The 60,948-nt window shown below is 34.1% G+C and overlaps 2 protein-coding genes and 1 long non-coding RNA gene across 7 annotated transcripts; all 3 read left to right on the plus strand.

The window, feature by feature from the left end:
• The first annotated feature begins 22,413 nt into the window (after positions 1-22,413).
• LOC105168286 (alpha-glucan water dikinase, chloroplastic) lies at positions 22,414-36,552 on the plus strand. 2 transcript variants are annotated; one of them, XM_011088309.3, is made up of 34 exons: positions 22,414-22,570; positions 23,140-23,434; positions 24,622-24,663; positions 24,799-24,908; positions 25,025-25,103; positions 25,223-25,314; positions 25,395-25,548; positions 26,072-26,296; positions 26,455-26,790; positions 26,876-26,983; positions 27,089-27,187; positions 27,285-27,425; positions 27,524-27,612; positions 28,805-28,939; positions 29,216-29,378; positions 29,470-29,559; positions 29,665-29,850; positions 30,166-30,228; positions 30,307-30,369; positions 30,455-30,514; positions 30,636-30,788; positions 30,933-31,016; positions 31,855-32,031; positions 32,112-32,218; positions 32,475-32,688; positions 32,783-32,886; positions 33,070-33,202; positions 33,354-33,479; positions 34,099-34,209; positions 34,458-34,556; positions 34,687-34,860; positions 35,127-35,219; positions 35,546-35,661; positions 35,978-36,552. In XM_011088309.3, the coding sequence occupies exons 2-34, from the start codon at positions 23,165-23,167 to the stop codon at positions 36,180-36,182; spliced, it is 4,401 nt and encodes a 1,466-aa protein (XP_011086611.1). In that variant the 5' UTR covers positions 22,414-22,570; positions 23,140-23,164; the 3' UTR covers positions 36,183-36,552. The 2 variants fall into 2 exon arrangements, with proteins under 2 accessions (XP_011086611.1, XP_011086610.1); XM_011088308.3 differs by having other exon boundaries at positions 22,416-22,570; positions 23,127-23,434.
• Positions 36,553-37,343: 791 nt separating this feature from the next.
• LOC105168287 (uncharacterized) lies at positions 37,344-40,327 on the plus strand. Of its 4 annotated transcripts, none has more exons than XR_848324.3 (5): positions 37,344-37,712; positions 38,999-39,072; positions 39,154-39,274; positions 39,385-39,801; positions 39,880-40,327. It is a non-coding gene; the product is annotated as an uncharacterized LOC105168287 (long non-coding RNA). The 4 variants fall into 4 exon arrangements; XR_848325.3 differs by having other exon boundaries at positions 39,891-40,327; XR_002287570.2 differs by having other exon boundaries at positions 37,346-37,712; positions 39,385-39,636; positions 39,697-40,327.
• A 14,089-nt stretch (positions 40,328-54,416) lies between these two features.
• On the plus strand, positions 54,417-58,368 carry LOC105168288 (protein neprosin). Its single transcript, XM_011088311.3, has 7 exons — positions 54,417-55,195; positions 55,375-55,461; positions 55,567-55,779; positions 55,959-56,123; positions 56,767-56,820; positions 56,997-57,143; positions 57,801-58,368. The coding sequence occupies exons 1-7, from the start codon at positions 54,875-54,877 to the stop codon at positions 58,176-58,178; spliced, it is 1,365 nt and encodes a 454-aa protein (XP_011086613.1). The 5' UTR covers positions 54,417-54,874; the 3' UTR covers positions 58,179-58,368.
• The last annotated feature ends 2,580 nt before the right edge of the window (positions 58,369-60,948 follow it).

Below are 60,948 nucleotides of genomic sequence, written 5' to 3' on the forward strand. Positions count from 1 at the left end.
GATGGGACGGGGCTAGTTTGCGAGGCGGGTTTGGCGTAGCGGGGCAATCCGAGACGAGGTGGGGGGGCAGAGCCAAGTTCTAAGGAGGCAAGGCAGGGCGGGTCCGAGGTATTGGCGAGGCAGGGCGGGGTTTCAGACTGGACATCAATTTTCTTCTTCAATTGTTTCCTCAGATCCACCACATGGATCTTGTGTGGCATTAATTTATATATATATTCTTTTGGGTTTAAATACTTTTTTGATCTATAAATGGACCTATTTCATTTGAATTATCATATCGTATATTTCTATCTTGACCCAAATTAATTTGAGCATCGAAAAGTTTTAATTGGGGACGAGCCTGACTAGCCTAACATAGATATTTTTATCCTCAAGACCCATTAAAGATTTGAGTTGAATACGTGGCCAAGTTAGATCAATCAAAAGAGTTCGCATATTTCGATTTGGATCAGGCTCATAAGCATAGCAAGATTAATTTTTTTGGTAAATAAATTAAGTTTTTATATTAATTTTTATTTAATCATAATTAATTATTTATCAAAGTTTTAATTTGTAGTCAATTAAATTATAAGTAATAGCAATTTTTTTCTAATGTATGGAAAACTTATTCACTATGTATTGCATATGTAAATGAATAAACATGTATGGTTTATTTCTTGTACTATATATATACATGTCTTCATATACGGTATAATTGTATGGCTTAAAGACAATTTTCGTTCCCTAACTTCAGGTAATTCTCGTTTTAATCCCCTAAGTTACTAGCGTTCTATTTTAGTTCCGTAAAATTGAAAAAAATTTCAAATTTGGTACAAATTTGGTCGGAATATTGAGTCACTCGTCGGAAAAAGTCACATGCCAGGCATGTGACTTTTTAAATTAGGGTTTGCATTGTGATTGACTGAAAAAGATGATGTGGTGAAGACATGGCCTGAAGTTAGGGGACTAAAATGAGAATGGCCTGAAGTTGGGGACGAAAATTGCCTTTAAGCCTTTTATTTTCAGCCAATCACAATACAAGCCCCAATTTAAAAAGTCACACGCCTGACATGTGACTTTTTCCGGCGAGTGACTCAACTTTCCGATCAAATTTGTACCAAAATTGAGATTTTTTTAGTTTTATGGGATCAAAATAAAATCCTAGTAACTTAGGGGACTAAAACGAGAATGGCCTTAAATTAAGGGACGAAAATTGCCTTTAATACTAATTGTATTTAAGTGTTACTTCCACATTCTATATTTCTCTCAAAATATTTGATGTTAGAAAATTGTAACATAATTTACACAGCGTGTCAAAGATATGAAGAAAAAAAATCAAATGTAAGGACACAGAACAATATGACATACAACTAACCAAACTTTATATCCGTTCAATTTTAGCTGGCGATTGCATAATTGCTTATGAAAAAATTTGGGTTCATAATTTTTATAATTAATTAACAACTGCATATTGTAATTTAATTTCGAAACTAATCTCATTTTCATGTCAAAAATTCCACCAAGTAATAAATTAAAACTATAAATTAGAGAAATATTAAAAATCAATCAAAATAAATTATTTTCATGAAAATAATATTATATTAAAATCCTATTAACACTAAAAAAATATGATTTCTCGTTACGCTTAATTACTATAACTAAAGAAAAAATCATAGCAAATACAAATTAATCGCGGCTTCACAACTGTCGTTAACCGTTATTTCTACAAATGTGGCCAAAACATTAGCTATGGCTAAAACCCTAATAAATATTTTGGCATTGGCTAAAAACCATGAAATAGTGATTAATCGTGATACAAATTTAAATTTTTGCTTCAATTTTATTCAACTGTAGTTAATAGTATTGATTTATCATAATTTTTAAACCGTGGCCGTTAATAGTGTAATAAAAATTCAATCTGTTTTTGTAGTGTAACTGAGCAGCTAATTTTTATATAATTATTGCATAGATCTAACAATTTTCAAGAATGTAATTCTATGTTAGGGTAAAGTAAGGGATTAAGAGATTACTTAATAGCTATAATAGATAGTCAGATAAAAATTAATTATGGTGGAATTAAAAGCTACCAATTGTAGTTTTTATCAAAATGTGGCCAAACGGTGTAAATAAATTGTGTTTGCTCTCGAAAGGCAAGTTTAACATACTCACTTGCAGGGCTAAATGGACACATAATTTGAAAAAAAAATTATTTGACGTGGGCAAAAAACTCATATTAGTTGCAGACGAGGAGTGTAAACGATTTATTAAAACTTAAGGCCTCTTTTTCCCAACGATGTGTCTTTTTATAACAAAATCGTGAAATTCATACGAAATTAGAGTGGATAATACTTTCCATAATGGAGCACTAATTAAGTACCAAATTGCCTCACTTGACGATATCTGTGGGGATGACGCCATGTGTCTATTCCAAGCCCCTGTCTCGAAAATCATAGACAAGCATCCCATATTAATTGTAAACGAGAAGCTTGAACGACTTATAATTCTCTAAGCTTCCGAACATTGTACCTTTTTCGAACAAAACTATGAAATTTATTAAAAGTAGTTATGATATATGTAAAATATTGTAAATGTCAATTTTTTATGCGTACAACTTTAGTTTTGTTTACAATGAACTTTGTCATCATGTTTAGTGGATTAGCTGCACCCAAAATCCTTTCAAAGTCAAAGTCCAACACTAATGAGAAAGGGAAAATTTAACGCAATTTCTTAATATTTGTTATAATTATAATTTTTTTATTGTTTAAAAAATTTATAATTTTTTTAAAAAAGTTAATAATCATTTAAAAAATACTTTATCATGACAGTACATTATATGGGGATATTTATTAAATAATTATTGATCTCAAAGAGTATTTATAATTTTTCAAACAATGAATAAATATTTATAATTATAATAAATTTTAAAAATTATAGTTAATTATAATAAACTATTTGGGTCGCCTCTAAAAATTCAAGTTATAGTTTAATCGATATATATTCTTTAAATGGAAAGCTCTCCGTTATTGAGATAAATTTCATTTTTTATATAGATTTTATATATTTTTCACTAATTAGAAGGTGAAAAAATTCTAGTCCAAATTGGGTTCGATCAAATTTAAATTAATTACACAATAAATATATTAAACTTGTCATGTAATTAATATAAAATTCAAAAAGAATCCCAATCAAATGATAAGTGAACCCATTTATTAGATGTATGATTGAGTTCACCAAAATTTAATTTAAACAAAAAGAAATTACTTTTTAAAAAATCCAATTGACTTCATATTTTAAAACAGAGAAAGTAGTGAGGGATAATTCTAGAGAAACAACTCTTTTTTTTTTTTATATAAATAAGAGCCATAAACTTATTATGAATTGATATATATATTGGATCTTGATTATATTTTTTTGAGTGAATAGCAATTTATCCCTCTATGATATTGAAATAGAGCACATTACCCCCTATGAAAAAAATATAACAATTTACCCCCTATACTTTTTAAAATGAAGTAATTTACCTCCTTATACAGGAATGCCATTAAATAACATAGGGAAGTAAATTGTTGTATTTTAAAAGATATAGGAAGGTAAATTGCTATTTAGTTTTTCATAAGGGGATAATTTGCTCATTTACGATATCACAAAGGGCTTGCATTTTTTCCTATTTTTTTGGTGATGTGTTTTTTCTATCCTCAACATGATATTTGTAGCTTCCCTCTGATCACCATATATATAAACACTATTTCAAACATGACTATTTGGCAAGGAACACAACAAAGGAATGGGGTCAAAGTGTATTCAAAGTCCAACATTTAGTCTAGCTAGCCGCCGCTAGTTTGTGGCCAAGGACTGGTCAGACAGCGTGTGGCCGACGAAAAGAACGACTGCCGAGCGAAAACGTCAGCACAAAGCGTTCATATTCAGACAGAAGAACCAGCAACAACTCTGATGATATGATGGCTAATTGAACAACTGATATATTTTCCTCTAAATAGACATGCTTACCTGCTAATGTGGATGCACTTTCTACTCACGTACAACATGATTTACATGGGATACAATTCAACAAATGATGTCACTGTCACACAATAGAAGATTTGCCCTATAGTTGATGGGGATTACCCCAATTTCACGCTAAAAGAATGAAAAAGTCTCTCATTTAAGGGTAAAATTATCAAGCAACCTGCAAGATCCGTGCGTCTGCTCGCGGGTCGGGTTTTTGGGGCCCCATTCCACGCCAGAACCCGCAAATATATTCGGATGAAAAGGAGGATTCTTCACCGCATGATAAAAGTTAAAAAGGTTCAGATGATGACACGTGGCCTAGTTGACACTGTACGCTTGGGCCTTATAAATACTCCAAACACAAATCATTTGAGGTAACTTGTACTTATTGCTTTCGACTGTACGTCTTAAGAGCGCATATTTTTATCTCGATCCGAACTAACTTGAGTGTCGAATGGTCTTAATTGGGAACAAAGCCGACTAGCCTAACATACGTGTTTCAATACTCATAATCCATTAACGATTTGGGGAGAATACGAGGCTGACTTGGATCACCGGAAGAAGGTCTCATATTTCGAATCGAATCAATACTTATGGCTTACGTGAATCATGCTCAGACTAACTCTTGAATGTTCTTATCCTTCTTCTATAAATAAAAGATCAAAGTAGGCCAGTTAGAACACTCTTTGCGTATATTCTGTATGTTTTCTCTATACATTTAGGAGTTCTAAGCATCTATAATTCATTTCTAGTTAATTCATAGCTAAGTACAATTCTAATTTCAGCATTGGATTACAATGCATGTTTTGCTCGGTCCTACAACTGTTATAGGATCATGAGTTGGATCCCTCAACTGCTTTTTATGGTGCTAAACTTCGGTAGGCTGGCATCAAAATATGTAAGTATAACAAATTGTTTTTTGCAAAAATATAAACTTTAGAAATGCACACCTAGAATCTAAATATCATTTGGTAAAACAAAAAATTCACCAGTTTTATTCAAATTTAATGTCTAAAAAATGCACCAGGCCCAAGAATAGGGCAAGCTCATATGAGGTCCAATAAGAAGCTCTCAAATACATGAGACCCACGACAGCAAGGTCTCAGTCCAGGTTCCCGTTTATGGCTTTAAGAAAAGGTGGATTGCAGCAAAAGTGTCCACTAGTCCACGAGGAGGGATAGGCTGACGCTTGCCTGTCAAAGCAACATGGCACCTTTCCAGGTGTCAGGAAGTCATTCATCTACCAAGGAGAGGAGGCCGCCACATAGGCTATGACAAAGCTTGAAGATCTCCTATGCAACCCAACAACCCCATAAGAATGTGTAACATATCTCTTAAGATATCCACCCAACCAAGGCCTCCTCGGCCAACATGACTCCATGAAGATCCCCCCTACCCACCTCCGGGTTTGATGACACAATAACCACCAACCTGAGTCCCAGAAGGTCATGCTTCTTCACCCAATGGGGAAATATGGCTATAAAAGCAAGCATTCTCCCTAAAGTAGGGTAACACAATTTTTGCACTAGCATTTACATGAAAGCCCTCTGTTGAAATTAGGCTCTTATCTTTTTAGACCTTAAATACTCTTTCAACTTGCTTAATTTTATCATTCTGACAATTGTTTACTGATGTAAGTGTTGGAATATTAACGTTTTGTTCATAGATCCTCTTTTCCAGGCTTGCAAGAAACTTTAGCCTAAAGGATTTTAAGTGCAAGACCTACCCAAAGAGCAGCTCACATTAAGGTGAACAACCAAAATATTTTCAAAAACAACGCAAGTGTAACTTCAAAAATTTTAGAGAGCAAGTATAATTTTGCTATTTTTAGGGGTTTTGGGTGTAATTATTCCTACTATATATATCATAATTTCGCAACTAGAAGTATACATGCATCCATGGAGATGTGTGTGTGCGTGCGCGAAGTTTTCCTAACTTTTGGCAAATAAAAAAAAAAATGAATCAAAGAAGAGAACTTTTCGAAACAAACTTACTTCGAGAACTTCTCTGAAAAGAAGGAGGGCCCTTCACTTAAGCAGCAATTACCCCACAAAAAATTGCTAAGTAATAGAAATACCATGCATGCACTCATAAACTCCCCAAATATATACCTAAAGACTGCTTTGATTCATGACTCTGGAAGCCAAAGACAAGAGGGAGCACAGTAATCAGTCAGAACAAAAAGAGAGATAGAGAAGAACTGAATCATCCTAGAGCCAAAAATGGCTCCAAGAAGGTTCAACTATCTCTTCCTAGCCATGGCTGCTCTTCTTCTCCTGTTGGCCGCCGAGAGTCCATCAGTGGATGCTCAGACAGACATAGGTGTGAATCCCTGGTGCCGCACAGCCTCCGCCAAGCGCCTATGCACCAGAATGGTGACAGGCGCGACCAACTGGCGGGACGCCTCCATCAATGCCTTGAGAAGCACGTTGAAGCATGCTAAGCGCCTCCGCGGCAGGATTCATTTGGTGAGGCCGGCTATAGCAGGGCTAGGAAAGACGAGCCAGGACTCGATCATGGCGTCTTGTAACAACAATTTTGATGGGACCATCGACGACCTTGAGAAGAGTCTTAGAGCGCTGGAAGACGAGGACATAGGCCCCGTCAGATCCCGCCTTCGGGCCGCTCAGAGAAGCGAATGTGAGGCGGCGCTGTCGGAGTTCCGGGTCCGCTCCCCGCTTGCCAGATATTCCAAGCTTTTGTCTATGGAAGTTAACAATTGTTTGGCTGTTATTCTGCAGACATGATCAATGGCATTCTAAATAGGCAACAGTTATGGAGGTTGGAGTTTTTGAATTTCTCATGAAACTGAGAAATTTGAGGTCCTTTTTTGTTTGTTAAGTTTGTTGGTCGTAGGTGGTTGAATGGTACTTAGAAGGTTAATTGTTTGAGTATTTTATACATAGCTTGGTCATTTATGGCCGGATTGGATTTTTTATTTACAATCCTATTATATTTTCTATTTCAATTAATATATATACACTTTAAGTATATAAATTCTCTCCTTAAATAAAATAGATAATGCAATTTTTGTTCAAGTAATTTGTTTATGTCAGTTGAAATAAAAAATCTAATAAAATTTAAAATAGAAAATCCAATTCACACTCATATCTTTTTAGAATAGCAAATATGTCATATAAACTTTTTTTTCTGGTGATCGAAGGAGCAAAATTGTTAACAAATAAAAAGTTACATAACTTAGTCTTAGTTACTACCTTAAAAAAATAAAGGACTAAAATGCCAAATTTCATATATTACATGAGAAAAATCACGTATAAGCCATCAATATCATCTAATTTCTCATGGAAAAAATTATAATTTTGATTTTGTAATTTAAAGGGTTAGTAATTTTTGTCCTATATGAATTGAATTTTCAATTTAGTCCTGCAACTTTAATATTTTGGCAATTTTAGTCCTTTTTCGTCTTAAATTATTTAATTAGTCCTATAAATCAATTCATGTAGGACCCAAAATACCAACTTCTAAGTTACAGGACTAAAAACGCCAACACTTCCTAAATTAGGACTAAAAATACAATTTAATTTGATCATGTGCAAATTATCACATGAAATTTTTCGATCAAATTAATAAAAAAAACTAAAATTACTAAAAAAATTTAAAATTACATGACTAAATTTAAAAAAAAAATTATACAAGAATTAAAATTACTAAAATTTAAAATTATATGACTAAATTCAAAAAAATAATTTATACAGGATCAAAAATATTACCGCGTAAATTAGAGGAGTTAAATTATATTTTCTTTCTTTCTCATGCAAACAAGGAAATTAAAAAGGACATTAATAGTGTATTGTAATTGCGGGTAATTCTTTTGTTAAAGACATTTAACATAAATACGGTTGGGCATAACAGAGGCAATGCCAGCCAGCCCAGCCCACCGGATGTAGGCAGCGGCGGCATACGGGTGCAGACTTCGGCCTTCAACCTACTACAATGTAGGTCCTTTTTCAACCATTTCATTTTACTACTTTTGTGTAAATTAAAGCAACTAAAACTGATTTCAACTGTACTAATTTGAGCTCACTTGGAAGTTTCTGAATCAGAGTTACAGGTAAGCCACCAACTTTCTAGAATTCATTTTACAATAATTTTTAATAGTATATAAATTACCACTTTACGCCGAATCAATTAATACCATAATCACACCATAAAAATATTATATAAAAAATAATTTATTTTCTTGTAGTGATACACATCGTTCGTCGACTGTATGCCCCTAGTAGTGTAATTAGTTTCTTAATGGAGAAATTGACCGATTCAAAATTTTAAATCCCACCACAAAAAGATGGAAAGAGATCCTGAAAAATTAAGTAATGTTTATTATTAATGTTATCAAGTACCAAAATTAGGATGTGTATGGAATGTTGTATGAAATAATTGTGTCGTCCTAAAATAGAGTTTCTTCGCGACCATTAATCCCTTCCAACCCTCCATAACAATGGATAGCTGAGCACGTTTTCAGGCCTCATTTTCCCTAAAAAGACACTGAATAATAGAGATGGTGTGACTATAAGAATTCACAAATCTCACTATTCACATAATTCCATGTACAGATAGAAATCTTTCCACATATCAACCCTTTTTGATATTCTATCTTTACCTTTCAGAGGCAAAACCACCTTATAATAAAATGGCTTTCATGAAAACCTCCATTTCCTTCTCATTGGCCCTCCTAGCCACCACCTTCGTCCTGATCTCCACCTCCACCGCACATCCCCCCCTGGACTCGCCGCCCCAGGCCCAGGACCCCCAGATACCGTTCCCGGTCAGCCCCTTTTGCGCCAAGTCTGCCCACAAACCCCTCTGCATGAAACTGACCAAAGGGGCCGAAAACTGGAAGGAGGCCATGACAAACTCGCTCGTGGCCGTCATGGATAAGGCCAAGGCCGGGAAATCCATAGTCTTCAGCGTCGGGAAGCATTTGCCCGGCGACTTGGACGCCGAGACAAAGGAATCCATCGACAGCACTTGCCACGATGCTTATGAGAACATGATGAGCAACCTCATGGAATGCAAGGGTTTCGTGAAGAGGGGTCGTTATTCTTCCCTCACCAATTACCTCTCCTCCACGTCGTGGTCGGATTGTGAAGATGCGCTGGCGGAGTTCGAAATTTCCTCGCCGGAGGTGGAGGAGTTTGGCAATGAGATGCAGAAGCTGAGCAGCGTAATGTTGTCGGTGGCACAGGCCAAACCATGATCGTGATTTATGAAGCTATGATCTCTCTAGAATATTTTCTAACTATAGTTATCTAGCAGGTTTTCTTGTATTTGAACATGTAAACTTCTAATAATTACAAAGCATGGTCCCGATGTCAATATCGACAAGGACAGATAATGAAGGAAATTGTTAATGAGATTGATACGGAATGAAATTGCAAAGAACCCTTCCAAAAGTTATCAAATTCAGTAATTAGAAAAGACGGACAAAGAAGATAACTTTGTTTATTTATCAAAAAGTACAAATATGTCCTACGAAAATTCTAACCCAAACCCGAGTTTCTTTATTCATTTGAGAGGGGTTGGATTTTGCAGTGTGAGAGAGAGATAAATAGACTGACCTCAATCTAATACCTAGGTTTGTACTGAGAACTAAAACTATAACATTTTTTACAAATTAATTAAATAAAATATTTTATTTTGTGCAACTCCGGTATCTAAGTGTAAACATACACATAAATGTGCATAAATAAATAAATACAGATTATATAGCATAATTCAAGATTTGCACTGTGAACCCTACTTATAATCTCAAAACTAACTAAGCAAGTCTCGTCAATAAGCAAGCACTACTCACTAGACTCCGACTTTTTGGAGAAAAATATGATTCTTCGTGTTACTCATGTCTACCGAGAAGCAAACCATGCAGCCGGCGGATTTCCTTGCTATCCAAGCATGCCTTCTGCGCTCCTCCAACAATTTATCCTATGTCCAGAGGCAGTTAGCTATTCTTCTGCGTTTAGATACATTTTTACTTGGTTTTTGTTTCAAATGATTAGTTCAGACATCGTTTCGGTAATTGTTTATGTAAAGAGAGTAAGTTCTACTTGTTTACAGTTTTTTAGACTGTACAAGAGTCTCTTTGAAATTTAATAAATGAGTAGGGGTCTATGCCAAAACTTCTGTTTAGGCATATTAAAAGGAACAAATACTTCTCGTTTACTATTTTCTTGATTCTAATAAATGGGTAGGGATTCACATCAAATCCACAGCCTAGGTACCGTCGTTTTTAACAAAAAATGGAAAAACAGCAAGTGTTGTATGAATCCGAGTAACTAAACCTAAATCTGGTGTGATAAGTCGTACGTACAGCTAAGGCACTAAATAGGCTCGAACTTCTAATTACAGTTATAGCCTAAATTTCCACCAAATGACTTCAATCTTTTTCCAATCTAATAACTATACAAAGTTTCATAGCGTCATAACTTTGCAAAATTTTCAATGTATACAAGGAAAATTTTTGCACAGGTTAGCTTTAATCGAACCAAATCAATCACAAAACATGACTCACACTTGCTATGTGGTCACTTTCTCTAAATTGTACATCAATCACAATAGATATATTGCATTTGATCTCAGATTCGGTCGAATCGAGTCCGTGCAAAACTTTCCACGTAAACAATTAGTTTCACTTTGATTTTTTGGAAAGAAAAACGAGAATATATATATATATATTTCATTGCAAGTTGAGCGTCCATGCAAGCTTACAAAGGCCATGAAAAGCCCTCATGATCAGAACATAAGCAGGCTATAGCCAACCTCTGCAGGGCATCTAAAATTACACGACGTTGGAACAAAAACAAATTGGATATATAGAAGCGACGAGATGCTGGATATCCGTGGTGATTGGACCGGTGCAGCTGCGCTACCTTCTCTGCAGGATCTTGCTTGCATGCAGGCAATAAGCTGTTTGCATTCAATCATCTTCAACCAGCACCCACTCCCAATTCCACAGTCGCATGATCTGCCGCTGTAACGCGAGAGAACCTTCTCTTCCGGCAGACCAGCACCCCCAACCCTGCTAATGAAATTGGCCTTTACGTACCACAGCGTCTGGGGCGATCGAGACCAGCTTGACCGAACAACTGCCACGAGTCCAGCGATTTCCTCGCCTCAACGCATCCTCCCAGCGGATCCTCAGACGACCTTCTCCAATCCCTTAATCGTTTATTCCAACTTCCCCACAAACACAACATGAAAAAAACCTTTCCTTCGCCTCAGCTTTGAAGTTGGCGGACACAGTCCGAATCCACTTCACCCATTCCAGCGGACATTGCAAGACAATCGACCACGGGAGTAAGGACAACGCCCACACTTTCCTTGCAAGTGTTCCCAAAAACATACGATGGCATGCCCAAATTCTGGTCCCAAAAACACATTACATTATTTCATGACTTGTAATACCTTAATACTTTATCTTAAATTTGATGGACTTAACAATTATTGATTTGATTGCGATAAAGGGCTGAAAAGTAAAGTATATGAGGAGCTGCAGATGTGGTAGAAATCCACACTTTTTTTTTTCTATACCCCCTACTACATAAAATCATGCTATGAACTCAATTCTTATATTATTCATCCATTCTGACTAATTGCGAAATGAAAATAAATTAAGGAAATCCTTGATAGTTTAAAGGGTTAGTAATTTTTGTTCTATACGAATTGAATTTTTCAATTTAGTCCTACGACTTTAATATTTTGATAATTTTAGAATTTTTTGCCTTAAATTACTTAATTAGTCCCATAAATCAATTCATGCAGGACCACAAAAATTAAATTCTAAGTTATAGGACTAAAAATGCGAACACTTCCTAAATTAGGACTAAAAATACAATTTAATTTGATCATGTGCAAATGATCACATGTAATTTTTTGATCAAATTAATTAAAAAAACTAAAATTGCTAAAAAATTTAAAATTATATGACTATAATTAAAAAAAATAATTTATACAGGATCAAAATATTACCGCGTAAATTAGAGGAGTAAACTATATTTTCTTCTTTCTCATGCAAACAAGGAAAATTAAAAAGGACATTAATAGTGTATTTTAATTACGGGTTATTCTTTTGTTAAAAACATTTAACATAAATACGGTTGGGCATAACAGAGGCAATGCCAGCCCAGCCCACCGGAGGGGGCAGTGGCGGCATATGGGTGCAGACTTCGGCCTTGAACCTACTACAAATGTAGGGCAGAGGTGACAATGAGTCGAGCTCGAGTCGAACTCGATTTTGTAATTTCGAGCTCGAACTAAACGAGCTTGACCAATTCGAGCTCGACTCCTATATGCTGAGCTCGAGCTCGACCCAATCTGATTTTTTATTTTTATTTTTTTGTTTTTTTGTTTATTATTATTATACTAATGGAATCACCAATTTTTTACATAAATTTATAAGTAATAAAATAGATTGTATAATGTATACTATATTATAAATATACCAAAATATAGTATGAAATTCTAATTTATTGTTATAACTATATATAAACTACTGATTAGTTTAATAGTAATATAATTAGTAAAATGTACAAAAAAAAATCATATTGAACAGTTTAAAGTTATAGAAAAGTATCAATTATCTGAAATAATACAATTGAAATACATAAAATATTTTATAGTTGAGATTAATATATGTTCACAATCTGCAGTAAATTTATGTATTTATAAATGTTAGTATTATATGATGTAACTATCACCTTATATTGCTGAACAACATGGGTTAATCGGACTATCAAAACTCAGATCAGACCGTTAGATATGATCAAACTTACAGAAAAATACACTTGATAAAGTTTTAAACTTGTTGGATATACGGACGTCAAGATATCGTACTTGGAACATAAGAATAATCATTCAAGTCGGTGTACCATAGAATCAGGCCATGTGATTTTAAATTGAACTATCCGATATGATCTAATGGACACTATTTTATATATATTTAAATTTGGTGTGAATCGGGTGCCCAAATTTTAAGATATCGCAATTGTTGATTAAATTTTTTTGTCTCATTATATATATAATAAAATAATAATTAAAATAATTAAAATTGTTCAACCATCACTATTATTATCATTACATTATTTTTAGATTAATTCATAAGAATCACTAAATTTTGACATAAATTTATAAAAAAATAAAATAGATTGCGTAATACATAGTATGTATCCTGATATAAATATCAAATTCAAAATAGATAAAAAAGTATAAGTTAATTACTTGGCAATTTAAAAAAAGTATAACTAAATACAAATATATATTAAAATATAACATAAAATTTATATATATCATATTAAATAATAATTTTAATTACAAAAATATTATAATTTACTAAGTTGTTGATTAAATTTATTTTTGTATAAAGATTAAATATATAAATAAAAGTACCATAATTTATTATTATCCAAAATAAAATATATGATATTGATTAATAATTATAATATATGGTCAATTTTTATTATAAAATTGACCAAATATTAAATATAAAATTAAATATATAAAAAATTCAAAAATAAAAATATATATAAAAAAAATAGAAAAAGCTCGCAAGCTCATGAACAAAAACAATTGAACTTGAGCTCGAGTCGAGCTCAAAATTTTCGCGAGCCGGCTCGACTCATCTATCATCCCTAATGTAGGTCCTGTTTCAACCATTTCATTTTACTACTTTTGTGTTAATTAAACTAACTAAAAGTGATTTCAACTCTACTAATTTGAGCCCACTTGGAAGTTTCTGAATCAGAGTTACAAGTAAGCCACCAACTTTCCAGAATTCATTTTACAATAATTTTCAATACTATATACATTGCCACCTTACGTCGTATCAAATCAATAATATAATTACACTATAAAAATATTATATATATAAAAAATAATTTATTTTCTTATAGTGATACACATCGTTCGTCGATAATATGCTCCTAGTAGTGTAATTAGTTCATTAATGAAAGAATTGACCTATTCAAAATTTAAAATTCCACCACAAAAAAATGGAAAGAGATCCGGAAAAATGAAGTAAGAATGTTTATTATTAGTGTTATCAAGTACCAAAATTAGGATGTGTATGGAATGTTGAATGAAATAATTGTGGCGTCCTAAAAAATAGAGTTTCTTGGTGACCATTAATCCCTTCCAACCCTCCATAACAATGGATAGCTGAGCACGTTTTCAGGCCTCATTTTCCCTAAAAAGACACTGAATAATAGAGATGGTATGACTATAAGAATTCACAAATCTCACTATTCACATAATTCCATGTACAGATAGAAATCTTTCCACTTATCAACCCTTTTTGATATTCTATCTTTGCCATTCAGAGGCAAAACCACCATATAATAAAATGGCTTTCATGAAAACCTCCATTTCCTTCTCATTGGCCCTCCTAGCCACCACCTTCGTCCTGATCTCCACCTCCACCGCACATCCCCCCCTGGACTCGCCGCCCCAGGCCCAGGACCCCCAGATACCGTTCCCGGTCAGCCCCTTTTGCGCCAAGTCTGCCCACAAACCCCTCTGCATGAAACTGACCAAAGGGGCCGAAAACTGGAAGGAGGCCATGACAAACTCGCTCGTGGCCGTCATCGATAAGGCCAAGGCCGGGAAATCCATAGTCTTCAGCGTGGGGAAGCATTTGCCCGGCGACTTGGACGCCGAGACAAAGGAATCCATCGACAGCACTTGCCACGATGCTTATGAGAACATGATGAGCAACCTCATGGAATGCAAGGGTTTCGTGAAGAGGGGTCGTTATTCTTCCCTCACCAATTACCTCTCCTCCACGTCGTGGTCGGATTGTGAAGATGCGCTGGGGGAGTTCGAAATTTCCTCGCCGGAGGTGGAGGAGTTTGGCAAGGAGATGCAGAAGCTGAGCAGCATAATGCTGTCGGTTGCACAAGCCAAACCATGATCGTAATTTATGAAGCTGGTTGCCCGGCATTATATATATATATATATATATATATATATATATGTTGAGTTTTATGTTTTTAGACATTTATGCAAGAACTAAGTATCACGTTTCCATTTTGTTATTAATTAAATAAATATATATTACTGTATCTGCATTCTCCTCAGTTTCTGAAAACTGAGTAATGAGATTGGCTATATATTACTATTAATTTGATTACGTAAGTATTTGATCATAATATGCCAATATGTTACATTTTCTGTTTTTAATTATGTTACATGTACAAAATTTATACTTTTTTAGGCATAATGTAAATCTAGTTGATTGATTTATTAAAAATTTATAAATTCAATAATTATAAGTTGATTTAAAAATAGGTATTTTTATCCGTATTAATACTCATAAACGTAGGTATTTTAGAGTATATGCCATATTCAAATCCGAACCTTTTTATATGTACATCAATGAATAATATGTGTTCTGAGTTTGAGTTTAATATAAAATCAGTGAGTGTGAAAATGAATAATATTGAATGTTCATTTACAGACCTAACCCCTTAAAAAATATTGTAATTACTTCCTAAAAATTTGGAAATTATGCATCTCTTCGAAAATTCTCTACTTCTACAATTAATTGAAATAATGAAAAATATATTTTATCGTTGATTAAAAAAATTAACAAGATAATGAAATAAAAAAAAATATGGAATGTATATGCACTAGTAATGCGTACATTTTGGGATCGAGCAGGGGTGACGTACTGTGTTATGGTTATATAGTTCGCTACAAAAAATTGATTTTTTGCTATATTACAAATTATCACAATTTAAAAATTATGGTAAATTTATTATATTAATTATGATTAAATAAAATCAATATGAAATCTTAAATTTTTAATTTCTACAGTAAATTAATATTTGTCAAGATTTTTTGGCTAAAATATTTGTCATAGTTTTAGTCTTGTTCTCACTTGCAGAAACTATGGATAATGGTTGCGGGCAGTGATTAATTTGTAGGCACTATAATTTTGCTTTTAATCATAATAATTAATTGTAGCTAAAAATCTTATTTTTTTTAAGTGATTGAAGGGGTTTGTAGAAATTTTCTTTAGTCTTGGGACAATACTGAATAATTTGATTGTGAAAATTTTCTAGCCATATGTTTAAAAAGGATGTTCAGTAGAATGTATATTTCATATAGCTAGTTTAATTTTGGATAAATGTTACATTTGGTCCCTTAAGGCTTTATTTAAAATTATTTTAGTCTTTCAAGTTTATTTTTTATTTTAGCATCGTTAAACTTTAATTTTTATCTCATTTTGATCCCTCTGGCCATTTTTCGGCCAAAATGTGGCTGGACTTTGACCTTTTGGAGGGTAAAATTATCAATTTAAGTTTGATTTTATCATTTTATAGTTCCTTAAGTTTGTAAAATTATTAAATTAGTCATTTTTAGGAAGAAAAAAATATATTTTTTGTATATTTTTATATGATGAATATGATGTAATTATATAGTATGAAAAATGGAACTTTGAACTCATGTAAACATAATAACATACTGCCTAACATAAAATTAAATAATCTCTTCTTTTATAACTACCTCCTGCTAGTACTAACTCTTTCAAGCGGCTCTTCCAGTAGGCACCCAAGTAACTTTTGCCCTCTTCAGAATGGGAGAAATCATTATTGCCTTCTCCACCGCTTTCTTCAGGGCACCCTCGTGGCTGGCCCCATCCTTCCTCAATTGTCTCACTTCCCTCTCGAACTGCTGACAGCGGCATGTTACCTCCTTCTTAGCCTCCCTCAACTTAGCATTTTCATTTCCTAAACGCTCCAGTCTATCCTTCAGTTTGCGCTTCTGAGAGTCATTGGAGGGAATAGGAGGGGTTCCTTGAGGCCTAGAGGAGAGCTCTTCATAGACTGAGGCGGCTTACAGAAAACAAAAATTATCAAAAGGGAGAATACAAGCAAAAGGCATAAGATATAGGCAAGAAAATACCTTGAAGAGGTAGAGGGCCCCCACTCCCTCTAGCTCTTCTCGGGAGAAAAGAGAGAACAATTGCTTATCCCCGGGAGATAAAGTCCCTCTCCTCAAGTCAGCCACCAGAGCAGCTTTCCCCCTGTCCTGTTCAAGCAGGTGGCGATTGTGGAGACAAGCAGAAGGCTCGCGGGAAGATCGAGGGGAGTATCCACTTCCTCCTTAGAAGGAGGAACAGGTGGTGGCATAGAAGAGGTACGAGAAGGAGGTGTTTCCACAAGCCTGGTGTGAGGTTTTTTCGAGGAACTCCTCGCCACGGGCCAGGGAAGAAAGAGGAGGAGGGACGTTTACCCTTTGAGTCGCTGGAGGCGGGAGCCTCTTGGGAGTAAAGTTCCCTCCAAAGCGACCCCTCAACACGTGATCTCTCATCAGCATGCTAACCATTATGATCTCTTCACAAAATTGAACAAGAAAAATCAACACTCCAAGAAAACGTGAAACGGGAAGCAATAACACTCAAAAACTAAAAAGGAATACCCAATGAATTCCTCAAGGGCTCTATCACGGGAGCCAGCCCAAAATGCCCCAACAACCTCTCATATATTAAGGACCAAAAATCATAATGAGAGGCATTCAACTCTTCCAACAAAGAGGACAAGGTCATTGTTCTTGGCCTCGCATTCGCAGGAAGAGTGGCCTCAAAGATCCATTGTCGTGGGAATGACCAAGCATGGGGAGGGAGAATGAAAAAATAACTCATTTTTTAGTGTTTTGGAGTATGGAGGAGTAGCAAGAAAGATACTCCTAAATGGGGGACAAAGCTGAAGAACCCTTTCTCGGTCTTCTTAAGACAATAACACTTAGCAAACAAATGACCAGTTACAGGATAACTATGAAAATGAAGGACCATCAAGAACCCGACCAAAATTTTAAAAGAATTTGGAACCAGCTGATTTAAAGAAACTTAGAAAATATAGGCGACTTTGGAATAAAAATGAGGAATAGGGAAGTGAAGACTTGATGTCAACTAGGTGGTAAAAAAGCATAAACAGTTAGGGGGAGGGAAGAATGGACGACTCATAGGGGAAGGAGTATATACAAAAAAAAATACTCAGGCGGAACATGACACTCTTGGAGGAGTTGATTTATGGAGGAGGTCCGCAAGATAGAAGGCCCACTAGCCTGTCGGCGATTGAGGAACCTTCTCCTCCTTCCCTTCCTCCACTGGAGGAACTCCCTTAGGAGAAGTCCTAGAAAGTTCACGCGCAAAAGAGGACTCCGGCATCTTGGCCTCCTCTGGTGGAGACCTCACCCTCTCCTCATCAGGGGAAGAGCTCTCCCCTTCATTCTCCCCCTCCTCCTCCTCATCGGTATCCTTATCTATCAGACGATGAGCGGAAGCAGTGCCTGCCTTAAGCTCCTCCTCAAGCCCCTTCCAAAATGGGGTGGGACAGGGTCTGCCCTCTTGGAGGTGGCCTCCATTCAAAGAACGAGGGGATACCCTCCTTCCTTGTGAAGGTAGGTGGGTTTTTCCTTCCGATGAAACTGAGTCTCCTACTCTAAGGATTTAGAAGGGATCCTTCCTCCTTAGAGTGGGGGGGGGGGGACTAAATGATAAGCACGGCCCAAGAACGATTGGCCAAGAAGAGACACTAGGCCCAATTCAAGCCCACAAACCCAGGAGAGAGACAACCCATATAATTATTGCGTCTAGCCTGAAAAGAAAATCTACCTCCTCAAGACTAACCCAAGAGGGAGGCTACTAGGCTTGGCCCAAGGAAAAGTTCCCCCACCTCGAAAGCTATCCAGGAATGAAATCATGAGCTCGGCCTAAGTAGAAAGCCCAACTCAATGGCTCAGTTTGAAAATCTGCTGCTCCTCTGCAGGCCCAACCTGAGAGAGGAAGGTGTCCTCTAGAGGTCAGACTCCTCGCACTAAGAAGACTCCTCATGAGGCAGGAATCCTCACAAAATAGAAGTCCCCCTTCATGTGAAGACTTGCTGCTTAAGGAACAGATAAGGTGGAACCTTAACCCAATCTCGCCTTCCTCGCTGGCATGCGGACCCCCCCACCCCACCAAAACTCCTGACACAGAGAGACTCCCCCTCTATAAATATGGGAGGTACCCCTCAACAGACAATCCCCTTTCACACTCGAGAACCTCTTGCTGATACTCCGCTCCTCTAACTTTGTGCTCTTACATACGCAATTTTTAATTTTATCATAATTTACTCTTCCATTCATATATTCTTAAAATCAAAACTAACTTAAGCATCGGAATCCTAACCTTTTATTTTGCTTGTCCACTTTCTCAAGAGCTTTCACTCAATTAGCCCAAATTCAATATCAAATTCAAAAACTTTGGACCCGTGCTAAAATCACATGCATCAGATAGACATTTAAATTTTTCAAAATAAACTTACTATATTACTTTTTGTATTGTGACATTAATTTAATTTTTAATTTAAATTATAAATTTAGAAAAAATATATACATTTTCATGTACTTTAATGTCTAAATAAATATATCTAAGCATAAAATTATTTATTGTTTAGGAGGGATTAAAAATATAAAAAAATCATTAAAAATAAGGTTAAGGCAAGTATATTGGGTCATATTAATTTTAAACACAATATATGAGCATTTTTGTCAATTTACAACAAAAAGAGTCAAAACCCAGCAAAAAAAGAAAATCATACCCTTCCTCACCACCTGCAAGTACACCCCACCTTCCCTTAATTTCTAACGAAAGGGAGGTTTTACGCCGGATTTTAGAAATTATAGGGAATTTTTTACTTAATTTTAAAATACAAGAAAGTATTTAGCCATTTTTGAAAAATACAAAGTGTAAAATGCAATTTGACCTTATTAATTACTTATATATCTTTTGTTTGTGTGGTGCTAATTGTCAAACCAATTGGAATAAAGAAAAAGAAGTTGATTACCAAACCCAGACACTTCAAAATGAGAGTTGAAAAGTAGGCAAAAACAGCAGCATTCCTTCCTGTAAATTTCATATTCTCTCCATAAAGTACAAAAGATTGCTTCAATTAGTAGACAAGTATCCACGGAAAAAGTTCATTTAGCAAAACGTGTAGTCACGGAACCCCCGCTGTGATCATGTGAATTATTTTAGAATCCAATTAATTAGCCTTTTTCTTTTTGTCTATTAATTGATTATCGTAAGACGTTATCCTGCATGTATATATTAAATAATTTTTTATTTTTTAGAATATAGTATATATAAGAGTAAAATATATAAATTAGCATATCATATTTCAAAATGACAAAAGAAAGAAAAAAAATTCAACTTAAGAATATTATCAACAAAACAAAAATTGATAGTATATTGATGTCACAGACCGCCGCTTGTAAGTGGAAAGTGTATTCTCTTAGCATATATATTGTATCATAATCACATGGCAAAACGATTGCTCTGTTAATTTGAAGTTTGTTCTGTTTTACATATAACTCGATCAATTGGGTCCCGACAAGTTTTACTTGTGATATTCTAAAAATACACTTCATAAAATTTTGGACCAAACTTCATTTTAGACATCTTTGGTCGCTTTGCTGACTGTATTGTACTATTTCGAAATGAAATCGTTGGCGACAGAAAAACAAAAAAAAACTAGATATGATGATATGAGAGACACAGTACAAACAAATGAAAAAAACAAAACAAAACGAGCGTCATTTGTTATTATCTATTTTGACATTTTGATTATTTAATAATTTTTTTATCTATCCGAAAAATGCGAGGGCATTTGGGGACTCTTATACTTTTTCAAATAAATTAATAATATTTTATAAATTTCAAGAAAAACAATTGTATTTTTTATCAAATAAAGATTTATTTATAATTAAATAATTTTAGGGGTTGATGTAACTTATTTTTTAAAGCTAGTACAATTTAAAATCAGGTGCAAGTATCTTTTTTTTCTTTTTTTTTTTGGCTGAAAACATAAAGTTGAATCGAAAAGATTTTCGCAATAGAAAAATAATTCTTTCTTGTGAATTATGATCATCATCGGATAAGGGTGCAATATTATATCCATAAGTGATTTTATAATTAAGGGTGCATATTATACTCAATATTAAATAAAGCTATAGTATTTTCCTTAATTAAATATTATTCATACTTTACAAATCCTTTCATAATAACATTCACGCGTGCGACAAGTATTTTATTATTCTCCTACTTTTTTCGTATCATTTATACAAATAATTCTACAGAATATGATGAAAATGTAAATAATTTTTTATATTCTGATAATAAAGTTGAGATCTCGAATATTTAACAGATGATGATGCAAAAATTGAATTTTATAGGTTGGAATAAAAATGTAATAAGTTGAGTTTTTTTTTTTTCAAAAGATTAAAAAATAAAGATAAAAAGATGATTATATAGCAATCAAAATTTGAGTTTAGTGCCCTTTACATTATGTGAGTCATAAGCTGCCAAAATCAATCCAGTGCTAGTGATCTTGTTGGAAGGTCCAGTTCCTATTTTTCTTGATTTTCTGTCTCACTATGGAAAAAGAGAATTTGCAGCCCACAATATGAGCCACAAATTGAGTTGGCACTTGCAAAATATCACCCAAAATATCCAACTAAAAATATCATAAAATAGAAACAAGAAACGTCAATCACTCTTATGTTTCACTCGATCGATACCTCATTGTTCGAAATATTATTTATCTTTGATTTCGTTTAAGTTTTATAATTTTGTTTTGAAAAGAGACTTTATTCAGAGAGGGGGACTTAAAATTTATAAGTTGCTAAAATTTCTCATCTATAACCAATATGGGATAGGTGCCTCCATTATAAGCCTCCTAGATGATCAGGCGTTTGGGACGGACACATGACCTTGCTCTCATAGACGATGTCAAAATATGTGGCTTGCGACTCGATTGGTATTCTATTGCGCGGGGTATTATTTGTTCTGATTTCGTATGAGCCTCATGATTTTGTTTTGAAACTTATAAGTAGCAGAAACTTCTTATTTAGTATCAATATAGGATGCTTGCCTATATCACATTAATCTAATTATATCATTAATATATTTTGTATAAGAATAAGAAAGTATGAATGACATCTTACAAAATCGTTAGCGAGAGATTTAAGTTAAACATACATTTTTCGTATTAAACGTTTTAATGAGAATTATACGACAAACACGACTATATTCGATTTTAATCACAAAGCCAAAATGAGGTGGTTAATGCATAGATATAAATTGACGAAATTGCCCAACTCCAAGTCCAGTTTGCTTGTATCAATTTTGTTACCTAAATTAGGCTTATTGGAAGTGAGATAAGTGTGTATAAATAGAGAGAAAATTTCAAAAAAGATCTCTTGACTATAAAAATATCCAAACAAAACGCAACAAGGCAGCCGGTAGTCACGGACCCCACACCCCACCCCCATGCCCCAAGCACATGACTGATCCCGAACCTCCAAGCGCCTTTTCTTTCTCGTGGACCCCTAAGATCTCGCCGCGTGGCGCTCTTCTTCCTGATAACATGATCGGTACTCGGTAATAACATGTTATTATGTTAACACCGTCCCATATACGTCTTCCCACTTTCCACTTCCAATCACACACACTCTCCCTAGCTTCATTTTTCACCCCTAGATTTCGTTTCTGATTTGCGTATTTTTCCTTCATCAGCATCTGCGCCAGGTAAATTTTCATTGCTGGAGTTGTTTTTTGTTGGATGTAATGGCGACGCATTTTTGTGGAATTGGATGTTTGGTTAGTTGCTGGGTTTGCATTTTGATTTTAGACTCTTGTCTGGAGCGATTTGAAGGTAGTTTTGATGCATGTTAACTGTATGTCGAAATGATTGAATTGCCTGGTGGATTTAGTGTTGTAGATTTCTAGAGCATTTTACTGGATTTTAATATGATATTTGTGGAGTTAAACGAGTCTTGTATTTTCACCGGTTAAGTTCAAATTCAATTGTATGATTTTTGTTACGATGTTTGAATATTTTTGTCACTGTGTTTGTTGTGTTTTCATGTTGGTGTTCGGAATGTGGCTTCTATGTGTAAAATGCTTTACACATGGAGTTTTCTTGGTTAATATAGATAGAGAATTAAGGATATGTGACTATATGTGTGCATGTGATGTTATGTCTGCGTTTATGTAGTTTGTTACAGTTATATACTCCAAAGTGGTCTATGTTTGTGATTCCTAACTTTGTAATTTCTGAAGGTAAAATTATTGACTTTTGCAGTTGTGATTTTTAGAATTAAATCTTAGGATTGACAAAACATGAGCAACACGGTAGGGAATAACTTGCTGCGTCAGAGTTTGCTTTCCCCGACAGTATTGGAGCATCAGAGTCGAATCAATTCTTCGACATGCGTTCGAGGAAATACCTTTTTCCAGCCTCAAGCAAATTCACTAATACACAAATCTCCTATATCAACTGAGTTCCGTGGTAACAGACTGACAATGCAGAAAAATAAACTACAGATGGGAAAGCAGCGTGCTGTTTTAAGATCAACTCAGGCTGTTCTGGCTGCCAATCCATCTTCTGTGGTGATAATCCTAAATCTTTTAATAATTGTTTTCCATGTGTCTAGTTGTATTGTGCCCATATTGAAATAGGTATTAGTGGGATACCTTTTCAATGTGATAATTCTAAACGATGATTCAATCAAGATGGTTGCACAGCCAACTGCCAAGTATGTGGAATAATATTTGTCTAACAGATAAGACATAGAGTTTTTCATATGTTGTTAATGGAAAACTAAATGTGCTTCAGGTGATGTAATCTTTTGTCGTTCAACAGTCTGAAGATATGAAACAAGAAATGCTTTAGAAAAGCACATAATATCTTTTGAGTTTGAGGAGAAGATGCAAATTTGAAAAGTTGATAGAAAAGCACAAGATTCAGTGGTGCACAAGTTGCTCCAAGCTATCATTGTTACCTGCAATTGTATATCCAAGAAAAAATGAACAGCAGGGAACTAAAACTTTAGATAAAAGTTAAGAAAACAGCAAGAAGAAAGTCTCAGTCTGTGCTAAAGGAGATTAGAGATGCAGTTTATTTCCAAATACTAGTTGAAGCCAAGTGCTCCTTTGTTGGGTAGATCAGTTTGCTTTTGCATTCCAATTAATTCATCAAGAGTTTCTCTCAGAAGTCACAACATCATCTTATCCACTTTCAGCTTAAAAAAAAGGGAAAAGGTCAGCAGGCAGAATGACCTCTCCTGACATAGCTACTGAACTAGTTTATGATCATCACTGGGCAATGACTATCACTACAACCCTTATTTTTATTTTTCCAAATTTTGTGTTGATTTTAGTTAAGTTATACAGGGATCAAGATCAATCCCTTCTTTCTAATTATTTTTCTTTTCTAATAAGATGTTAACCCTTTGCTAAACCAAAAAATGTTTGGATCTTCAATTTCCTATTTACTTTTCATGTGATATAAACTTCTCCCTAAGAAAGAAGGGGTTCCTTTTCCGTGCTCATTATGAGTATCATATTATATACTAGATAGTATTTTTTTTCTGGTTCTTTCAAACTCTTTGGTCCTAAGGTTTCCAACAATTGAACAAAAGATTCCTAATCTCTACTCAGAGGCTCATAATAATTGTTCGAGATATTGGGTTCCAGGCGGCGATAGCATCACTTGTTTCCTTTGCAGCTCTCTATGGTGAAGCAGTAGAGGTAGTTACTTGAAGTTTATTAATCTGGTGTTTTTTGTTTTCTTGCAGCTTACAGAGAAGTTCAACCTTGGTGAGAATATAGAATTACAGGTACTTAACGTTACCTGATATCTGAGAATGTGTGACATTGAGTAGATATCGAGCAAACTATGTATACAGAATAATACTGGTATAACGGACGCAAACCATATATATTAACAACAGAATGTTGGATGTAATAAACAGGTTGATGTTGGGCCTCCAACTTCAGGTTCTGCTGCAGCAGTAAATATTCAAGTTACAAGTAGTAGTGACAGGTTACTTCTACATTGGGGAGCAATAAAAAGTCAGAAAGGGTAAGTTTACTTGGAGTAAGAAAATATAAGTTATTCTGACACAGTGTCCTTCTCCAAACTCAGATTTTATTTTATTTATTTATTTTATTATAGTTTTCTTTTCCTTCTTCTTTCAGACAATGGGTACTTCCTCATCGTCGTCCAGTTGGAACCATGGTGTATAAAAATAAAGCACTTAGGAGTCCTTTTGTTAAAGTAAGCTTGAAATTGTCACTTAGTTCAGCTAATATAATGAATTGTTATAACATAGGCAAGAATTGTTATGCGACGTATCTGTTACATAACGACATACTTTTGTTGTGATCTTTTCTTAGTCTGGTTCGCATGCTGTACTGACAATAGAGATTGATGACCCTGCAATACAAGCTCTGGAATTCCTTATATTTGACGAAGCCCGGAATAAATGGTAAAGAAGCATTTTGTTCAATCATTTATAGGTTCTGTTCCAAACATGTTAGTAACTAGCAGTCTTTCTCATGTCCTCAGGTACAAGTATAATGGGGATAACTTTTATGTTGAGTTGCCTAAGACAGAGTCAAACACTTCAAATGTTTCAGTTCCTGAGGATCTTGTGCAAATTCAAGCATATTTGAGGTGGGAGAGGCAAGGAAAACAGATTTACACCCCACAAAAAGAGAAGGTAGGTGATGTTTGCTATTTAACTTCAGGTTAAGAATACATATGGTGTAACGTATTCATGGCCCCTTATACTTTCTAGGATTTGTTTGAGAAAGTTTAGTTCAAGCTCCTTTCCTTATTGCTGAAACTGCATGTTATTCTTTTTCTGTTGGCACACACAGTGGATAAATATGGAGAATTTTTACTTTAACGTCCTTGATCGACTTTCTGCTTTCTGAATAATGATGGAGAATGGATGTGATGTTTTCCGCATATGAATATCTTAAATTGCATTGCATGAGATTGGTAATACATTGACAAACAATGTTTAGAAACTTTTAACTATTTGCCCACTTGTAACTGAATGCCAAATCAATAGATCATTAGGTTGCTTGTTTAAGATTCTGACCCATGGTAATATGGATAAAAGAATAAAATTTTGTCAACTTGATTTTTTGCTAAAACAATTGCGTGTTTGTTGTGGTCCAAATATATATATATATATTTTGGTTGTTGCTCTTTTGATTGATATGTACTTTAAATAGGAGGAGTATGAGGCTGCTCGCATGGAGCTGTTGGAAGAAATAGCTAGAGGTACTTCGATAAAGGACCTTCGGACAAAGTTAACAAGCAAACCTGACGCGAGTGAGAGAATAGAGCATCGTGTTTCTGAAACAAAGAGCAATATACCTGATGATCTTGTTCAAATTCAAGCATATGTGAGATGGGAGAGAGCTGGAAAGCCAAACTATTCTCGAGAACAGCAACTTGTAAATATCAAACCTTTGCATTAACCTTTGTGAACCTTAACATGGGAAATTACATTGCATTCACATGCACATAATAATTACGTTTACGAATAAGGTGGGCTACTGTTCTCTACTGTTTGTTCATTCCTTTTTAAATCTAAATGTCATTAATTTAACAGAAAGAATTTGAAGAAGCAAGAAAAGAGTTGCAAGTTGAACTGGAGAAGGGTGCTTCCCTTGATGAAATAAGGAAAAAGATGACCAAAGGAGAGATACAGACCAAGGTTTCTAAGCAGTTGGCCAAGAAAAATTATTTCACCACTGAAAGAATCCAGCGCAAGGAAAGGGACGTAATGTCACTTCTCACTAAGTTTGCTTCTGTGCCCATAGAGGAAAAGATTTCCTCTGAACCAGAAGTGCTTTCTGCAATTCAACAGTTGTCCAGGGTAAAGGAAGATCAATATGGCCCTACAATGAACAAAAAGATTTATAAGCTTTCTGATAAGGAACTCCTGGTATATATGCAGTATCCTATCAATTTTCATTTGAAAAGTTTTACCATTTGAGTGAATGTTTGATAATATTTTCTTATTTCTAAAGGTACTTGTTGGAAAGTCCTCTGGCAAGACCAAAGTTTATCTGGCTACAGATCTTCCAGAGCCTGTTGTTCTTCACTGGGCGTTATCCAGGAGACCTGGAGAATGGGCTGTATGTATAAAATCCTTTCAGTAGATTTTAAATAAGCAAGCTAGTGGGAAAAACAAGTATGTATTCATTTTTATCTGAGAATGTGAAACTCTGGATATTATACAGGTTCCTCCTTCAAATGTGTTGCCTCCTGATTCAGTTTCTCTAGACAAGGCTGCTGAAACACAATTCTCAACCAGTTCTCTTGATAATCCCCCGTGCAAGGTTTGACAAATTGAAATTTTCACGTTCTTCTGCCTACATGCTATAAGGCTAGATATCAAAACAGTGAGCCATAATTTCTTCCTTGATCTACTCTCAGGTCCAGTCACTAGAAATCACAGTTGAAGATGACAATTATGTGGGGATGCCGTTTGTTCTTTTGTCTGGTGGAAACTGGGTTAAAAACAGTGGGTCCGACTTTTATGTCGAGTTGAACATCGGCTCCACTGTGGTTCAAAAGGTTTTTATCTGAAAAATTGTAGCCCTTTCTCCACTTTTATTATACATCTGTTTCCATATAAGCATTCACTACACTCTCTACGATTTTCTGCACTGAAGGATGCTGGAGATGGGAGAGGAACTGCAAAGTTTCTGTTAGATAAAATAGCAGATTTGGAAAGTGAAGCCCAGAAGTCTTTTATGCACCGGTTAGAACTCTTTGGATTCCCAGTTTCTAACTTTAGCATGCTTTCTCTTTCTCCTCTTTTATTCCTGATTAGCTACACTTTTTTCAATCCAAAGACATGAAACCACTTCATTACAACTAGTTTTATGGGCAAGATTGCATTTTTCATCCCATACAATAGAAGGTGTTATATATAATCCCGAGCTTTGCGCCTAAGCATATTTAGTTTCAAATCTGACAAATCATCCACTTCTACTCCTTTTTGAGTAACTCCGTAAAAAAGCCAACGGTTGGCACGAGTCTTTTTAAATTATTTTTATTTGCCCAAGCCTAAAATTAAACCAACCCAGCTTGAATGAATTTTAATTGTCGTTTAAATTTTTGGCTAATCCATATATATTGGTTTTAGTTGAAAGAAAAATGGGCAATAAACAGGGAAAATGAAAAGGAAAATTTAAAATAAAAGAAAAAGTAATGGAACCGTTAGTTTTTTAAAGGAGTTAATGAACAAGGAACACCGGAAAAGGAATAAAAGTGCACGACCTTTTGAATTGTAGGAGGAATATGGTTAGCCCGTAAAGCTCGGGACAATATGTGCAACCCTCATTGTATGGTGTGGAAAGTGCAATTTTGCCTAATTTCGCTTATGCTCATTGTCATGTGTTTAGGCTTATAGATGATTACTCGAATTACCTTTTGAGTATGTAGGTCAGTACAATATATTTCAACTGCTTTTTTTACCATCTAAGTTTCCTAACTGGCATTACGACTTCTAATGTTTTTGATTGCTTTTAAAGGATTAACCGAGAGATCCAGATGTTGTATGGATTCTGGGTTTTGGCTTGTTTACTTAACCTGGGATACATTTAAAATGGAGTTCAGAAGCCTTTAAGAATGACAGATTCTTTAATTTTGTAATTGCACTCCATAATGGCCCACCATGTAGATGCCAACCTTGTTTCCGCGACAATGCCATGTGTTATTTTGACTCAACATGCATGCCTCCTAGCTGTGGACATCCTAAATATACGTTTCAGTACCTCATTCTTATGTGCCAGATGATGGCATTCAGTTTACTGTTTATTCCTGACGAGAATAGATTAACCATTTTATTGAGATCCCAATTGAAGCATTTTTGGCCTCACTACATGTTTCAAAATTTAGGAAGTAGATGAGTTACTGTGTTATGTTAACACATAATCTGTTTCCTACAGATTCAATATCGCAGCAGACTTGATGGAACAAGCAACTAATGCTGGTGAACTTGGTCTTGCTGCAATTCTTGTGTGGATGAGATACATGGCCACAAGACAACTGATTTGGAATAAAAATTACAATGTAAAACCACGGTATGATTCCTATACATTCTCTTTGCTTGCTTTTATGGATGTATCTTTTTTCTCCTGGAAAATTTGCATTATCTATTTTCTATTGTCCATAGTCTTCATATCTATTGACAACCATGGTTCATAAGAAAATTCCACACACTTAATTTCTGAAGTACTTTGTTTCTTATATGCTTTTGAAGAAGAAAGCTTCTGATGTGATTTAGAAGTGTTCTTTTTCATTTACAAGTTATTTGTTTATTTTGATTGGCTGCAATTTTTGTGCTTCTACTGGTGCAGAGAGATAAGCAAAGCTCAGGATAGACTTACAGACTTGCTACAGAATGTCTACAAAAGTTGTCCACAGTATCGGGAAATTTTACGAATGATTATGTCAACTGTTGGTCGTGGAGGTGAAGGAGATGTGGGGCAGCGGATAAGGGATGAAATATTAGTCATTCAGGTACTTTTGTCAAATATTCATTTTTATGCTTCCTTTTCTTTTAGTTAATCCTTGAGTTTGATAATGTTGCATAATTCTTATTGAACTGCAGAGAAACAATGACTGCAAGGGTGGAATGATGGAGGAATGGCATCAAAAACTGCATAATAACACTAGTCCTGATGATGTTATTATCTGTCAGGTATTCAAATATTAGTAAACAATCATATTGGCTGATATGATTACATAATACATATATATAAATGTATATGCTCAATATAATTCTAACCACATTCATCTGTTGCAGGCACTGATTGACTATATAAAGAGCGACTTTGATATTAGTGTTTATTGGAAGACCTTAAATGACAACGGAATAACAAAAGAGCGCCTTCTTAGTTATGATCGTGCAATCCACTCAGAACCAAATTTTAGGAGGGATCAAAAAGATGGACTTTTACGTGATCTTGGAAATTATATGCGAACTCTGAAGGTTAGAGCTATGATAGTTGCATGTCTATTGGAATTCTGAAATGAATTGATTCCAACACCTGCATTACTGCATGCATTGGTTCCTGTGGAATAGGGTATGGATTGTATCTTCATTGTTTCCAGCAGCTAACATGATTGTTTCTATAATAACTTTTTGAGAAGTGACTTGGAAAAAAAGGCTCGAGATTCAGAGCATTCCTACTTTTTCACCAATATCTTGGTGGTCTCAGGATTGTTACTGAGCAGCATCCTTCCAACTTATACATATAGTAATTCTTCTTTCAAAAGTTTCACTTCATCTAGCATATGGATGCAGGCAGTTCATTCAGGAGCTGATCTTGAGTCTGCTGTAGCAAATTGCATGGGCTACAGAGCTGAGGTATTCCTTTCATTGTAATGCTTTGGCAATGTTTTCATGTTTTTGCAATTAATCTAAGTGGTCATTAATTCTCATCAGGGAGAAGGCTTCATGGTTGGGGTGCAGATAAATCCAGTGTCCGGCTTGCCTTCAGGATTTCCGGTATTGTATATTCTCCATTATTAAAGGGTCTTTTGAATGGAAACATTCTGTAACATTTTGTTAACTGCTATGATTATGAGATCAGGAACTACTTCAATTTGTTCTGGAACACATTGAGGATAAAAATGTGGAAGCCCTCCTTGAGGTATATTAATTATTGTGGTAGTTTCTCCTTCATCTTTCCGAACCCAGAGCTTTAATAATTTATTGAGGCGCTTCTAATTTGTTTCGTTTCTTTTGTTGCTCGAACACATTCTTATGTTCAGGGTTTGCTAGAGGCTCGTGAGGAGCTTAGACCATTGCTTTCCCAATCGAATGATCGTCTCAGGGATCTTATATTCCTGGACATTGCCCTCGACTCTGCTGTTAGGACAGCTGTAGAACGTGGATATGAAGAATTGAGTAATGCAAGTCCTGAGGTATGCTAAACCTGATATGTCTATCTGTATCTATTATTATAATGGAAATCTTTGCATAAATTTTTAATTTAAATTATCCTTCAATTTTTTATATTCTATTTGACATAAACATGTTTTCCAACATTCTGTCCATGAATTCTGCAGAAAATCATGTACTTCATCTCTCTTGTTATTGAAAACCTAGCACTTTCAGTGGACAACAATGAAGATCTCATTTATTGTTTAAAGGTGAGGTTCAGTGAAATAGATATATTTCTGATATGTCTGATTTACAGCTGCTTTAAGTTTATGAATCCTTACTATGTGCATCTACAGGCCCGTGCACTTTTTTTTAACATTATAATGTCTTCTTTATAGGGATTCAAAAGGTCGATTTTGTTTGGGTAAGGTAATATATAAATACCCCAGAACTAACAAGGACGTCAAATAATTACAATCCAAACTACAAGAAATCAGGGAAACCATGAATCAATGTCAAGAAATTACAAAACTAGAACTAAGCAATTGGGAAGCAATTCTGAATGGTATAGCTGAACCAAGGCACACACTGAAAGCACAATGCAAATTAATTTTATCCAGCATGATTCACCCAATATTACATTCTAATGAATTTTTTTAATTATTCTTAGTAAAAAAGAGAAGCAAGTAATTTATCTCTACTTCCATCACTTTTGAGCTTGTACATATCTGTTTTGTGTGGAAGAACATGGTCTGAGGAAATTTAACTAGTGATTAGAAGACCTTATAAATCTGAATATGCTTTCTCTAGATTTTAACTTGGTAACTTGAGATGATATAAACGTACATATCGCTGTGTGTATATGTGAATCTTAACTTGTAGTTAGATTTGTTAGCCACTCCATGTTCAACCAAAACTTAAAGGGTGAAAAGAAAAAAGAATTGACAGGATCTAGAAGTATATAATAGCAGCAGGCAGATGATACATATTTTTTCGTTGTAGCATTGGACGAGGAATATTGTTGTCTTTTTCTTCCATCAGCTTTTTTTATTGTAGTGAATAAAACATCCTTTATGCTCATAGTCATTTTCTTTTATTTTCACTAAGGGTTGGAATCTAGCTCAAAGCTTGTTGAAGAGCAGAGATGATCACTGGGCATTGTTTGCTAAATCAGTTCTTGACAGAACTCGGCTTTCACTTGCTAGCAAGGCTGAGTCATATCATCAATTACTGCAACCATCAGCAGAGTATCTAGGTGCACGGCTTGGGGTGGATCAGTGGGCAGTATGTTAACATAGAAATCCTGTGTGGGCCTTTCAATACCCTTTCTGATTACTTCTTAGAGGTAACATCTGACCGTGCAGGTAAATATATTTACTGAAGAAATGATTCGGGCTGGATCAGCTGCTTCATTATCCTCCCTTCTTAATCGACTTGATCCAGTTCTTCGGCAGACTGCTCATCTAGGAAGGTTGATATTATTTTCATTATTTGTTTGGAATTGAAAATTGTAATCCTATCTGTAGATGCACAAATCCAAAATACTTTGTGACCAGTTTGATACTTTAAGAGTTTTAGCACCAGGAATCCATTTTTATTCTCTCAGATGAGGCATTTATTGAGTCTACTTATGAGATCGCATGGGTACAACCGTACAAGAAAACACTGTTGTTGAGCTCTGATTCATATGATTAGCTTATTAATGCACGTTTAATATTCTGAAACAGTTGGCAGGTCATCAGTCCAGTTGAAGCTATTGGATACGTTGTTGTGGTTGATCAGCTGCTTTCTGTTCAGAATAAATCTTACTCAAAACCAACAATACTGGTGGCAAAATCTGTTAAAGGAGAGGAAGAAATCCCTGATGGTTGTGTAGCGGTGCTGACACCAGACATGCCGGATGTTCTGTCACATGTTTCTGTTCGAGCAAGGAATAGTAAGGTTGTATTTCTGTTGACCTTTTATGCCCTTATTGTGCTTGTTAGAAATAGAAAAATACCTAGTAACATTCCAGATGAGTTTTCTCTTTTTGTAGGTTTGTTTCGCCACATGCTTTGATGCCAATCTATTGGGCAACATCCAGGCGTATGAAGGAAAACTATTGCGGTTAAAACCTACATCTGCAGATGTGGTGTACAGGTATATCATGATGGAACAAATTAACTATCCATTTACATTAATATCAAAGAAGACAATGATATTTGGTTCTTTTGTTCTTGTTTCTTTTTTCTGCAATCTTCTAAGAAGGCTAAACACTAAAGCACATAATTTACGATTATGTGAATGTGATGGTTGACGCTTCTCTTCTGCATTTAACTCTAGTGAGATGAAAGATGATGCACTAGTAAGTTCAAATAACTCCAAGGAGGTTTCATCTGTGCCAGCTGTAACTTTGGTTAGAAAGCAGTTTGCTGGAAGATATGCGATATCATCTGAGGAATTTACAAGTGATATGGTCAGTGTCTCTTATATTCATCTTATATTTGAGAAACTTCTCTGTTTTTTTCTTCTTATTTCACTTTTGGAATCTTACAGAAAGAAATCCTTATTGGGGATTCAATTATATACATGTAATCTATAGAAAGTGCATGATTTGATTTGTCCAGGTTGGAGCCAAATCACGCAATATTGCACACCTTAAAGGGAAAGTTCCCTCCTGGGTTAACATTCCAACTTCTGTCGCCTTGCCATTTGGTGTCTTCGAAACAGTCCTTTCTGATAATCTAAACAAGGTACTCGTTCATATTCATCTCCATCTATTCAAATTGCCAATCATCGGTGCCTTCAAATTATTTTTATTTGCATGATATATCTGGGAGAATACAATTCTTGTTATCCCACATATTTTGCTTCAATTGTTTTAAACAATACATTTCTTTGAATAATATACATTATCCTTCTTCTTCCTAAGTCTGAATGTTTGAAAAAGAACTTTTACTTTGCCTGGACGGAGTTCCACCGGTGCTTTAAGATGATCTTATTTTAAGCAAGAATGATCTGACAAAGTTTATAATGAGAAACTGTGATCTTTATGCGCTGAGTAGTGTTGAAATACTGTCATGTGCTTTGTGAAAATTTGTCACTGTACTCGCTGATCTATTGGTTTTTCATGATAGATATTGTGAAGAATTTATAGAACTTGGAGTATTTCATCTACACGGTTTGGGAGACTTAACATATTTGGTCACCTATTCTTTTTGGCAAGTATGGGGCCTTATTGTCTGCGACAATCATTTTTATACAGTAAAACCTGTAGCATCTATAAGGAGACTACATTTCGCACTTCGGGAAAATGTGAACTTAGTAACCATGAATCTGTTAAGTTGCAATACAATTCAACATATTTTGCAGGATGTTGCAAAAAGGTTGGAAATTCTGAAGAAAAAATTAGAGGAAGGAAACTTCAGTGCACTTGGTGAAATTCGAAGCACAGTTTTAGAACTTTCAGCTCCACCACCGTTGGTATGTCCCCTTTTCAGATGCACTAGTCGTTACCTGACTAATGCATTTTTAAACATAAGATGTAAGCTATTTATACATCAAACCGGTGGCTAGAGTCCTACACTAAATTCTATTAACCTGAAGTAAATTATTATTTGGGGGCAAAAGATTAATAATGAATCAGGAAATCCCCAATGTTCAGAAAATGATTTCAATCTTTTGGACCATCCAAATGGCAGCTGCATTTTACTAAAGTAACCTTGTTCCAGGTCAAAGAGCTTAAAGAGAAGATGCAAAATTCTGGTATGCCTTGGCCTGGTGATGAAGGTGCACAGAGATGGGAACAAGCATGGATGGCCATAAAGAAGGTGAGTTTGTACGTGAAAGTTATATATATCCACGGTTCTGGTGGCAAGACTTTAGAATTTTTTAGACTCCCATGATTTCTACAACTGTTCAATATGTGCCAAACATTTGCTTATTTTCTGCATTTCGTAGGTATGGGCTTCAAAATGGAATGAGAGGGCATACTTCAGCACAAGAAAAGTGAAACTTGAACACGACTATCTTTGCATGGCTGTCCTTGTCCAAGAAATAATAAATGCTGATTATGCATTTGTTATCCACACCACTAATCCATCTTCAGGAGATTCATCAGAAATATATGCTGAGGTAACATATGCTGCATCCTTGTTGTAATTTAATATTAACTCTTTATTTTTGAATGTGATGGACATAATATTTTTCAACTGGCTCCAAGAATATCCACGCGCCTTGAATATATGCATTATATCGGAGACACTATAACTGGTTGAATTTAGATAAGTCGAAAATTAGTTAATTAGATGCACTCCTGCTGTCAATGGTTAGACTTGCCATGACGCTTGTAACTTCTGGTAAGAGAAGGTAACGCATGCTTGTGTGCATCTTCTGAATAGGTTGTCAAGGGGCTCGGAGAAACGCTGGTGGGAGCTTATCCAGGTCGTGCATTGAGCTTTATTTGCAAGAAGAATGACCTGAACTCTCCTCAGGTAAGTTATGAACTTCGGACTTGAAGCCATATCTGAATATATCTTTCTACTGTATTGACAAGACAAGATTAATCTGCGAAACAATCTTGTTTAAGAAATTGTGATTCAGCTCATTATATAACCTACCTATCTTAAGACCAAGTCATTCATTCAGTGTATGGGTTTCTAGACATTCTTATTGTAATGCATTTACCTCTGCAAAGCCATATAGATTTTGTTGAACAGTGTTAAATTGCCAATTCTGGTATCATGGTGTTGTTATGTTTGTTTAAAATCATTCTAATTATTGACTGCTGCGCGTGGAACATATCCTTGAACATTTCCAGGTTTTGGGTTACCCCAGCAAACCTATCGGCCTCTTTATACGGCGTTCTATAATTTTCCGCTCAGATTCAAATGGTGAAGATTTAGAAGGTTATGCTGGTGCTGGCCTTTATGATAGGTAATGTTTTAAGAAAATAATATTCAAGTTAACAAGCTTTACTTCTTTCATAGCTGTTATTCTACTAAGTAAACAAATGTTATTCCTTCATGTTCACTCCCTTTTCTCCTTCCATAGTGGAAGTTCTTGATCTCTCCACCACGGGTCCGTACCACAAGGAAGTAATGATTTTGATGAATGCATTACATTTCTTGAGGGAAAAGCCCAGCAAGACCGTTCTCTCAGACACAACACTAGAATACTAACTCCAGAAAATACATTTCTTTCCACTGCATGCGATCATCTGTATATAACTCTTCCTGCGGTCTTCTTGCAGTGTCCCAATGGACGAAGAGGAGCAAGTCGTTCTTGATTACTCATCTGATGCATTGATCATTGATGGTAACTTCCGCCGCTCAATTCTCTCGAGCATAGCCCGTGCGGGAAGTGCTATTGAAGATCTGTATGGATCTGCACAAGATATTGAAGGTGTTGTAAAGGACGGAAAGATTTACGTTGTCCAAACAAGACCCCAGATGTGATCATTTATACCCTACTTCTGAAGGAACAGCCGATAGAAAGATTTGCCGAGACAGAATAAACATGGCATACTATTATGAAAAACCAGGTATCTTCTGCAAAGTAAATGGTACTTGGCGGATGCTTTAAGTGCTAAACAAGGTCCGATAGTGGTAGTTTATACAAGAAGTGGAAGAAAAACAGTACACTAATAGGGCATTCATCTGTCTCTTCGTATTCAATAACAGGTATTTGTACAAGCGCTACACATTGTATTATACAATAATTAATAATACATTCTCTCCCTACAGCTGTAATCTTCATCACTTGGAACCGAAAAGGAAAAGAAAGTTCAGCACAAAACTTACGATATGAATGATTATCCTTTGCTTATATTTCGAGCTTATCGCAATCCCCAAATGTAATAATCAGATTCTGAGAAATCTTGTGAATATTTATTTGTCTTGATTGAAATTTTGATACAAGCTCATTTGAGGAATGTTCATTTGGAAAAATCAAATCGAATTCATTAAAAATAACACGGACACTTTTTATTTATTGTAAAAATATTATAATAAAAATAACTAATTTATAAAAAATATGTACGGATAAATTAAATATAAATAATATTTTAAGTTATGCTAAAAACTAATATTGAACCGAATACATATTGATCCCCCCACCTCCCACATTTGGGCATTTATGGCTAGCATAATATAAATGCTCCATAATTTTAGTGTGAAGGGGATTTTTGGAAGGGAAATTGAAGAGAAATGATTAATCAAAAAAATTATAGCTTGTGCAAGAATGGAGATCCTTAAATATGTGAAAGAATTAGGAGTGAGTCGGCTAACACATAGATCGGTTCATGCAATTATTTCTAATGGGGAGGATGAGAAGAAAGTCTGAAACCCAAAGCAAAGAAAGACGAATAAATTGTAAAAAATTCCAAAGGAGGACGCTTTTCATCCTATCACCGACACTAGGAAAGGAAGGATGAAGGAAAATTCGGAAGAGGGAATTAATCTTGCCATCAAGAATATTGAACTCTTCAAAACTAATACTACTATTGCAATTCTCGACATCCATGACACGACAACAAGATTTAGACAGGGGGTGGCTGACGACTTAGTACCATCACACCTAATTCATCTAAGTCCTTTTTAAGGAGAATATAGGAGTTATTGACCTCTTTAGAATAGGGGTGTGCAGAAATCGATTAAACCGACTGAATCGACCGAATCAAAAATTCGATTTGAACAGAAAATCGAACCGAAAAACTAAAATTTTAAATAATAAAATAAATAAAATATATTTTTACAGATATTAATATTATATAATTATATATATTAATATACATACAATAGGAATTGACTGGAGCCAGAGCCACTTACGACTTACGAGAGAAGAACAGAACAGAAGAGAAGAGAAACAGAATAGAGAAAGAAAAGAAAGAAAAGAAAGAAAGAAAGAGACTCGCCAAGACGACTGAGACCGGAAGAAGGGAAAAAAAGAAAGGACCGGCGAATATTGCAAATATGACCTCACGACAGGTAGGTTTTCTGGTTTTGCTCTCTTACAAATAAAAAAATTTCAAAAAATTTGACTTACGATTTTGCTTTGAAGGTGTTTGATGAAATGCTTAAGTTAAAAAATATGTGTATTCTTGCATTGATTGGATTCTTTTATTGCTGTTAAATGTTCAAACCGTTTAAGTGTTTAACCACTTATTATATTTAGTCCCATAAGTCATAAAAAGAACTAACAATTTTAGTCCCAACCACAAATTTCATTAAATATTTAACGGAGGACATGCAAATCACTTGCTCTCTCTATTAAATCAAATGTCATTTACTTAATGAAACATATGCAAATCACGTGCTCTCTCCATCAAATATTTAATAAAATTTGTGGTTGGGACTAACATTACAAATTTTGTAATTTATGAACTAAATCTGGTGAAATAAAATAATAGGGCTAAAATCACAAAAAGAATAAGTTATGAAACGTAAATTGCAAACTTTTTTAATTACTATATTACCCCTAAATGATAAATTGTATCTACAAATTAGTTGTTGGTGAAGGGATAAAATTAATATTACACACCCCGCATTTATAACTAGCATAGTATTAATACCCTGTAATTAATAATAAAAGGAGACTTTGGGAGGACAATTGAAGAGAAATGATTAATTGAAAAATTTCTCACTTGTGCATAGGGTGTTCATCAAAACAGCATGGTCATCCCAACCTATCGATCCAACCCAATTCGCACCGCAATTGGTGGGTTAAGGGTAAGTTGGATTGGTCTCGGGCTAGCAAAAAAAAAAAAAGACCACATTATAATAATGGGTTTGATTTACATTTACATAGACCGCATAAATCGTATCCCACTACAACAACAACAACAACAACAACAATAATAATAATAATAATAATAATAATAATAATAATAAGATCAACAACAACAACAATATAATAATGTACTAGAACTTGTATAAAAGTTTTGATAATACATAAACTAATATATTCAAGACAATAATAATTATTACGATATTTTTTATTGGTATTGTATAATATATCTATCTTCTATATTATAAATGTGTGAGTAATTTATCATATTTTATGGTTTTTCTTTTTCCTGTGATGCCAATATATTATTTTATATAAGATTAGAATTATAAATATATGTGTCCAAATAAATAATTTTGTATTTAGTTTTTATAATAATAGTTGTTAATTATGTATATAGTTGAATTGAAATAGAATTTTAATAATATAAATAATATAAAGAGTTTTAGTGACAACTATTAACTATTTAAATAAAAAAATTTAATAGGATGCACCACCACCACCAGCGCCACCATTGCCACCAGCGTCACAGAGGCATTATATCAACTTCTGGGATGTAAGGTACGTACATAAATTTATGCAATTATTTTATAAAATTTTATTTGGATTTATTATTATTTTTAATATTTAATTATTTTTCAGGTCCAATCGAAATTTTCACATGGTGATCCATGCTACAATCAAAGGGCATTATCCACATTCTTGTGGAACATATCATAAATCACACAGGAGCATTAGTTATTTTAGTTTCAAAATTTAAATGGTAAGAATAATATTTAATTTTAAGTTAAACTTATATTTTTTATCTAATATTTATATTTTTTTTTATACGTGAAATTTACAAATGTCGTACTGGTGGGACTGCGATGACAGTCAATATTCAAGGTCGTCAAGTCATAGGCCAGGAAGTTCTTGAGGAAGCGATTCGCCGACGCTCGGAACTAATTGATCGGACCGTTGTGGCTGGCCGAGGAGATTTGGCGCCAGCTTCTGGGGTAGTGGGCGAGCCTAGAATTTCAAGCACAGTCGGTGAAGAATAAGGTCAAACGGGCAGCCAACCCGAACGCAGCTGCTACCATCTACCATGGGAGGTTGTCCTCTATTGCGGCACACAAGCGTAAGATGGTAAGTATTTTAACCTATAGTATTAATTTAATCTAATTTTTTAAAATAATTTTTGAATAGGAGGCACAATTCGGACACCCCGTCAAACAGATGGAGGTGTTCAAGGAGTGCTATAAAAAGTAGGAGGACTACCAATGGAGCATCCCAAGGGCAACGGAGGTTGCAGTAAGTATAAAAAATAATTTAATTTTTAATTCAAAGTTAGTTTTTTTAAAATCTAATTATTTAATCTGTTCGAATGAGTTGTTTGTGAGGATGATAGAGGAACGCCAGAGACAACAAAACAGTGATCAAGATCCTCCATTATCCTCTCAAGGCTCGATGGCCCCGAATGAGCAACAAGTGTGGTTGTCAGCAGTGGGCGGTCGAAAAAGGACCGAGTATTCGGTTTCGGCTCTGAAGTCCACCATACGATTGCTGGACCATCATCGCCCTCGCCACCGCAACTATCGCTCCTCGACCTTGATGATCGGGTAACGAGGCTTGAGGAGTAGATGCGGCGGATAGATCCCATCCTGGCCCGATCCTCCAGTGCCCTAGCCTCCTTCTAATCCCCTAGTACCCGACGGCGATGACAACGACAACGACGACGAACACGCAGCCGAAGGGGATGCTCATTTAGATTAGGATAAAAATACAATGTAAAATAATATTTTTATTTTGCAATTAAATTATTTTTATTTTCTTGTTATATTATATATTTTTATTTTAATATTGCACATTTATTACATTAAAACTACCTACATATAATAAAATTTTCTAAAATTTATTTTTAAAAAATAATTATCAAATAGATTAAATATAATTAAATATTAAAGAAATTATTTTTTTTGTCATTGTATTTGTAACGGCTTTTGGAATACGAATTACTGTCATATAATCCTAAAATTATTACAAAGATCGTGCAAAAGATGGTTATCAATTTTGAAAAAAGCCGTCCTAAAAGCCGTTACTTAAGCAATGTAAAAAATAATAACAAAGGCAGATACAAAACAAAAACCAACATACACATACACATACGGTTTTACAAAGCATGTTACAAAAACTATTGAAAAAATCAATATAAAATGTAATATAAAAACCGTTACAACATAATGCAACACCGTTACAAATTGTAATCCAAAATTAAGCCAAAGTTCAAGCACAATCATACCTATATGTATTATAAAGGTTGTTCCATTAACAATTAAATCAAAATTAAATGAGCCGTTCCAAAAGTAGGTTCAAATGCATTTTTTTGAATTAAACTACAAATTGTAACGGTCAAGCATGGTTGGAACAAAGACCGTCACAAATATTTTATAACGCCCAAAAAAGCCACGGTAGAAGTATCCGTTACAATTTAATAATATAACTGTTACTTAATATAAAAATTATTTTTTTAAGTGAAACCCCAAAATTTGACAACCTAAGCTCCTTATCACTCGGATTTATATTCACATAATCATAATCAATAAAAAAAACATGACATGATGATTAAGTTTGATGGCATGGCATGTTGATGGAATCAAGAGAATTAAGGAAGTTTCTTGAAATAGGGGATGCCATAGAAGAAGAAATCCCAACTTTCACATTCAATGTTATGTTGGGGTGAGGAACATCATCATTTCATGCATCATGATGATGCTATGGAGGGATGGGCCAAAGCGTATGATGCATGTAACATGGCCATCATGCCACCAGCCAAAAGCATGCAATGCAAGAATGGACATTGCATATATACAACCATTCTCATTCTTCCTTTCCAAATATACCCACCCCTTTCTTCAATCATGGTTAGCAACAAATCTCTACTTTGGACCTTTAGGTGTTTTATTTTAATTCTATTTTATGAGGGTGAGGGTAGTAGGGTCATCATAGGCATTATCTTTAAATATTATATTTAATTATAGTCTTTTTTTATATTGATTTAAAAAGAAAAAAAAGAAAAAAACCCACATTGCAGCTCGGACACAATGATTTCTTCATTCCTCTTTGACGGGTCTAGATCTTTTAATTCATGTAATAGTTTCCCACTTAAAGAGCCACCCTGTATTGTTAATGCAATAATGGTGCATGCTATATATATATATATATATTCAATCTCATTTTCTAACACTTGTATATATATACACATAATACGAATGGTGGAGAGTCGAGTCCAATTCAATATTACATTCAAGTTCAGCAACTATAAATTCAATTTGGCGTTGAGTTGGCATGGGGCTGCGTGTCGAAAAAAAAATGTCTAGAGTAAAAATTGTAATTTTACAATACTTTAAAGACACTCCACTATAAGTAGTTGATAGGTGACCTTTTATTGTAATTAATTTGAAACTAATTTAATGAAAAATCGATTTTGAGCATCCTAGGATGTAGAGAAAAATTTCAGCCAACATAAATCTTGTGTCTTGTAATTACTTTCTTTCGTATTTTTCTTCATATGTTCACAATTGGACCGAATTTAATTGCTAACAGTAACTTTCCTTCATGAACGGGCACAAACTAAATCTTTACACGAGCATAAGTCGTGACATTTTCTAGAATATATATGAGACTAATAAAAATGTAATTTTTGTACCGTCAGACAATCTTGAAAATAATGTAAAATTAAGGGGTTTTCATGTTTTTAGTGGCTCTCGTGAGCCCTATTACCATTTACTCAGATTTTATTCGACAGATAAGTGAAATGACAGCTGATCCCAATTCGTTGTACAAATCAATGATGTTGAAACAAAAGACTAAGTCCCAAGAACATGTTGTCCATTGGAATTGTGATCATGTCTTTGGTCCAAACCCTAAAAACCATCCACATTTTTATCAAGATTCTATTCTGTTTTCATGTCTGCCTTTGCAGATATAGTCTTTAGTACTATGTTTGGCTTTCTAAATATTCCAATCTAATGGTTGGAATTTTACGTGTTATCCTCAGCATTAGAGAATGTTATCTCCAGGAATACGAATCCTACCATCTTGTTTACTACTTTCTCTTCCACCTCTATCTTCTATTTGGTTTCGGTGGCCTGATTAATTTTATTTTATTTTTTAATAAAATATGATATTTCTATATCGTACATTATATTCGAATATTAAAAATTAATTAAATATAATAATAATTTTAAGGATAAATTATAATGGATCGACTCCTTTGAAGTTTGATATATCACCGTTATTTGAAAAATTACAAATACCCTTCTAAAATTAACGATCGTCTAATTAATGCTCTCTTATTTAGGTTGTTATGAGGGGACATGTATAATTTTTCAAATAACTAAAACCCACAATATTCTTCTGATTGTGACATCTAAATCGTCCCATTTGAGCAAGACATTTTTGACTGATGAGTACTAGAATGTGAAGAGATGACATGTTTTCCATAAGTTTGGGGAAGTAATAATTTAATGAAGAAACTCCGTAAAAAAAATGATAGTTATCATAATTCATACCATGGAAGATATACACTTTCTCTAGTTCTTGTTTAATTTTACTATAAATTATATCGAAATTTTTTAGATTAAATTTAATTACGAACATGGCATACATATACATCTTTTAAGAATGTCTTAATTTAATTTAATTTAATTTGAGAGGTGTATTTGTATAAATTTAATATTTTAATAAGGAGTGTTAGCTTGTAATTTTATTAAAAGTAAGGCGTATTTATGTAACTCAACCTATCTCATGAGGTATTAATATAATATTTTTATCGCTAATTTTATTTTATTTAATATTATCAAAAAACACAATTAAAATTTTGAAATAAGCTAAGTTTCTTTGATCTTAAAAAATAAGCTTGTAGCTCTATATTTTATTTTTAAACATTTCATAAATCTAAATATTTTTCCCCTATACAACAACTTTATTCTTATATATATATGCTAAGTTGCTAACATTATTACGACAGAAACATAGGCACGATAAAAGGAATTCGGGTCAAACAGATAACGTTTCTTTGCCACAAAACGTGGACCCTTCCATTTTCCATTGGGCCTTTCTACTCTCCCCTTTCCCTTCTTCATTTTAATACCCCTTCACATGCTCAACAAATAATGATTATTTATATGTTTAATGTTCCAAGCAAATCAAAAATAATAATTAACCCAACATTTAATTTCTCTTCACCAGACAACAACTGACCTAAGAATGCTCACATTATGGTACATTAAGTTGTTAATCAATGTCTCAACTACCAAAAACATTGTTCAGATTAGATCATCTCACACAAATATATGTACTGAGTAATAAAAAAAGTAGGGCTTATGAATATCACATAGTTAGAGTATCACTGAAATTGTAGAGCTCATTTCTTTATCAAAGTGTATTTTTAACATTAGTTATCTTCCTTTTCTGTGTTTTTCTCCCTGACGTAATTTTTGCAGTTGAATTCAGCACAACTGTTTTAACTTAACTCAGTTTTCAAAGACTTTCAAATAATCAACTTGGGGTAAGTAATGACCTGACGAGCTAAATTAAGTATCTTATATTTGAGGTGGAGTCCAACCCTTACATCGATATAAATAGTGGATTGGCCTGCTGCATCGATCGTTAGATTTGCTAGAATGTACTCATGTAAAATCCTCTAAAGCTTAAGTTAATTAGTTTAAATTATGCGAGGGTCATAAAATTAGACCTCACAATAATAGATGCATACTTATCTTATGGAGCCCACCAGTATTTATAGGAGTCTATAAATATCCACGTGTCGAGTGGCCTATCCTTAAACCAGTTTAAAATCAATGGATCATATAACAGATTGTTACGCCAAACAAACAAGTTCAAAGCCAACAAAAAAAAAAAAAAAACTCTTATCATATTTTATAATTTTCGAGAGCTATTAGATATTTGCGTTGATTTTTATTGTTTAACCCCGTCACAAATATTAGCAGAAGAAGACTACCCTCTTTTCTTTGGTACTATATGGGCATAATCTTTTTTTCGATACCGTTAAAAAATGTCATTTTCGTTTTTGGTACCACAATTATTGTGAGTTTAGATTTTGATATCATTAAACCCAAAAATAAATTTTTTTGGTGCCATAAAGTCATGTGCAACGCACATGACAGTTGTGCTCCATAACTGTAGTTAACCCCACCATTTTGGAGGAAAAATGCACGTGATACTACGAAAAAAGAGGAAAAATTGACATAAATTATAGCCTTTCAACATCCTAATTTCATTTCCCCTTCATTTTCTTCCTCCACTTTATTTTTTTCTAATTTTTTGACCAACTTTAGCCACAAACTATAAGAGCTTTTATTTTTTTTACAAAAATAAAAATATTAGAAAATTTTTATTATAATATATATAATAAATAGTTATAAAATTATAATTATTTTTTATTTCAAATAATTTCTAGGACCTATTTTACTATTTTTAAAATTAAATTATTATTTGGTCTAAAAATATATTAATATTTGATCACAAACTATAAAAATTAAAATTTATTTTGAATAAAAGTATTTGATAAATTTCATTTTATTAAATAATAATTAATTTTTAATTTTTAATTATTTACATTAGAGATAAATATTAGAAATAAAACTAAAATTTATTTCTTACTTTTTTTTGGTCAAATTTTATTAAAATATTTTTAGAATAAATAATAATTTAATTTTAAAACAATTAAAATATGCTAGAATTTATCTAAAATAAATAATTATAAATTGCGAACTATATTATTATTTATATTAAAATAAAATTTCTTTATTTTTTTAATTTTTTAAAAATAAAATTTTATTTTCTTATAATTTATTATTAAAGTTTATTAAAATATTTTCAAATAAAATAAAATTTTAATTTAAAAAATTAATAGTTGCTACATTAATTTATGTCGAATGTAATAATTTTAATTTAAAAATTAATTTATTATTTAATAAAAAATATATCTAATACCTTTACTCAAAAAATAAATTTTAGTTTTTATAGTTTGTGATCAAATATTAATATATTTCTAGATCAAATATAAATTTAATTTCAAAAATAGTAAAAAAAATCTTAAAAAATTATTTAAAATATAAATAATTATAATTTTAGAGCTATTTTATTATATATATTAAAATAAAATTTTTCTAACATTTTTTTTGTAAAAAATAAAAAAAATTAATAATTTGTGTTGAAGTTGGTCAAAATATTTCTTTTCTTTTAATGGTACAAAAGAAATATGTTTTCTGTTGTTTTGATACCATTAAACAGGACCCTTGCAGTTAAAGTCACGTGAGTGAATAGGAGATAACGACCGTTAACACCTACGTGCAAGGCACATGACCTCTGTTGTTAACTTGTGATAAAAAAGACATATTTTTAGATTTAATGATATCAAAATTCAAACCCACAACAATTATGAAAAAAAAAAAATAACTTTTTTTAACGGGATTAAAATAGAATTTTGCTCGTACTATATATATACAGTGTATACAATATTGTTTTTATCAAATCCAACCAATCTCATCAACTCGGAGACACTTTGATTACCTGTGGGACACAAACCCGGAGAGCTACAATTACAGCCAACCACGCTTTCATATATAATTATATATGTATATAATTCCTAATTAATTATTTATTACATTTTGGGATTTCCAACTGTTGCAAGATATCTGTACTTTGTGTAGAGTATGGACCATTATTACATATGTGTGTGTATTTGTGTGTGCGTACACTACACTCACACACACACACACAGAGATGTGTACGTACGTACACAGCAAATACTGTCTTCATTTGTTACTTTGTGCCATACATGCAGACATGTCTCTGAGATTTCAGCCTTCCTTCCCACTACATACGGTTGGAAAGAGGATCACAACATTGTCTGCTACATAGTTCTCATGCATGTCTCTACCTCAAAAAGTAAAAATAAAAATAAAAAATAAATAAGTTTTTCAACATTCAAAGAGGACTATTATTATCTTTCAAAATTTTTAAATATAGATTCCGACAATTTTATCTTGTAATTTTAATAATTTATCATATTAAAAATAAAAATAATTAAAAAATACACCTAATATTTAAGCTCGTCATGTTCAATTTTTCCAGCTATTTTTGTCTCAATGTACAAAATTTTTAATAATACAGGATTAAATATTAAAATGAATTTGAACATGACTGAAATTATCAACCAACCTCATAATTACAAGACTAAAACCTTGTAATTTTCCCAAATAATTTGCCATATTGTATGTAAAGGGTTTTCTTTCTATGATATTACAAATGAGCAAATTTCCTCCTATGAAAAAATAATAGCAATTTACCCTTTTATGTTTTTTAAAATAAAGCAATTTACCTCTCTGTCTAAGGAGGTAAATTGCTTCATTCTGAAAAACACAAGGGGATAAATTGCTACATTTTTAAAAATAAAAAGAGGTATATTGCTATTTTTTTTTTCATAAAATGATAATTTGCTCATTTATAGTATGATAAGGGAATTATTTGTATTTTTTTTCTATATGTAAAATAAGATATTTTAATTAAATTAAATAAACCATGTAATAACACATATTCATATAAATTGAATTTTTTCTTTTATAATTACGGAGAGTAGTAACTAATTTCTTGGCATGCAATTACAAATCCAAGGGCATGTATATATATATATATATATATATATGCACACGCATGGGATGATTCAATTCAATAATTTAATAAGAAATGAATTCGAATTTATTAAATAAAATATGAATAATCATGTGGTCTCATAATTACAAAATGGCCCCTTTTCATTTTAAGGAAAAAAAATTCAACATGTTGTCCCCTCTTCCTAAAGCAAACTAAGCCTTTTGCAGCTTTTCGATCAACAGCTTTCATAGGAATTTCTGTCTGTCTATTTACCTCTTTCTATGTGATTCAATAATGAGGATGTTTTTGTATGTACATTGTTTATAAACTTTTGAGTCAACTAATTAATTAGGACATTAATTAAAATTTAATTTCAAGGATTTTCTCATGAGCAAGAATTTTTTGTAGTACGTGAATATATATATACTGTAATATTTGATAATATCCACGCAATAAAAGTCATATATTATTCTTTAAATTTATATATATGTATATATATTTTTAATTGCAGAACTTTTGCATGTATTGGGACTATGTTACGTTCCGGATATAATATTTATCTCGTGAAGATCACTATCTGAATATGGTACAACATAGACCTAATATATCATGATGATATAAAATTTTGAAATTAAATTTTAAAAATATATATGATCCGATTGGAGCACGGGATACATAAGTTTTTTAATCAATAATTAAATAAAAAATCTATATTATGCAAGTATACAACGTACGTCAAATATATATATATATGTATAAATTTGAAAGTATGGCCTTAAATATTTAAAAGCAAAATATGGATATCACAATATATAAATTAATATAGTCATCTTTGAGAAATATCAAAATGTATTGATTGAACCGATTTATTGATAATTGTTTAATTTATTAAAATATTAATATAATTATTTAATTAAAGCTTCTATCTCAAAAATATCAAATGGGAATAAAATTAAATAGCATAAAAGTTTGTAACATCCAATAAGAATTATATGTCATGAAAGTTGTCTTATAAGATTATCAACAAAATAGCAATGATGAGAATTGCTGAGTAGGAATAATATAATTTAAAACAAAATTAGGAGAAAATAAAAAAGTTAGGGCAAGTTAGGAAAATAAATAAAAACAGAAATTATGAATCAATAGATGTATTCAGATAAATCAATACGAAATGTGAATCATCAAAATTATAAAATGTGAATTGAGTTCATTTCATTTAATTATTTTTTCTTAAAACTTTATCCCAAAAACCTTGAGAAACTGCGAAAATGACATCTCCTATCTTATGTACAGGACACCGTGCTTGCTCGATTTATTTTTTCCTGGTGTATTCAGATACGTCATCTGTCGCCTATAATATGTTTTTCTTCTCGTTGAAATTTTATTTGATCTCTTAATCTCCATAAAATCACATTTTTTTTAGTATATATGTATCACAGATGAATAGTATAATACTCTTAAACACGGTATGTATATGTATATATGTCATCCATATGCATTATAATTGATGTTGTCAAAAAGCAATATCGATCAAATTTATATTATTATAGGTTGTGATTCAACACGGTTCACACTAAAATTCTTGCAAGTCATTTCTTCCTCCCTAAAATGAAAGAATGAGGGGTATTTATACTAATATAAATATATGTTATTTAGGATATGTATGAGTAAAGTACTACTTTAACCCTCACCTACCCTCTATTTCATGGCTACGATTTATTTGTTGGTGTTATTTTAGTAATTCGTAGTTCCAAATCAATTTGATAGTTTGACTTAGACCTTTCTTTTCGAAAATATTATCCTTGCCTCATTTAGCTTGATTTCTTTCCTACATCAACAGCTCCCCAATTCCTGGATATCATTAGGATATTTAGGAATTAAACAATGATCACGGGTTCTTCTTCAAATCTGCCCTGTATTAGGATATTATGATAAGGATACATCATAGTTGAGGGGGCGGTGTCGTCATTAGTCGAGGCCATTTGTCTCCACAAGGGCAAGGATGGCCTAACAAATCATATGCTCGCATCGCGTCTGGTCACGCTATGTCATCTCGCATTGTGTTTCATCGCATTGCGTTGCACAATGTTGTGTGTTACGTCTTGTATTGCATCAAGCACATCGCACTATCACATTGTGTCGTACCCCACGACGTTGCATTGCGGGTGTCCCATATCATTATATCCTCTCGCATTCTCTAACGTTGCGTCGCACTATGTCTCATCACGTCGCACTTTATTGCATTGCATCACGTTATGTCTCGCTTTATTGTGTTGTGTTGCATCAATTTCACTTCCTATCAGTCAACGTACTTGGGGTTGGTTAGATTTTTGTCTGGATAAGGTTACAATATGTTGAAGAAAAACACTGAGAATGGGGAGTTGCCGCCAGATGGGGTGGTATCGTCCTCTACCTGGTCAAGGCTCGGTGCCTTGACCATATTCTTTAGGTCGCCTCGACCTCGAGGCTGAGCTGCCTCAATCAGCCCCATCTGGTAGAGGCGATCCTCGATTAGTTCTGCCTCACATCGATCACATATTGTCTGTGGAGTTGCGCTTCATTTGTCTTTGCCTCCCACTCGAGGGGATTGTTCATTTTCAAGATGAATTTATTGAGGCAATCAAGAATTTGTCTGAGAGTCATTCTTTCTTTTGAATTTTTAGTGGGCTCTGATTCATCTCAAATAATTTTTAGTCCTGTCCATGTCCAAAGTGATGAGTTGGAGTCGTCTATAACCCCCCAATTCAGGCTTCATTTTCGCGTTTATTGTTGTTGAAAGTTCTTGAGTCTTCAGGATTTTGAAGGTGCCGAGGTGGCGAGAGTCGATGTTAAACAAGCTATTAGGTAGTGTCGCTCCAAGTTGAGAGAGTTTGGTCTCTTTGTGGGGGATGATTTCGTGTTTCTTGACACCCTTGTGACTGATGAGGATGTGGTCGAAGAAGGCAAGGTGGAAGCAGTGGATGCTGAGGGTGATCATGTCAACATTAGGGGCGATCGCGCTTGACTTACGTCATTGCTTTCTTTATGTTTTGTAATTTATAATCGGGACAACATACTTGCTACTTCTTATTTAATAAATTCCTTTTATGCTTAATTTTTTATTTATTCTTGTTATCTTTATTCGTCATGTATTTTTCTTGGACTTCTTAGGAGTCCTTTGTTAATGCAACATGTATTTGCTTGGGTGTTTCTTAGGAGCTCCTTCGACCATTTTTACGGAACTTTTTAGGAGTTCCTTTGATTATTTTTAGGCGTTATTTGGGAACTTTGTAGGAGTTCCTTTGAGCGTCTTCTACAGAACTTCTTAGAAGTTTTTTTTATTGTGTTTAGGCGTCACTGGGGAACTTTGTAGGGTTCCTTCGAGCGTCTTCAACAACTTCTTAGGAGTTCTTTCAATTATTTTTAGCGTCACTCGAGAGCTTCGTAGAAGTTCCTTTGATTATTTTTAGCGTCACTCAAGAACTTCGTAGGAGTTTCTTCTAGCATCTTTTATAGAACTTCTTAGGAGTTCATTTGATTGTTTTCAACGTAACCCGGGAACTTTATAGGAGTTCCTTCGAGTGTCTTCTACGAAACTTTTCAGGAGTTTCTTCAATTATTTTTAGCATCACTCGAGAACTTCGCAGGAGTTCTTTTAATCATTGTTAGCGTCACTGGGGAACCTCGTAGGAGTTCCTTCAAGCTTCTTCTACAGAACTTCTTAGGAGTTTCTTTTTTAATTATTTTTATGGAACTTTTTAGAAGTTCCTTCAATTAGTTTTAGCGTCACTCGAAAACTTCGTAGGAGTTCCTTCGAGCGTCTTCCTACTTTTCATCAAATTTTTAAATATTTCTTAAATGTCCAACCTTCTCCATATTAAATCGTCTATTTGAAAGTTACTTTGGTAGACTTGGGTATTACGCGCTTTAGCCATGCGTCGCCTACCCCTTTGTACTTGACCAAGTTTGGGATTTTAATCCCAGATTCCAGAGCTTAGGCTATTTTGTGGGGTGTAAGATGATTGCGCTTTTGGTGGTGCAACCACTAATGTGTAATTTGAGATTTGCCCCGACCTTGTTGGGTGGACGAACTCAAAGACGTACTTGACCTTCCATCTTTATTTGAGATTCTTCTCCTTGAAACAATACTCCTATGAGAGTGGGAGGTGGTCATCCTCCCTTCTCCCATTGAAGCTTTCTTCTTCGCTATAGTTCTACTCCAGGAGGGGAGGCGCTTGACCTCCTTCCCTTCCTTGGGACTCCTCTTCGCGATGACACGCTTTCAGGAGGAGGAGGTGCTCGGTCTACTCGTTTCCTTTGAAGCTATTTTCTTAGTGAATCTTCTCTAGGAGGGGGAGGTGATTGACCTCTTTTCTCTCCTTGGGCCTCTTCTCCTCGAGATGACACACTTCCAAGAGGGGGAAGTGCTCAGCCTGCTTTCTCCTCTTAATCCTCTCTTTATTGCATTGGCTCACCTTCAAGAAAGGGAAATGTTTGTCTGCCTTTTCCTCTCTGAGGCTTCTCCTCCAAAAGGGGGAGACATTTTACCTCCTTCCTCTCCATAAAATGTCACGCTTTTAGGACGAGGAGGTACTGGACCTCCACTCTCTCCTTAAAGCTTCCTCCTTTGTGATGGATTCTTCCAAAAGGCGGAGGTGCTTGACTTTCTTTTTCTTTTGAGGCTATCTTTTAGGATGACTCTCCTCTAAAAGGGGAAAGGAGTTTGAGCTTCTTTCTCCTCTTGAGGCTCTCCTCTTCTCGAATGACTCTCCTTCAAGAGGGGGAGGTGCTTGACCTCCCATCTCTTCTTAAGAAATTCTTCTTCCGAATGATTCTCCTTCAAGAGGGGAAGGAGTTTGACCTCCTCTCTCCTCTTGAGAAATTCTTATTATGGATGACTCTTCTTCAAGAGGGGGTGGTGTTTGACCTCCTTTCTCTTCTTGAAGTTCTCCTCCTTTGTTGGATGACTCTCCTCCAAGATGGGGAGTTGCTTGACCTCTTCTCTACTCTTGCGGAATTCTTCTTCCCGATGACTCTCTTTCAAGAGGGGGAGGTGCTTGACCTCCTCTCTTCTCTTGAGTTTCTCCTCTGTTGGATGACTCTCCTCCAAGAAGAGAAGGTGCTTAACCTTCTCTCACCTCTTGAAATTCTCCTTATACGCTGGTCTGTTGTCTTCTGCTCACTATTGTTGGGGGCTAGGTATGCAATTTAGCCTCTCTGAGGATAGCGAGAAGGTCGCAAGCTAGGCAACTACACTTGAAGCGGCCTGCGTTGAGGCGTCTTGCGGGGCATGCTTAGAGGTCCCTTCGATCCCGCCTAGGCGTAGTTCCCACTTCTTGCTCTTTGGTCCAGAGTTCATCTTTGAATGTTGAATTACCTATTTCCCATAGACAGCGCTAAGTTGATGTCGCCAAAAAGTGATATCGATTAAATTTATATTATTGGAGCGCGATTCAACACGCTTCACACTAGAATTCTTGCAAGTCATTTCTTCCTCCCCTCAAATGAAAGAATGAGGGGGCATTTATACTAATACAAATGTATGCTATTTATGGTAGGTAGAGATAAAGTACTACTTTAACCCCCACCCACCCCTTATTACATGGCTACGATTTATTAGTTAGGGTTATTCTAATAATTTGTGGTTCCACATCAATTTGATAACTTTGACTTGAACCTTCCTTTTTGAAAATATTATCCTTGCCTCATTTTACTTGATTTTTTTCCTCCATCAATAATGACAGGTATAAATTTTATTATACGGCAAGTTAAATGATTGATATATTGAAATCTTTGCATATGATAATTCATGAAAATCTTTGTCAGTCCCTGCAATCACCTTTGAATGTCTTAAATATGACCTTAAGCGACATTATCAATACGTACATATGAAAATGAGACTAGTAATTAGTATCATATTAATTGATGTAAAGTCATGTTGTGACTTGTACATGTCTATTAAACTCGACTAATTACATGTAAACATTAATTCACGTCCCAAATTTACAATATTTCTATTACGGAGTATCTTTATTCACTTGATAAATATAGATTACTATCAAATCATCCTACAAATAATCTTTCTATTGAGCATGAAAATATGTACACACTTAAAATAATTATGGGAAATGAAAAGCAAGAACTGTCAAAAAGTTGAAGAAAAGAGGAAGAAGTGAAAACATTTTCATAATTACCAACAATTTTCTGGAAATGTATTTTCTCCAGAAGCAGGATTAAAAATTAGTTCCCCAAGAATTAGACGTGATGTCAGGGTAATCTCTGAAAGGTCATACTAAAACTTATACCTCCAGTTCAATTTTTGATGGTGGACAACTTTGGATCTAGATTATTTATTTTGGGTTGTCTCGATCTGCTCATGTCAAATAAAAATTCCGATATCTATGACCAATTGATTATTAGTGGATATGTGATTCCCGTCATATCTTCAATTAGAAAAAATTATAAATAGTCGTCTTACATGCTCCAAATATATTTTTTGTTGTCATAATATTTCTGACAATCTTTAGTCTTTCTCTTTTAATACATATCTAATTTAGGTATTAAAGGGTCCGCTATAACCTGATCTTCTCGATATAATTCTGATAAATTTTTACCTTATATATCTATTTATAGTAAAAATCTAAGCGTACTCAACTCATTTGGGATGCATAGTCCATATTTACTACATAAATAGAAACTAAACTAAAATAGTAACAACAAAACTTACAACATATCTTTCATAAGAATAATCTGTCATCATTGGACCATTTAATCATTCAAAATCTTTTCTTTGGGGAAAAAAAAGATTGGTGGTTGTTGGATTGTCCTCCAAATAATGAGAAATTCCAAATTAAAAAAAAAAAAAAAAAAAGAGGCGCATGCACATGCATGAATGCTTCCATAAGCATGCAGTGGAATTAACATGCGCATGCCAAGACTGCACTCTTATGAAAAATACATTATAAATACTTTTTTGCTTTTGAAAATACAAAACGGCATGAATATCCTGAAATAAAATTTTAATTATTTTTTCTCATTTACGTCTTCCATAATTAAAAAATAAGACACAATCCGAAAATAAAAATTATAATAATATTCCAATTTTGCTTGAAAAATGAAAAAAAAAAAAAAGGGAAAATAGTGGGGGAGCTGACATAAAGGACTGATTCTAGGGAAGTGAGAAAGAGAAAGAGAAAGATGAAAGGTAGGAAGGAACATTGGAAACCCGGAACGGAAGAATCAAAGTCTAATTCCAATCTGTCTTCAGACCCAAAGTGAAGAATAACAGATGAAACCATTACCCACTCATTAAATATTACACCCTATTCCCCCATTAATATTTCACACCAAAAGTTAAAGGTTTCAGTCTTTGTATTGGAGACTGGAAACACAACCTACCCCCCCACCCCACCCCACCCCCAGTTCACACTCTTTTTTCAAAAATTCTTGAGTTAACTTATTGTTGAGATACATATATATATATATATATATATCACCACCCCACATGGACAAAACTCTGAAAATCCACATACATAATCTCAGTGTGTTCTTAATTACCTCAGCCTAGAAGTTCAGTTCCGAGTTTGTCAGAATATAAAGAACCAGAGCATAGAAGCTCAGGGAGAAGCAAAATACAAGGAGGGTTTGTTTTCTTCTTTTTTTCTTTTACTTGGGAAATGCTGTGACAGTGAGCTGTTTTAACCTGGAATTTGCAATTCTGGGCTGGATGGATTTGGGATTTGCGAATTTTGAGAAGAATTTTCGTTGTTTGGATCCCTGGAGGAGACGACGCCAATGTACAGAAAAACGGACGGCCGGAAGAAGATGCACAAATGCCCTGAAAATGGGCGCCGGTTGCTGCAGTGTGTCGCCGATTGTTGCAGCTCTGGTTTTCTTCCTGTTTTTCGTCTCCTCCGTTTGTCCAGCCCGATCAGTGAATTTCAACGACAGCAGTCAGAGTTTCCGGCCCGGACACGAGTCCAAGAAGTTGAAGTTTGTCAGAGCGCATCTCAGGAAACTCAATAAGCCCGCTGTTAAGTCAATTCAGGCAAGTTGCTTGAGTTGGGTTTAAGGGCTTAATTTGGTTATTAGATGGAAAAGAATCTGATGTTCTATTCTTGTTTCTTTTGTCCTTTTCAATCTCCCTGTTTTTTTTTGTCCTGTTTCTCCCTGCTTTTGTCCTGTTTTCTGTTAGACTAATTTTAATCAACTGTTTTGGTTGCACAGAGCCCCGATGGTGATATCATAGATTGCGTATTATCCCATAATCAGCCAGCTTTTGATCATCCCCAATTAAAAGGACAAAAGCCGCTGGTAAAAACATAACTATTTCTTTACTACAATGGTTCCGTAAAAATGTCTCATCCACCAGAAAAGAAAAAAACATCCACATCTTAATACATTCTCTTGAATTTCCAGGATCCACCCGACAGGCCAACAGGGCACCTGTCAAGAACCGCCATGTTTGAAGAGAATTTCCAGGTTTGGAGCATGTCTAATGAATTCTGCCCGGAAGGCACTGTCCCAATCAGAAGAACGAAAGAGGACGACGTTCTCAGAGCAAGCTCTATCAGGCGATTCGGGAAAAAAATCAGGCCTGTAAGAAGGGATTCCTCCAGCAACGGTCATGAGGTTAGTGCTAAAAGTTTGTAGAAATATTATGTAAATTTGGGAAACTTTCCAGGTTGTTTCCATGAGGCCCTGTCAGGTTTCGACCGAACTCAGCACAATATAGATTTCACTGTTTTCACACTCGATGAATATAAGAATTTTGCGTTCTTAACGAATATTTCCTCCCAATCCTTTTGCAGCATGCGGTTGGGTATGTGAGTGGAGATGAGTACTATGGAGCAAAAGCAAGCATAAATGTGTGGGCTCCTGTAGTTGCAAACCAATATGAGTTCAGCTTATCACAGATGTGGGTTATAGCAGGTTCATTTGGCGATGATCTCAACACCATTGAAGCTGGTTGGCAGGCATGTCTCTACTTGTTTTTCAAGAATTCTTTTTTGTCTCCTACCTTTCACCATTTACCCTCTTTGTACTTTAATATTTTAGGACAGTGTTTTGGTTATATATCTTTCTAATTTTTGTGATTTTCGTCATTTTTTTTTATTGGAGTTTACCTTCTTGTCAGAAAAATACAAGTGAACAGACTCGTCTTTTTTCCCACACATTTATCCTTTTAATTTTCTAGGACAATATTTTAGTCTTATATTTTTCTAATTTTTGTGATTTTAGACATTTTCTTCGCCTGAGTTCACCCTTTTTATCTGTGGAAGTAAATTCTGGTGAAAAAAAGACGAAAATTCTAAATTACGCAATGAAAAATACATTTCAATTAGCTTTTTGGGAGATTTTGGCGTAATAAATTTGATTAATTGGGTGAACGTATAAAATTTGATCACTCTCGTAGTGTGGTATGTATATGAAAAATGGGAACAACTAAATTAAAATTATACTATAAAGATATTATAATTATTATATGATTAAATACAATTAAAAAAATAGAATAAAATTAATTAGGAGTGATCAAATCTAATTTATTTAATTTTTTGTTCAAATTCAGACAATGAAAATTATTTCCATTGATGTTATTTCAATCAATTTTTGCAACAGGTTAGTCCGGAGCTCTACGGGGACAATTATCCTAGGTTCTTCACATACTGGACTGTAAGCATTGTTGACCTTCTCAGCTTACTTGTTAAGGAAAATGATGTTTGATTAGCGATGTGGACTGTCCCTACATTAATCATTTCGTCAACTAGGCATGCGGATAATTACGTGCGATAATTAATTGTAATCCCACTTGATTAATTAATTATTTAATTTAATTAATATGCATGCAGAGTGATGCATACCAAGCAACCGGCTGTTACAATTTGCTGTGCTCCGGGTTTGTTCAGACCAACAATAAAATAGCAATTGGGGCCGCAATTTCGCCAACTTCGTCCTACAATAGTGGCCAATTTGACATTAGCTTATTAGTTTGGAAGGTAAAGTAAAGTTCAATACAATCTTTCAAATTTTTCTTATTCAATCAAATTTAGTCAAATCAAATCAATTATAAAAAAAGTTTAATACACTATTTATGTAATTATTTATTTATTTTTAATTATAAACTAATTACATGACAGGTGTAATGGGCACCAAATTAATTTTTGGGTTGGGAATTGGGAATGGTGGGTGGGTAGGGAAAAGGGGCTGTGGAGCTACACTTTCATCATGCATGTTGTACACCACCCAGCTAACATGCGCATGTAGTGAGATACACACTATACAAGAATATGCATTTTACTCCATGGACACAATTATTTTGCTTTGTGCCCCTTTTTGTGCTTTCTAAGATTCTTTCAACCCTTCTTTTCCACGTAAAGATATCTCCCATCTGACCCCTCCACTTTCTTAATTTATCATTTTAGTCCTCATCATCTCTATTCTTTTCATTATTCCTACTAATCATTACCCCTACTCAGTCCATCTTTATATTAGATTTATTTTTTATTCGCTCTACTTACTGAGCAGGATAATACACTATCTTAATCGAAAATTTTATACCGTCTACTTAAATGAATAAATAAAATAAAATACTGATATCATTACGGGTGATCTGAATAACGAGTAACGCTGATATTTGTCATTACTTTCTACAGGATCCGAAGCATGGGAACTGGTGGCTAGAGTTCGGAGACGGGATTTTGGTTGGTTATTGGCCGTCTTTTTTGTTTACGCATCTCAGGGATCATGCAAGTATGGTCCAATTTGGGGGTGAAATTGTTAATAGCGAGAGTTCAGGGTCTCACACGTCGACCCAAATGGGAAGTGGGCATTTTGCAGAAGAAGGGTTCGGAAAAGCATCTTATTTCCGAAACCTACAAGTTGTTGATTGGGATAATAACTTAGTCCCTTTATCAAATCTTCGCGTTCTTGCGGACCATCCAAACTGTTATGATATACAAGGAGGTGTTAATAGAGTTTGGGGCAATTATTTTTACTATGGAGGACCTGGGAAAAACCCAAAGTGTCCTTGAAGAAAATAGTATATGGGTGTTTTCTTTTTAAATTTTGGGGGTGTTAAGGTCATTTCCTCTTGAGATGGTCATTCAACTTGAGTTATTCTTTCTATTTTTCGTACGGTCTAACAGGTGATCTATTAATCATACAGCTTTTAGGGGCGTTGTAAATCTTGGTAAATGGAAATATAGTAAATATATTATGTTTTTTGGTTGTGTTCTTGGCATGTTTTGCTTTATTATATTATTATGTTTATGTCTCATTTTTCTCAAAATAAAACATGTAGGTTTTCAATTGCGTGCTATGAGAATACTTAATTGCTATAGTTTAAAAGACAAAAAATCGTAATAAATATTTCGAAATTTCTTGAAATGTCTATTTTATTGGAATAGGTTTTATCTAGTTGTTTGTCATCTCATATAGGCCCCACACCAATAGGAACGAAATACGCCGTATCAGCAAGTAAATAGACTAAAATCAAGAAAGTAGTTACCTATCGATTTTATCCAGCTGACTATAGTTGACACGTGTTCATCCCTGCTGATGTGTTTTGGTAGTGATGTATCGTTCAAAGTGTAGAATATTGATTACATGTGTGTTACGCTGGATAGGCCCTCAACTAATTGTAATTAGGCTTGAACTAGTTGTTGTCTCGCACTCTCGCAAGCTCATCAAAGTAACTCAACTGATTCGGTTGGTAACCTGCATTTTGGCGTGCTAATGCCAAATAGATTGAACCTGACTCTTTAACATAACTTAAGCTAGATTTTGCCATTTGGATTTTGAAAATATAAATACCCTAAGATATCATCAAATTTTTTTTCTTTTTGGATTGGTTGATAACATGCGAGTAAACTATGTAAATAGATAGAAGCTATTACATTTTAACATAAGCATAAAAGTATATCATTCTCCTAGGAAAACAAAATATCAATCTTGAATAATATTTTCCCAAAATTGGATTAAGATTTAACTACAAGCAATTATTGGTCAAGTCGGCCGGTTACAAAATGGAAAACGGCAACAAGAAAGTCAGTGCAAACTCTTATATATATAACTGCACATAATAATTTAATTAATATATATACGTAACCCAACGTCATAACAGGCATAATGAACCTACAACATCATATATGCACATCAAACACCATAAGTAATTCATCACAGGTAATCTCCATACTTACGTTCTCTTTATACAATCAAAATGTGATTTATACTCTAACTCACAAAGAGGAGAAAACTGCATACTGGCTCGACCTACCTGAGTATAACGCGTAGACCTAGCCTTCAATAGTCAGACACCTCAAAGTCTACTTCTGAAAGAAAATGTCAGCAGAAGGATGAGTCTGTCACTCAGTAAGTAAATAATTAGTATTATCTATATATGTCCCCTTTATTTGTAGTTTTACTGTTATATGAATTTGTGGTTGATGCTGACATTGATTTATCTGAAAGTATATGAGTGATTAATGATTTAATTTGATTGACGGTATTGTGTACGTGGAATGAGGAAATACGTTGAAATATTATATTTGTTGTTTGATGTGTTGTGGATGTATGAAAATGAGAATATGTTGATATATTATTTTAAGTTCGAGGAAAAATGGTGAACTGGTCGAACCACATCTCTTTGCCAAAAAATAAAATAAAACAAAGAATATTGTATTTTAGTATTGCTAAAAAAATAGAAATGACTTTGAGTATATTTGAATATATTCTATGACATATTCAGCTCTTTTTTCTTAAAAGGAAAAAATAAAATGAAGCCCATATATATATATATATAGTCAAACTCATACCTCATATTTAAATTGAATTTGTTATGTTAAATTATATTATATTTTCTATTTTCTGTAGTGTAGATACTCTACGTATAAAAAATGTTTTCTTAAAATAAAATAAATAATTTAATGAAAAAATATTTTATATTGCATTATATATTTAAAAAAAGATTTTATACACTTAACGTGTATATATTACCAAAAATATATATAAAATACAATATGATCTGAAATAAAAATGAAATTCACATAATTTGACTTGATTTACAAGCATAGGCATAATTAATTGTGATTGATTAATGTATGCAAAGAGGCAGACAAAAGGCGAGAGAAAATGATACTTATGGTAATGGAGTAGATGTCTTTGGTGAGCGCCCTACCAACTGCCCTCTTCTTCCTTCTTAATGAATCCACGCACCGTCAGCTCCACAAACGCCGACACTCTCCGCACAAATATTTGTTCCCCATCATTCCTCGCTGCAGTTCTTGATTGATTTCAGCGCACACTATCATGGTTACTATGCACTCCACCCCCATTCCACTCAATCTAGTGTTTGTTTTGATAAAGGTTGGCCCACCAATTAATCTCATCACATAAAATAAACAAGGCCTTAAAGCAAACTAATCTTCGTGTATAGATGGAACTCAAACTCATAATAAACAAAATTACGGGTCTCAACTTCACCAATTAAGTATTCGTTTGATTCAAGTGAGAGGAAAAGGAAAGTGGGAGGGGGGTGGAGGGAAGTAAAAGGAGGAAGGGGAGGTAAAAAATAATAATTTTCCTTCAAATTGTTTGGTATAATTGGAAGGGAAGTAAGTCTCAAATACTTACACTTGTTTAGTGCAAGGAAAACAAATTGAGAAGAGTAAACTATTTTTTGTAATTTTACTTTAGCCATATACTTTTATTTTTTTGCCCAAATTTGGACGGAAACAAAATTGGACCTCTGCAGGGGTTTCATATACATCGAATTTTACGTCTTCTCCATCTCTTCTTCCTAAT

The sequence above is a fragment of the Sesamum indicum genome, linkage group LG8 (assembly GCF_026168435.1).
Source record: "Sesamum indicum cultivar Baizhima isolate 11 linkage group LG8, ASM2616843v1, whole genome shotgun sequence".
Taxonomy (NCBI): domain Eukaryota; kingdom Viridiplantae; phylum Streptophyta; class Magnoliopsida; order Lamiales; family Pedaliaceae; genus Sesamum; species Sesamum indicum.

Excerpts from the sequence above, each read along its gene's own strand:
- LOC105168286 (XM_011088309.3), top strand. The coding sequence starts at position 23,165 with ATGAGCAACACGGTAGGGAATAACTTGCTGCGTCAGAGTTTGCTTTCC. Across the intron at positions 24,664-24,798 it reads GTGAGAATATAGAATTACAG|GTTGATGTTGGGCCTCCAAC; the intron begins GTACTTAACGTT and ends TGTAATAAACAG. Across the intron at positions 24,909-25,024 it reads GCAATAAAAAGTCAGAAAGG|ACAATGGGTACTTCCTCATC; the intron begins GTAAGTTTACTT and ends TTCTTCTTTCAG.
- LOC105168288 (XM_011088311.3), top strand. The coding sequence starts at position 54,875 with ATGGATTTGGGATTTGCGAATTTTGAGAAGAATTTTCGTTGTTTGGAT. Across the intron at positions 55,780-55,958 it reads CCTCCAGCAACGGTCATGAG|CATGCGGTTGGGTATGTGAG; the intron begins GTTAGTGCTAAA and ends ATCCTTTTGCAG. Across the intron at positions 56,124-56,766 it reads CCATTGAAGCTGGTTGGCAG|GTTAGTCCGGAGCTCTACGG; the intron begins GCATGTCTCTAC and ends TTTTTGCAACAG.